Here is a 72089-nt window from a genome sequence, read left to right as displayed (position 1 = left end):
ATTATTTTAACCGAGTAGAAACTTTATTTTCTTTGATGCTGATTATTCCTTGGGTAAATTGCAACACTAGTTCCTGAAATTTGAATTTTATTTCCACATTCGTGATATTGAATTGTTTATAAAATTTTAATTTGGTATCTGTATTCTTAATAATATTTCATTTTATTTTTATCGTAGATTAAAAATAGCTAATTGGCATAAAAAATTTAGTGGTTTTGTGTTTTTGTAAAAATAAGCTACTTTTTTGAATTTTACATATTAAGTCTGGATTTTTAGTAAACTGATCAAAATATCATTTTCCTCCTTTTGTCTCTTCTCTTTCTTGTTCGCTTTTCTCATCTCTATTTGTCTCCTTCCTTGTCGTCGTTCCTTCCTCTCTTTTTCTCATTTCACTTTCTCGCCCTCGACCTCCTCCTCCTCCTCCAAACCTAAGTTAATGCTACGCCTCTCGTCTACCTCATCCGCACCTTTGCTAACTCCCATGGCGGCGACGGGGGCTCTGATATGGCACAAATCATAAAGGTGAGACTATATCACTACAACAAAAAAGGTAGATAGCGACACTTTTAAATGTTGGTACAGGTCAAAAAAAGTACTGTTAGCTAAATTACTGACATTTTTAAAAAGTGTTGCTATATGTGGGGTCGCTAGGTATATAGTGACATTTTAAGAGTGTCGGTATAACTTAAAAAAAAATGCTGCTAATTTACCAACACTTATTTAAGCATTTAGCAATCGCCAGAACCCTACCTCGTCGACTGCCGCACGGAGGAGGAGGAGAGCGAGACGCTCTTCGTCTAGGGTTTCAGTGGATTGAGTGAGGGGAGAAGTGGAAATGGTAATCGATTTTTCTTTTCTTTTTTTTTTCCTTTTTTGTTTGTAATCGGGATGAATGGGCTGGGTGGGGTGGGTTGAGTAGCAACCTTTTATTTTTGGTTAGATTGGGCTTTATATTTAGGCCTTAGTAGATTTTTTTTAATGTTTTGGAATAAATTGAACACTTACACAAAAGTGTCCAAAATATATGTCCCTATGACCTAATTTTGTTGTAGTGTACAGTCATGGACGATGACAGTAACGGCAACGGCGAAGAGGGTGCCGCAAAATCCTCATCGCAATAATTGAGGATAAAAGGGAAGGAGAGCACGACGGCGTGGAGGTGCGGTTGTGGTAGAGGGTGAACGGAGAGTGGTAGAGAAAAAGGATGCAAAGGAGGGAAGAAAAGGAAGAAAAAAAATGAACAAAATGAACAAAATAATTTTTTTTTCTTCCCGTTGTTGTACAACGGCGATCGACCATGTGCCATGGCTGCTGCAGGAAAGGCAAAAATAAAAAAAAGAAAGAAGTTGCACTGTTTAAAACTAAGTTATATTATTTAAGGCTACGTTGCATCATTTAAAACTATTTAAAACTAAGTTGTATAAAAAAAATTTTGTATTGTTTAACACAAAAGATGTGTTTGGTTCAAAATGGGAAATAGAATCAAAATGAACAAAAATCGAAAACGGAATGATAAAACCTCAAATATGATTGGCTTAGAAAAACAATCAAAATCGGTATGGTTGATTCATATTTTCAATATTTAAAAAATTTCGTTACAAAATGTTTGATTGAATTTATATTTTAATTTAATTTCTAAATTAAAATCTAGAATTAAAAATTTAATTTCTAAATTTAAATTTCTATTTCAATTAAAAATCAAGTCAAAAAATTAAATATAATTTTAAATAAAACTATAAAATATAATTGAGATATTTTTGTAAAGTGCATTCTTTCCGCCTGAATTCAACTACCAATCCAGCGGAGTGAAAAAAGAAGTGATTGAGGGATTTCCATTCATCTGGAAATCGGAATCAGAATGGAACTCTCGCATACCAAACACCCACAAATAAATTTGTCCATTCCGATTCCAATTCCTAGGTAAAAAAGGGGCAAACCAAACACGCCATAAGTTGCACTTGTTGAGATTAAATTGCATTGTTTAAAAGCTTGCACAAATAGTCTTAAACAGTGTAATTTAGTCTTAAACCTTACAATTTCTATTTTTTATGGTGTAATTTTATCTTAATTAGTTCCAAATGGTGTAAAAATATAGTCTCAGACAATGTAATTTTTATTTTTTATAGTGCAACTTAGTTTTAATTAATTTTAAATTGTGCAACTTAGCCTCAAATAGTTTTTATTTCAGGGCATAAAAGGCAATGTAGACACGTTAGGCCAATTTTTTCAGCTTTTATTAGGACTCCTGTCTTGAGTGTCTTAAAATATTAGGGGTCAAAATATCGTAAAAATATCATTTTCTAACAACAAAAGCTTTTGGAGCGAGATGACATCCAGCCTGATTGAAAACCTATCCTCCTGTTGGAACCTATCCTCCTACCCTCTGTCCCCTTCCTCCTTACCTTCTCCATTCCCCCCCTCCAGCACCTCCACATCTTTTCCTACTTTCTGTTCCTACATCTAGGCCACAAGAGATGATTCATGACCTGATTAAGGAGTTCAGTGGGTTACTCGCCACTCCAACATTGTTCGTGCTTCACCTCGGACCATAAGACATAACATCTGATGATTTCTTCAAGAATTGCTTAATGGCGAAGATTTTGGCGGAGCTTGTACCCTCCATAAAAGGGATCATAGGAGTACATTGGCGCGCATGGACTTTCATAGAGCCGTTCGAGGTTCATGAGGCTAGAAATAGGATCTTCTTATTAAGCTTTAAATCAGAAAAAGACCTCCCTGCGGTTTGGGACGTCTCGCCTTGGTGCTACAATAGAACCTTAATTGTCCTAGAACGTTTTCAACGGCACACGCCAGTGGAAAACTACAACCTCCACTATGCACCATTATAGGTTCAGTTCCATGACCTCCCACCTGACCTCTTGTCCTCGGCCATTGTCTCGAAATTGGCCGCCGAGTTGGGAGAGGTCATTTCAACTGGCACTTCCCACGCGCTTCGCTCGTCATACCTCCGTGCCAAAGTGCTTTTGGACTTATCCCTCCCTCTATAGAAAAGTATGACGATTCTCCTTGGAGGTGGGGAAGTCCTGAACACTCGCTTGGCATACAAATGTCTACCGAGATTTTGTGCCTTCTGCAGTCTCATAGGACACCATATTGACCATTGCAAGCACAGAATCTCATTGCTGGATCGCACCCCCTCAACCATCTCTTTGCCTGACAGAGCAAAACTTCAAGACCTTCTAAAATCGAAGTTTCCTGAATCTCTATCTACATCAACATTGTACTCAGGCTCAGCAGTGCTTCAAAACCCTCGCCAATCGTCAGCGCTTCAAAACCCTCGCCGATCCTCGAAGAGCCAAGCAAAGGGCAAATCAGTAATTCCTGGAATTCATAACCACTCTGTAATTTTTGTGGATGAAATTTCAAAAGGTCCGCACAAGAAATTTTCAAATCATTTTCCATATATGCATGATGATTCACCCATTGTTGATCCGGACCTTGTGAGACCCTAGGTAGTCCTATATATATGATATAACAGGGCTAAAACTCTTAATCCGGCTTAAATATTTTGGGCGGCGGCTAGGCCCAAGAGGTTAAGAGAGTTAAGCATGCTAGAACAGGAGTAGTCCTAGGATAGGTGACCCCCTGTGAAGTTGGGGCGCCACAGTTGGTATCAGAGCTAATTACCAGCCGGAAGTGTGAGATAAGTCTCGGCTGAGCCAGGATAATACAGCAGGGAGAGCGAGGCTCTCATGCTGTTGACTGTTATAAGTAAAGCGCGGCTCCCCCACATGCAAGGTCGGTTTAGGCTAGCGAGACAAGTCTCACATCGCCTGGTACTTATGAGTCTAAGCCTGACGAGAACGTCAGGGCTTAAAGATAGTGAGAATGTGAGACCCCATGTAGTCCTATGTATATGATATAATAAGGCTAAAACTCTTAACCATACTTAAGCATTTTAGGCGATAGCTAAACCCAACAGGTTAAGAGAGTTAAGAATGCTAGGATGAAAGTAGTCCTAGGATAGGTGACTCCCTGAGAAGTTGGGCACCACAGACCGTCCACATAAGATCGATGTAATGGATAGTTCTTTTGAAAATCTTCATTATGGGGAGTTAGGTATGGAAATATCCACTCACTTGATGGTCAATTGTCAAATCGAGGATGCGGGACCACCTAACCTGAACACATAACTCGTGGAAAATGAGTTTGAATCCTTGCGTGATGGCTCTGTGCAAGGTTCTAGTCGGAATGCCGGGTCTCCCCCTGACCCGACTATCTAGGTTAATCCTCTCAGCTTGAACTCTGATTCGGGCGTGATAGTTCCCTGGAAGCCCAACACTCACATGTGCAACCAACCCATGATGCAAAGGAGAGCTCGCCTCTGCTTTTCAACATCCCAATCATCATGGTCGACTCCTTAGACAAGAACATTTGGTCTCACTTCCACCCACAAACCACCCACCCGAGTATTCCTCATACTCCTCAAGTTACCCAGAGCTCCACTCAATTCAAAAAAAAGGTTGTAAAATCTAAAGTCGCAAAACAGCAACTGTATGAGGCTTTAACCGAGCAACTCACGGACCCCTACTCCTACAAGGTGACGGCGCACCAATCTGCACCATCACTTAACAAATGAGGACAATAGCATGGAACTATCACGTGTTGGGAGGCGCACCAACAGTTTGATATCTAGCCTTCTTGGTAGCGGCTATTTCACCCGAGTTCGTATTTTTATCTGAAATCAAATGTAATTTGGATCGCTACAACTCTTTACTGCTGCTCTCCAAAATTCGTCACCATTTCGCGGTTCCTGCACAAAGGCGTGCGGGCAGCCTTGCTCTCATGTGGTCTCCTTTGTGGTGGCTACTTCATCCGAGTTCATATTTTTATCTGAAACCAAATGTAATCTAGATTGCTACAACTCATTACTGCCGCTCTCCAAAACCCGTCACCATTTCGCGGTTTCCGCACAAGGGCGTGCGGGCAGCCTTGCTCTCATGTGGTCAGATGACATCAAAGCTACAATTTTTGCATTTTCGAATTTCTTTATCGCGGCAACTATTTACTCATCTTGTGCTAGCCCTTTGCTATTTGTGGGCATTTATATCCATCCAGATCTCATCAATAACAGCTACATCTAGACCACACTACTAGATCTGATTAATCGAGCATCCCTCCCGACCTTATTCATGGGTGCTTTCAACACAATAATTGACCCTGTCAAAAAATTGGAAGGGACAAGTTACCCATCATTTACTTTTATTCCACTCAGAAGCTTCTAGCAAGAAGGCTGCTTCATCGACATTCGTTCTAGTGGGGCATAGGTATACTTGGTCTAACAATCGGATTGGACGCTCTTCTGTATTCAACAGACTAGACCAAGCTTTTGCTTATTCTCAGTGGCTTCTGAAGTTTCCTTTCGCACAATTGCTTCACCTCCCTCGAGTATCTAGTGATCACTACCCTCTCCTTCTCACTCTCAACCCTAATACCCAGCACCACTGACGCCCCTTCAGAATTGAAAGTTGGTGGTTCACTTTTGACGGGTTCAAAGAAAAGGTGAGCGAAATATTGAACGCCAAAGCTACTAAAACATTTTCGAGTCTTCACTACATGGCTTTCTCCCTCAGAAATTGGGCCTCAAAACATAGGTTAAACATTCGACATAGGGTGGCAGAAACTCTGAAATAGTTAACAGAACTACAGCAACTACCTGTCAACCTTCCGGAAAGAATAAGGGAGTCTTCCTTGGTGGCATAGTACAAAGACCTCCTTTACAAGCATGAATTATTTTGAGCTCAGAGGGCGAAAAAAAGCTGGGTTTTCAATGGAGATAGGAATACCACCTTCTTTTATATTAGGAGGACAATCCAAAAAAGAAAGAACACCATCCTTGCTCTCCGAAATCCCTCCGGAATAATTCTGTCAGACAAGTTGAAGCTAAAATCCTTCGTCGACGAGCACTTCACTAATTTCTATACCACTCCCCACACTTGCCCACTAGCAGAGGGTAGTTGGGACTCTATCAAGCTGCTGATAAACAAAATTTCATCGGAGAAGGCGTCGTCACTCTATGAACCACCCCACATCACCAAGCTCCGTGATGCCCGTTTCAGCATGAAGCCGGATAAGTCTCCGGATACAGATGGCATTCTCCGCTCGCTTCTACCAGTCAAATTGGGATCTGTTAAAATCAGATATGTTTCATCTTGTGCAAAAAAATCTTTGCAACGTAGAAGGCACCACATTTTATTAACCAGACCAACACTGCACTGATCCTGAAAAAGGAGCAACCCATAGACATTAGCGACTTTCGACCTATCAGTACGTGTAATATTATCTACAAGTGTTTGGCCAAAATCTTAACAAATAGACTAAAGTCGTTGCTCGCATCTTTAATCGGCGAACAACAATCTGCTTTCGTACCTGGCCAGAACCTCTTTGATAATTACCTAATTGTTCAGGAGGTTTTGTATTCTTTCAAGATTATGAGGAGGCAACCGGGTGCTTTCGCAGCCAAGATAGATTTGGCTAAGGCATATGATCGACTCAATTGGAATTTTATACAAAAAATGCTTCAAAGTTATGGTTTTTCAGAAAAGCTATGTGCAATGATCTAGTGGTGCATCACAACCGTCCACTTCTCAGTACTTGTGAATAATAAGATCGGGGAATGCTTCTCCCCTACTAGAGATATAAAGCAAGGATGCCTTCTCTGACCTTGTATCTTTATCTTATATAATAATACTCTCTCGCTTTTGATTAAAGACTCTATTCATTCTGGTTATATCGACGGCCTCAAACTCTCGCTCTCGGGCCCTGTGCTCTTACATGTTATGCTACTTATTTTTGGGAGAGCAACCAATGCAGAAGCGGTTCAACTAAGAGAAATTCTATCTAATTTCTACATGATTTCGAGGGAGGTGGAAATTGTCATAATTCTTTGCTCATATTTAGCAAATGTACTTCCCCGAATCTCTGTTCTATTATCCAAAACACCTTCAACATATCGGCACACCAGGGAAACGATCGTTATCTACGCAATCCTCTATGTTTGGAGAGATCCCTCTCAAATACTTTCACTTTTATTATCGAGAAGCTTCATTCGCGGTTGGCAAGTTGGAAGGCACGTTGCCTATCTCACGTGGATCACCTAACCCTAATTCAATCAGTACTCTCTGCAATTTCGAGATATTCCTTAGGCTTCACCACTCTTCCGACGAAATTTGTAATATACCGAAACTTCAGTAGATTATATCGAACTTTAGTCAAATTGACCAAAATATGCGAGAGAGATGTTTGGACAAAGTCCATTTGACATTCCAACAATTTTGAAAGGATTAAAGTTGAGTTCCAAGTGAGTTAGAAAGGTTTTAGCATTGCTCGGCGCGAATTGGAGTCGAAACAATGCAAAACTCAAGTCTGGAGCATTGTTAACCGGTGACTGTTCTGGGTGTCACCGGTACACTGCAGATTTGCTCTCGGGTTAGTCTCTGTCAAGACTGTTAACCGGTGACTAAATCTGGTGTCACCGATACACTGCTGTTAACCGGTGACTAAATCCCATGTCACCGGTTAACCCATTCTGCGAAAACATATTGAGTCTGCCGTAAATATGAATAGAAGGAGGGCTTATTTGAAATTATAACAGCCTATAAATGACCCCACACCTCTCCTCTCTTGTTCACAGTAGTGAACTCTCTCCTCTCTCTCATTTTTCTCCCTCTCTCTCTCTAGAAACTCTCTCCCAAGGTGGGTTAGAGGTGGATTTGGAGAAAAACTTGAAAATTTTGGAGCTTTTGAAGGCTTTGGGGCTCTTCTACAAGGTGGACCTTGGAGTGCTTTGGGCTAAGGTGAGGTTTCTTGTAAGAACTAGGTTAGGGTTTGGTTTTAAACCCTAAATCTTTTGGTTTTGATCTTCTTACAAGAGTAGAAACCTAGTTGAAGCCATGGAATACATGAAAATTCATGTTTCTCCACGAGGTGGATTTCTAGGGTTTGATTTATATGCCCTTGGGATGGTTCAAATGACCTAAAAATAATTTTAGAGGAATTCTTAGATGGTTCTAAGCTTATTTTTGTTTAGTTCTAAGATCAAACCGAGGTAGATGACAAAATGACATTGTTAGAGCATTAAAATTGGGGCTTTTATCCTAAGTTGGTTTAAAGGTAAATTGATCTTATAGAAACCAAATTGAGGGTATTTCTAACTCATTTATGCACTCGGTTCGCCGTTCCGACGAGTCTATATAAAGTTATTTAGAAAAAAGCCTAATTTGGCTTTATTTTACCGCAGGTGAGAAAATAGGCGCCCAAAAATCACGAAAATTGAACCGTAGGTTCTTGGCATTCCTACATGGTGGGGAGTTGTAAGGACTGAGATTTTTGACAGTGCAACTAAACTTTCTGTTGATGATGTTTATGTGTGTAATTTAATTACATAAGCACTCGTCAAGTTTCGGGCGAAAATGAGCTAAAATGGAGAAGATACGCGATTTTTAGTTTTCACTTAACTGAATAGTAACTCCGGTTTTCCGGAAAAGCCACGGAGTAGAGTTGGCTTCNAATGTAAAACTACGGTGTGAATGGTGAATGTATGAATGTATAGCTATCTGTATATTCATTTAGTTGTGGTTGTATAATGTTTGTACTTTTGTACTTGTGTGACGCCGTGCAAATACAGGGGAGACTCTGTCCGTGTGAACAGTGGATTCCCTGTATTTGTGGCGGATCTGGCATACCCTGGGGTCAGGTTTTCAAAAAAAAAAAAAAATTAAACGCTTTTCCGCTGTGTTTCAAACTAAAAGGGGATCCCGGGGCGTGACAGGAGTGCTATCTAGAATCATTGAATTCCCTTCTATATCTATATTGCCTTTTTATTGAGCATATATGACTAGTGTCATTCATGCATGATAGGGTAGTTACATATGAAGCTTGGTTGAGATTCAATTGTATGCTTCTAACGTAGATGAATATAGTGATTAATATAGAACCAAATGAGACATGTATGTTGGAACCCTATACTTGTGTGAATATGAGATATGGACTATGATAATAGTAAACAAAGGTGACATTAATATTAGCAACGAGATTGGCATCGAGAGATGAATTACTAAACAAGATTAAACCAAATGTGGCATTATAACAAGTGTGGCCTAGAGAGTGGCATATATGACAAGGTAGAAACCTGTTATTGCATTGTGGTTTGTGGCAAAGTAGCAAGTGTGGCTATACATTCCCAAATTGAGGATTGGATCATACTCACATATAGTCTTGGCTTGAGGGAGGTAGCTCCCCCTCAAGCAGTGCATTCCGGAATTGACACCACGGGGAGAGCGGTCCCCAAAGACGGTCTCTCGGGCGGTTCGAGTCCCCCGATTGAAAGGGATTTTGGGTTGTGAGTTTTGGGTTTAACAAGTGTTAACCGGGTTAATTGGGTAAAAGCCAAAGTGAATGTGAAAAAGTATGCATGCATATTTATCATACATATGATTATCTATCTATTGATAAGTTTCTTGCAGGCATTTGTATTAGTAGTAGCATTAGTTGGTTTGCTATTTTTCTTTTCTTGAAATACATATGCCTGAATAGACCTAGTGGGCAAATCGGCGAGTTCGGCGGCCGAACCCACTGGGAACTTCGTTGTAATTCTCACACCACTAACCCTGTAGATCCTAGTGCGAGCGGGGCGGCAGAGGATCGAGGCAAGGGTTTAGCGCCGTAGCTAGCGGCCACCAGAGTTATAGTCATTCATTTTGTTTATATTTCAACTTTTATTTTGTTGAACAAGTGATGCAAGAGATGTTAGATCCATGTATTTTGGTTGGATGACTATGTGATGTAAATGAATCATGAATGCAAAGAGAATGAATGTAATAACTTTAGTTCATTTGTATTTGGTTTAAAAGTAATCAAATATGATATGTATGATGGTATGATGTATGTAGTAGCTTAGAGCATTCACCACTTGTGGTTGTTGCTTGCTCTCGTGCAAGTCTTGTATAATTGCAATCTCATTGTTTGATTTGCATAATTATACTTGTTGTTGGAGCCTTGGGCGAACAGGGGAGGTGCTGTCCGTTCGGCGTCTGTTGACGTGCTCGAATCTGACCAAATAGGCGAAGCTCGGGGCGTGACAAAATTTCTACACCGAATTGATAGCACTATAAAAGACTTTTGGTGGAGATTCAAATCCGGAACACGACACTTTTATCCAAAAGCTTGGTCGAAACTAACTTGCAGCAAGAACATCGGGGGGTTAAGCCTTCCCTACATGAGCACTCATAACAAAGTCATAGTGTGTAAACTTGCATGGTCTTTCCTTACAAGACCGAACTATCCTTAGGCGCGAGTCCTAAACAGCAAATATATTAGGGATGATTTTTGGAGAACTCCAAATAGTACAGCGGCCTCAATTATCTGGCGTTCAATGTTACAATCTCGCAGCGTTATGGGTATTGCTATCAATCGACACTTTGATTCGATTCGATTCGATGGACTCTTTTATCATCCAAGAGGTTTACCTTGCGATCAGTTATCAATTTCATCAACGAAGGCCATCTCCCAAGTCAAATATGCCGTCGCTCGACACTCTGAAAAAAGGTTGGAAAATTAAACATATTATGCCTCGTGCTAGAATCTTTGCATGGCGTCTATTTGCAAATATTTTATCTATCAAAGCGATTATTGCCGCAAAATTACCGAACTACTTTGCCGGCATGTGCCCTTTATACAATGTTGAATTGGAGACAACTGAACATCTTTTCTTTCGATGGGAACCTGTTAAGAGGGTTTGGTTTGCATCGAACATGGGTCTCCTCACTGCTGACCGAAGTAAAAACCTATCGTATTGGTTGACTTCCATTCTAACAAGCAGGAGTATGGAGGACTATAAAACTTGTTGCTTTCACTTACTCTGGAGCATCTGGAAGGGTTGCAACGAAGTGGAATTCAAAGGCTCCCAATTCTCTATTCTCATTATTATCGCGAGAGCTTGCGTTTGGACCTCATTGTATGCAAACGAGTTTCGATCCAAAATCGTCACCCTGGATGCAATTTCAGTGCCGGTTGACTCAAAAACTGTAACATATCGAACTTCTACAATTATGAAGTTTTGATGGGGAATAACTTAAAAAGATAATTTAGAGATGATTTGCGGTGAAATTGGAATAGAAATAAAAGATTTAAAATTTTCTGTAAGAAGCGGGACTGATCTTTTAGCAGAAAATTCACAGTGTCAGAAAGTTATGAAAATTTGAGAATATATCGGAATTATTTTTCTGAGGCTAGATTTAAAGTTTCATATCATTCCGACACCCGAAAGGTGGAAAATAAAATCTGACTGCTATCTGCTAGAGATTTTAATCGGTAGAGCTTTTGGTGACCAAAAATGATCCAAACTGAAAAGTTAAGATATCGTTCTTCTTATTAATTTAAACCAAGCTTGACTGTCAAATTTGAGAGCAAATGGACATTCAGAAGAGCTCCGGCAAAAAGTATCAGATTCTGAACTGCTAAACTAAAAATTGTAATAGTGTTGGGGGACCTATATATAAACCCACACAACTCTCTCTCTCCTTGGTTTTTATCCAGCGAGAGAAGCTTGGAGAGAGCTTCTCTTTCTTTCTCTCTCTAGTTCTCACATCTTTCTCCCTCTCTTGTAATCTCTCCACCAAAGAGGAATTGGAGGAAAAATTGGAGGTTAAACTTGGAATTAGGAGAAGATTAAGATTGCTTGGTAGTGAAGCAAGCCTTGGGAGAAGAAGCTTCATGAAAGCAAAGGATTCAATGTGAGATTTCCTTAAAGTTGAGTTAGGATTTTGGTTAAATCCTTTAAAAACTGATGTATTTAGGATCTATATATGATTTTAAGCTAGTTTAATGAAGAAATTATCATGATTCATGAGATTTTCTTGATGAAATGAAAACCTAGGGTTGAAATTGAAAATTTTGTCCCTATGAGGTTTTAAATTAAATTGACCCTCTAAATCTCTAATTAAAGGTTAGGAGAGCACGCCCAACAACTTTAATTGGGATGCGTAGCGGCCTCGACGATCGATCAAAGGAAACGAATCAATTCATGAAAATTTGAGTTCGTTACCCTTAAAGCGCGGCGAATCGTCATTGGGAGCCCAATTGCAAGTGTCTACAAGCGATTGGGAGCGCTTCGAGGTGGGTTGTACTCTACCGAAGTGTTTAACTCACTTCCATGTCGAAGTGAAGAGTTATTCACCATTGATGCATGTAATGATAGTTGATTGTCAAGTAAATGAATGTATGAGGTAGATGCTATGTGAATGCATGAGATGTTAAGTATTGACTACCATTGGATGATAAAGTATATGAATGTTGATGTATTGTAGCATGTGTTAGACACATATGAATGTAAATGCATGATAGAGATGCTAAATGTAAATGCATGATAGAGATGCTAATTGTGAAATGCATGAGGCATAAGGTAGATGCGAAAGAATGCATGAGTTATATGCTAAAATGTATGATGACTATCATTTTGATAAGAATATAGGCATGTGCATGAGATGCTAGAGAATATATGCATGATGACATATTGTGAGAATATGCTTGAATGACATGAATGTTGAAATTGAGTCGATGAACTCTAAGTATAATAAAGAATTCGACAAGTGTGGCATGTAAAGAATCCTAAGTGTGATAACAAGTATTATGAGTGGCATTGAACCTAGTATCATTGAACATAGGTTGAGAATGGAACCTAGAGTTAAATAAACCTAGGTGAGTGGCATTGAACCTAGTGTCAATGAACATAGATTGAGAATTGAGCCTAGAGTCAAGTAAACCTAGGTCATGTGATGAGTGGCATTGAACCTAGAGTCAGATGAACCTAGATGAGAAAGAACAATAGACCTAGCGTTGTAGAACCTAGGCTATGAACATAGTGGCATTAAACCTAATGTTATTAAACTTAGGTAAAGGAATGACTTGAACCTAGAAAGGTTGTCAACATAGGGTAAGACCAACCCTTGAACTATGGAAATTGGATTCCGGAATTCCAGGACTTAAAGCTCGATAGTTCTCGGCCGCGGGTGTATGTGGCATGTTCCACTCCCACCGGGAGAACTTCGAGGATTGTGATCGTGCAAGATTCTTGGCCGCGGGTGCATGTGGCATGTTTCTCTCCCACCGGAAGAATCTTTAAGCGCTAGGGTTTATGTGGCATGCTCCTCTCCCTATCGGGGATCTCGGCTGCGGGTGTATGCGGCATGTTCCTCTCCCACCGGGAGATCCCTAACCACGGGTATACGCAGTTCTTCGCGACCCGTTGGGCGATGTGGTTTGTGAATTGAAGGCCGAGGTGTATGTGAGAGTTCCTTCACCTCGAGTCTGACAGAGTCCGGATTATCCGCGGATGATTGACTCAAGACCGAGTCGAATGACATAGTTGGCTAAGGTAAAAGTAACCTTAGGAAAGAATGGTAAATGAGTATAGTGTGGCTAATAATAAAGAATAAAGAACGGCTGATAATAAAGAATAGTAAATAGTAAAGAATGGCAAAGAGTAAAGAACGGCTAAGAATAAAGAATGGCAAGTGATAGAGAGTAGAATCAAGTGATCTACTTGCATGAGTTGCATGGTTCGCATATTGCATATTGTGAGGCATGCGCATGTATTTAATACTTGCATTTATTATCTGTGGATATCTGTGGACTAACATGTTGTAGTGCCTCCTTTGGATCTGGTGGGTCGAGCTCTTCCCTTGGGTGGCCATACCCACTGGGAACTATGAGTATAGTTCTCACCCCACGTTGTTTTGAGGGATTTCAGGTTCACACGCGAGCGGCGCTGTGGCGCGAGGAAAGGGCGTAGCTCCGTAGATAACGCCCTACCACGTAGACCAGAGATAGCAGTACCCTGAGTTGGCTTAACTTAGGGACAAAAGAAAAGAATGTAATAAAGTGTAAAATGTGGATTGCATTTGGAAGTCAAAAATGTAAAATGGATGTAAATTGAGACGAATGCGAGTAATAGTATAGTTGTGTATTATGTTTTGATATCTTCCTTATGCAATCATGTATGAAATCTGTTCCTGGTTGGAACCTCGTGATTTGTACTTTTGCGACGCCTTGGATGTACAGTGTCCGCGGTACAGGGGAAACCCTGTCCGTTTGGCGGTCTGTTGGCGTGCCCGAATCCGACCAAAGAGGCGGGTCTCGGGGCGTGACAAATACCTTGCTGCAAGCCTGGGTAGATGGTAGCTGCAAATGTGGCGATTCGGGTGGAATTGGTGTCCTCGTTACTAACCAGCAAGTTGTTTGCATGTGCGTTTTGGATTTTATTGAAAATGTTCATGATGCGCGCTGTCTATTGAAAATAAAGCAATGTTGAAACAGCCAAATTTCTCTTGGATACCTTCCCAGGAGAACGAATTCAAATATTCTCGAACTCCGCATTGATTATTAAAGCGATCCACTTCAGATTTGACTAATCCAAGTCATTCGGTTAGGACCCTAGAATGAAGCTCAAAACGCTTCAGTTCTTTGTCAACGCATCTGACACCTTCTCTTTTGGATGGAATTCTTGCTTCTTCGGGAATGCTATGCAAGCTGATCAACTAACCAATTGGGGTCTGTCTAGTAAAAAATATACTGTGTGGTCCTTTTTTGAGAACTTTTTTATTTCTGTATCGCCTTATTTTATTTAAATAAATTTTTGCTCTCAGGCGATTTCCCTCAAAAAAAAAAAAAAAAAATAAAAGCTTTTGAAGACAAATAATTATTTTACAGTAAATAAGGAGGTATAGTTCAACAGTTTATACTAATTTCTTTAATTTTTATTTGTTCGTGCATTTTTCACTTAATCTTAGTTTCACGCATTTTTTAAACTCTTCATATATATTTTTCTTAAAATGACCTTAAGATTCTCTATATTTTCACTGAGATATCAATATTTCTATTTTTCCCTCAATTTCTTTTTTTTTTTTCCTATTAATGTAATAGCACATTGCTGGGGATATATCTATAAATTTTATCTCGCATCGTAGGAGGGATCATTTTTACTACTGCTCTAATTAACATACATCCATGGATTTTACTCACCACTTCTAATTAAACACTTGATCATTGATGCTCCTTTAATTAATTCCTCATGCAAATATTACCCAAAAAAAATTCCAATATAAAATGTTTTATATATATATATATATATATATAGAATTAGGCTGGAATGCTATCAATAGCACCAAGGATCTGGTGCTATTAGTTTTTTAGCCTTTGGATTAAAAAATGTATGGATAGGATGATGTGGTCCCCCAAGGGTTGAGTGAGTAGTTGGTTGAATAATATAATCTAGGGATAATTGCCTATATACCCCTCATACATTTGAAAATATCCGATTTATTCCTACTTTTTTTTCTTTCTAAAATACCCCTCATATGTTCCACCGTTATTCCAAAATACCGCCGCAGTTATCCCCTGTTAAATTAACTCGGATTAAACATGGGTTAAATGTATACCAGAGTTAAAACCTAATTAAAATACCTATTTTGCCCATACCTAATTAAACTATTCCCTTAAGTTATCCTCTCTTTCTCTCCCCGAGGCTTCGGCGACTCCTCCCCCGCCATTGACGATGCCCAATCCTGCTCCTTCGCCGCCAAGCCCCACGACGACGACGTCGAGGTCGGTATCCTCTCCGAGAGGAGGAGGGTTTGCTACTGCAGGGCATGCGGCGACGAGGAGGCGTGCATGCTCCTCCTTCCCTGCAGGCACCTCTGACTCTGCCGCGCCTGCGAATCCAAATCTGACGCGTGTCCCCTCTGCCTTGTCCCCAAGAACGCCTCCCTCCAAATCTTCACAGCCTGAACCCCCACCACCGCCCCGGTTCGTCCCTCTTCCCCTTTCTTTTTCTTCTTTCTCTCTTTGCTCGTCAAACCGAATCAGGTTTTTTTAGTCCCCTCTTCTGATGCCGCTCGTGGTACGCTCTCTCTGTTCATAGGCCCTTTTTTGGGCAACATTTTGTTCCTTCCATTATTGTATATACGAAAAAAGAAACCCACCCCAAAGACAAAGGTGCGCGCGAATGGGAGAAATAGCGGGGTGTTGCGCGCGGAGGGGAGCAGCGGTGTGCGCGGTCCACGACGCTAGTTGGCCTCGTGGACCGGATGAGAGCGAGGTCCACCGTGGACCTCCCTCTCATTTTATATATATGTCCCTTAATGTTGAGTGGGTATGATCCAACTAGTGAAAATGGTTAAAGAGATAGATCTAAGGGCCGAAAATGTATGAGTACAAAGTAGTCTGTACTCATAAGAGTATAGTAGCCGGACTATATATATATATAGAGAGAGAGAGAGATAGAGAGAGAGAGAGAGAGAGAGAGAGAGAGAGAGAGAGCTAGTCTCCTATACTATCTATAATACCGGGACTCAGGTACTATAGTTCTCGTTTTCGATCTTAGGGTGTTCAAATCAACGATCCACACCATTAAAACTGATCTAGGGTATTTAAAATTTTTAGAAATAAAATTTTATATTTTTTCGACATAGTTTACTTTTTTATCAAGCCATTTCAAAATAGTCAATTTTCAATGGCTACTATAGCGAGTTTGGAGTTTAACGGTGTAGAAGAATCTAAATTTCTTCAAATTTTGCTAGAAAATACTTTAAACTATCTAGATTAAGGTTAACATTCTTGATCTTGAATTTAAAAGTCCTATGCTCAAATTTTAAAGATCATTCAATTTTCACCGTCCATTTTGACATAATTTATTTACTAAGTAAACGATGTCGAAAAAAACTAAAATTTTATTCCTAAGAACTTCATATACCCTAGATTATATTTAACGGTGTGAATCGTTAATTTGAACACCCTAAGATCGAAAACAAGACTATAGTACTGAAGCTCTAGTACTATAGATAGTATAGTAGCCTAATTCTCTCTCTCTCCTCCTCAAACTCTCCTCATCTTCCTCTCTCACTTCTCCGTTCCTCGCTCTCCAAGCTCATCGTCTCTCTCTATATATATATATATATATATTATAATATATTATATATAATTATATATATAGAGGCCAGAGGTAACTAATATACTATATGAGTATTAGAAGCCCAGTCTGTACTCATAATTGTTTTAATGATGGAGCTCCGAATCGACGATCCCACTCCGTTAATATATATCTAGGGTAATTTGAAACTTCTAGAAAAATAAAATTTCAGTAAATTTTCGAAATCATAATAAGCCATCAATGGCATAAAAATGAGCCAGTCAAAAATCGACACGAGCGTCTAAAAAAAGATGATCGGATCCTTCAATTAAGATTGGAGTATTGACTTATATCTGATGTAATTGAATAAAATTTTCTATCAAAATTCAACAAATTCGATTCTGTACATCGTTAATACTAGCATATCCTGCACCGCCGTTAAAATTGTCAAATTTGTGACCCTCTTTATCGAGGTAAATGATAGCGAAAATTATAAAATTGATCTTCTAAAGTTTTTAAATGCTGTATAATAATGTTTAACAGTGTGGATCGTCGATTTCCGGCAAGCTTCCTATCATACCGAAACATTTATGAGTACGAGGGCGATCGTACTCATCAATAGTATAGTACCAAACCCTATACTATATATATATATATATATATATATATATATATATAAATATTAAACTAGGCGCTAATATGCTAAATAGCACCAAAGTTTTTTAAGCCATTGATTAAGACTGTGCGGTTAAGGACTGAATGTGGGCCTCTATTGGATTGAGTGGCGTGTTGGTTTGAATAGTATGATCTACGGTGAAATGACCAAAAGGTATATCTAACGGCGAAAAACTTGGTAGGGCACCGAAGTGCTGTCGTGCTATAATGAGCATATGCTACCGGACTCTATTATATATATATATATAATATATTATACTAATATATACTATATATATATATATATATAAAACTATGGCTGGACATACTATTAATAGCACCAATGACTTGGTGGTGTATTAAGTTTTTGTCCTTGGGATTAAAAGATTGCGGTTAGGATAATGGGCCCTCCTAGGGTTTGAGTCGGTGGTTGGTTGAAATAGTATAATCAAACGAATGAAAAATATAAAAAGTAAATCTACCGGACACAGAAAACTGATAGCCACCAAATATTTCGTCTATCGATATATCCCAACTGCCGGACCTCTATATATATATATATATTATATATATACTTATAGACGAGGAGACGAGAGAGAGAAGAGGACAGAGAGATGAGAGAGAGAGAGACGAGAAGAGAATTGAGCTAGAAACCTCCAAAAGCACCAACCCCTTAGTGCTTTTGAGTTTCTAGCCCCTGGATATATTCCTTGATTAACCATTGGATCAAACACTATTCCACCTGCCACCACCTACCACCATCATCTCAACTTTACATCTCTCCATCTAATGGCTAAAAACTCAAAAGCACTAACCCCTTGGTGCTTTTGAGAGTATTCTAGCTCAATTATATATATATATATATATATATATATATATACCCTACCTTGGTGCTTTTAGTTTTCTAGCCGTTGGATCTACTCCTTGATTACTAATAACCCTTGGATCAAACACTATTCCACCTACCACTATCATCCCAACCTTACATTTCTCCATCCAAGAGTTAAAAACTCAAAAGCACCAACATTTTGGTGCTTTTGAGAGTATTCTAGCTCAACTATATACATATATATATATATATATATATATATATATATATTACTCGTATGTATGCGATGAAAATAGCTAAATCATCCAAATTAATTGATTAAAGGTGTAATACATAACAGATTAAAATAATTAAAACTATTTATTTATACATTAAACCAATTGGCCCCTAACCCTTAGAAAAAACCTCAAAAAGATACTGATNCCACTTAGAATGATAGTGGTCCCCTAGGGTTGAGTGGGTAGTTGGTTGAATAGTATGATCTAACGGGTGAAAATAATCAATGGAATAAATCTAAGGGCCGAAAACTTATGAGTATAAGGGAACCAATACTCATTCAACCAAGGGCCCTTAGATTTATTCCATTAATCATTTTCACCCGTTAGATCATATTATTCAACCAACTACCCACTCATCCCTAGGGGACCACTATCATTCTAAGTGGGGACCACCATCATCCTAACCACACATCCCATCAATCAACGGTTAAAAATTTATCAGTAGAAGGGGGTCTATACTCATAAGAGTATAGTAGCCCCAGCCTATATCTATACTATATATAAAAGCACGTATATTCAAATTTGGGTCTGTCGACAGACTCATTTTTTTGCAGGAAAAAAATATTGATTCCTCTTTCTTACGTAAAATAAATAACGTAATGAAACAAACTTTTAATTTCTGTTTATCTCTAAAATAGAAAAAAAAAATACACTTATCCAAATTTTTGCCAACCGAAAGATATTTACTATGAATCTATATTTTAATTAAAATTTTATATAATTTTTTTTACTTCTAAAATAGAAAAAAATTCATGCTTATCCAAATTTTTGCCAGAATATCTACTGTAAATCTATATTTCAATTCAAAATNCAAAAAGGTATTTATATAAAAAGAAAATTGTATAATTTAGCTATATTTTTTTAAATTTTTAAACGATGGAGTTTATTTATTTACATAAATAGAGTGTATAAGTAGCATTTTTATTGTATGTACAGAGTCTTCTAGTCTATTCTATCATAAATCAATAACTTCCTAAATTTTTTTCCAAGTCAAAAATAAATACCAGAAGAATGTTTACTGCCACCCATTTTAATGCATCCAATACAAAACTTTCCTCTAGAAACTACAAGTTCAAAATGCGTTCAATTATTCATCTAGACGATTTGAATTGAAAGCCCACATGAATCTTATCAACTACACTTGACTTGGACTAAAGACCTAAATGAAAGATATCTTAGGTGCATAATTCGAGAAACAAACTGTCCAATCATCGGCTCTAATTAATCATTAATTTCAAAATTTTGAGCTCTTAAAAAAATACAACCAGTTCATTTCATTTAAAGTGTACAGATACAGCGTTCGTAGGTCTTGACTGTGATTCGGCCTAACTAGTCTCCCGACATCCCACCGCCATTTCAAACATGACCAGATCCAACGTGACCTCCCGCTATATGACAGAATACTGGTCCCTTTGAGCTAACAAAAACTGTGTTGGGTTCATATTTCAAATTTAAATTTTAAATTTGAATAACTGCTTAGAGCAATAAGTTGGTATTTATTTTGTGGGGATATGAGATTTAGCTTGGAATATACTCGTGCAAGAATAGACAAATGTGCAGTGACCTATGAGATGAAATTGTTGGGGTGATCTAAACAAAAGGAATTACTTCGATTTATTTAACATTAATTTGCTATGTCATTGCCAAGGTTTCAATCATAACTACGTCAACAAAGAGAGAAAATAAAAAGTGATAAAGTGTACGTTTTGTCATCAAACTATGAGACATGCCATACTTTTTTTTAGGCCTTTAAATTTTAATTTAGTATAATTTTTAATTAGAACTTTTAAAATATTATAATTAAATAAATCTCATAATTTAATTTAATTGACTAAATATTAACAAATCGCTTATATAAAAGTAAGGTGATATCTTAATTATTGACGCACTATCAATTATAATATTATTACAATATACTTCTACATTAGTAATATATTAATATTTTATCAACTAATTATAATAATTTTGAAAATTAATTCGTCTTATAATTTGAGAATCAAACCTGCAATTTAGTCAAATATATATATATATATATATATATATATATATATATATATATATATATATATATATATATATATATATATAAAACTAACAACTAAAAATCACACTTCTCTTATAATTAATTAATTAAGCTTTCACTCCATCTAAGCAAACACATGTACATGTCCCTTAATCCACCTACCATATACCAAAACATCACCATTATTAGTATAATAATAATAATAATAATAATATATTAAAACTTTTAAATAAATTTACGTCGGTCACTCCTTTTTTTATTTAAATGGTTTGTTGGCCTCGGGATCCGTGACAATATTGTGTTAATTCATAGATATAATCCCGACATTATTTTAATAATAATACGTTCGAAGGGGAGCTTTGGAATCGAATCACGCCAACAAAATGAATTAATATATATTTAGCAATAATTACATAAAATATCACGTTGTGTCATATATAAATAAATGCACTTTAATGAGACTTTTCTTCGATTAAAACATAGATTAATGAAATGTATATATTATGCATATATACATAGAATATGCATGGTTTCCCCGTGCAAGCAACACTGACCGCGTCTTTTATTAATTTCAAAAAAAAAAAAAAAAAAAAAAAAAAATAAAANAATATATGCTATTTTACTAAATTATGAACATCATGTCTTTTGTTCTCTTTAAACAACCTTTTAATTTTATTTGAATGTATAAATAAGTTATTCAAAATAAACTTATATTGTATGAGAATTTTTATAATATGATTGCAAATAAGGAGTTTGATTTTTGCTTCTTCATATATCATGATGTTCATAATTTAGTAAAATAGCATATATTTTATCTACGTGCTAATTTATTTTATTACAAAAAAGTAATTTGAAGACCGAATATGATATTCCATTTCAGACATTTGATCAGACACCTTATCAATCAACTATAGAAATTTCTTAAGGCCTTGTTTCGATATATAAGTATCACATTCGATAAGGAGTGTGTTTCAAATCATTCTTTCAAAATAAGATAAATCATCTTTTAAGTAAAATATACTATCATCCAAGTCCGGCTACCATACTATTGATAGTATCAACCTCTTGATACTATCAAATTTTTTGCCGTTAAATCTACCCTTTAATCATTTTTATCCGTTAGATTATACTATTCAACTAATATATCAATCGCTCAACCCTATAGCATCACTATCATCCGAACAGCACATCTTTTTATCCAACAGCGGAAACTCGATAGCTCAATCGCTTTGTACTTTTGTACTTTCGATAGTATAATAGCATAATTCCTATCATCCCAAATCATGGATAGCAACACCTTTGAAGAAGCAAATATCAAACTTGTTACTTACAAGCATATTAGAAAATCCTTAAGCAGAATAAGAATAACTTTTCGGACATACCGAATAAGATATTCATATATCAAAAAAAAAAAAAAAGACCTAAGAAAAATATTGTTGCATCAGTATTAAACATTAATTATTTATAATATCAGTATAAAACCCTTTTTTTAGAGAGAGCGAGAGAGAGACAATGACAGCATGTTACTCACTTCATTTAATTTTTATAAGAAATGAAGTTAGCTGAAAATATAAAGTAATTAAATTTCGAATTTAGAAACTCGGACATCAATCATCCAGTCCTTCGCTACCCTGTGAATATGAAACTTGTTAAATGTTGTTACATTTTTATTAATTAACTATTAAATATCATACTAACCTATGCAAATGAAGTTACCACTTCAAATGAGTTTACGTTAATACATTTAGTGTTGTAAATTCCTAAACACTTAACCTATGCTTTTTTAGGATTGCAACGTATGTATATGCTCTATTAAATGAAATCTAACCTATGACTTTATATCTTTCGTAACCTATACTTTTTAGAGCCTATATATAGAGAGCTCTTTTTCTCTATTCAAACACAACTCAAAAAATTATAAAGCTATTTCTATTATACTTGAGAGAGAGAAGGTCAAAGAAAGGTGTTTCTTTTGGTGGAGCTTTGGGCTCATCTACTTGTGTAGAGTTGGTGAAGCCACACGACGAGGGTCGAGCCGTTGTATCCTGGAGGGGACAAGTCAGTGCTCTGCTGCATCGGTTCAGAGGCTTTGCCAACCGCAGAGGGCTTGAATCTCCTTAAAGAAAGCGAGATATCCGTGCCTCGGCTTGATCGACTCGTTGATATTTTTTAAATTATTTTATAGCTAACATAAAATACTTGAATAAATACAACATGACATTCAAACAACCACTAAATATCGAAGACAAAGCAACATCACCGCACCACGCCACAAATACTAAAGGAACAAAAAAAAAAAAAAAGGATGATGTGGTAACTGAATTAGTAAACTTTCACTTTATCATTTTGTTTAAAAATCTATGATATTTAGCGAAGTGACTAAATTAAAATAGGAAGCAAAGTTCAATATTTGATTTCAGATTGAAGTTTGATGATTTAGGTAGTACATTTACTTAAAACACAGTAACCAATTAATGATGCAATTTACCTTCCATTTAATTACAGTTTTCTCTATAATCATTAAACATTTCTAGTTGTATTACGGCTCCGCTTGGAATTGCATGGATATTGTATTATATACTGTAAAAAAGTACGATCAAATATATTTTATTTGCTTCCGTACGTAATATCACGTTATTGATCACATCCTTATGAGTTTACTGCGATATATTTTCTATGTCTCACCATAAGACAGAAGAGCACATGGCTATAGACTTTCGTCCCGACTCTATTTGCCTAATTACATTAAATGAACCTCAATACCAAACGGCCAACTTTATCAGCTAGTAATGAGGCGTAAGCAAATAGCAGGCCGGGCCGGATCCGGGTTTGGTTCATATCAAATTGATTAGTCTGGTTTGGGCTCGACGCGGGTCAAATATTTAATAGTTTTATCAGGCACGCGCTCGGTCCAAATTGACGGGACCAGACTTGGTCGGGTCGAGTCATATGAGAAAATCTCGAACCGAACCAATTATGAACTAAAATATCCGAAAGCCGGCATTTACCGGGATTCTATCGGGCCTCTAATTTCTGGATCCGGCCCGGTCCAATAAATCGGATCGGCCTTATCTTGACAATTTAAAATTCGGGCTTTGCGGGCCGGGTTGTGCGGATTATTTGCACTTTGTTTGGGAACTACAAAATAAAACTTAGAGGTTCCTGCTGTTTTTTCAATAGCATAGAGCTTGCTTAAAACAACAATAGAGAACAAATTTAAAAAAGTTTAAAACCAAATTTTTCGATTTGAAAAAAAGTTAAAACCAAGTCAAACTGATTTATGCGTAGAACTGATCCAAACAAAACCCAGTTAATTCGGTTTGATTCGGTTTTGCAATTAATTTTTAGATGTTTTATTTTTTTAATGAATTAATTTATAATTTAAGATTAAAAATTGAATCATTATGAAATCATGCACAAATAATTTAATTATAAACATAGAGTTTTGAAAAATGTGTTGATATATAATCAAGATATATTCATATATATATATATATATATGAAATAAATAGTTTAAATAAAATGTATAAAAGGATATTACTATTTAATTTTTGGTTCCGTTCAATTAAAAAATGTGTTCAAATCGAACCAAAATTGAAAGTCAAATTTTACTAAATTTCAAAACCAAACTAAATCAAAAATTATATAAACCGAACCAAATAGTCTTATTTGGTTTGGTTCAGTTTGGTTTTCGATTTGGAGCCAAACCTAATAGCATGTTTGTCCCCAGTTCTTTCGAAAATTACATAAGTGTAAGCTCTTTTTCATTTACTCTTTTAGAATTATATAGCTTGAGATTGTTTTGTTGTATTTTGCATTTTCAATTCAAAGAGCTGATTTTCTAGAACAAGTGAAGTGCTAATCCCAACACTTTGTTTCTGAACAAATACCCCACTTAATTTAGGAGGTTTCCAAATACAACCTAAAAAATGTAAAATTTTCTCTATATAAATTTTCGGATAAATTACACGTTTGGTCGTCAAATTATGAGGCGGGTAATATTTTAATCCTTAAACTTTAATTCCTTATAATTTCTGATTCGAACTTTCATACTTTGTTGAAGTCATGTCCTTTTACCTAATTTAGTTGATTAATTATTAATATGTCGTTAATGTGAAAGTGATGTAGCAGTATAGTAATTAATGATATGTCAATAATTAAAATATTATATTACTTTTATATTAACAATGCTTCAACATTTAGTCTACTTAATTGGGTTATGAACTTGATTACAACAATTCTGAAAATTCAAGCTAAAAATTATAAAAAATTAAAATTTGAGGACCAAAATATCGACTTATAGTTTGAGAACCACACGTGCAATTTATCCTAAATTTCTATGAATATGCATGTAGAAGAAAATGTTCAACAATTCACGAATTGTCAGAAAAAGTGTCTCCCGTTGACACTCTTCGTTCGTTCGAAGTTGCCAAAAAAAGGACAGAAAAAAAATATATATGCTTCTTCATTTTTTTTGGATGAACTGTAGAAATTACGTCAATCGAACCGGTGCAATCTGCGTGGCATGTTATTAATCATAGAAAAAAAAAAAAAAAAAAAAAAAAAGGGCACCAGGAAAGGTGCAGCTCGAATTTACACATCTATCCATGTCAAACATAGACTATAGTAAAATAGTAACTCTCTCAGCAGGGTCATAACTCAAACATTATACCAATACAAAACGTTCTAACAAAAATGTGATGCATTGGTATATTTTATTACTGTACAATAAGCTTCGTGTGCTGCTCCACAAACACGGAGCAAGCAGTAAAAGAATACGACTAGAAAATAAATCTTTTTTCAATCAAACCAACCNGTATAAAAGGATATTACTATTTAATTTTCGGTTCCGTTCAATTAAAAAATGTGTTCAAATCGAACCTAAATTGAAAGTCAAATTTTACTAAATTTCAAAACCGAACTAAATCAAAAACTATATAAACCGAACCAATTAGTAAAATTCTTAATTAAGTTACTTGAATGGAATAATGCAAATAAAATAGTTAAAAGTTAAGCGTGTGTAAATAAAAAAAAATAAAGTTAATAAGTTTTTACATTAATTATCCAATCAATATTTTTTCGTTAAAAATTTGAGTAGCTAAAATTTTATTTATTCAATAAAATTTTTTTTAGTATATATTTTTGCGCCCTCATGATTAAATCATGGCTTTTTTCCTGGCCAAGAGTGAGCACTACTCGGTAAAAACTAAATTATCGAACCAAATCACCCTAATTCGGTCAATAAAGTCCAATTTGACCGGTTTTTCAATTTAAACAGTTTGAATTGATCTAAAATTCCAAGTTTGGTGTTCGGTTTGGGTGTCAAATTTGTAACTCAAACCAATTGAATTAACTGATTAAATAAGCCAAATGTTTTATTAGATTGAAAATTGAACTGTATGTTTGATATCTTTTAAAATATTTATAGGAAGTAAATAAAATTTTTGTTTTTGTTATTATTTTATCTTAATTATTTTAATATAAATTAAATTTAACAATAAATCGTTTGAATTTTTTAAACTAGCAAATCTAAATTTTTGCTATATTACAATAAATGCTACGAAAAATATCCCGAGACTTATTTTAAATGCTCTCTCGTGATTGGACAGGCTTAACAGCTGGCACGACCTGATTGGATGCTTGAGAAAGATCGTGAGATTTTGCACCTCGTAGCCTTTTGGGACGCAACTGTATAATAACGACCAAAACGGCCCGAGGTTGCTAAAAGCGTAAAATGTATAAAAGGCCACCCTGTACTATCCCATTTTTGCACCTAGGCCCTATGATTTAGATTTAAATATGTAGTTCTTGATTATTATTTTTTTTAATATCACTCTAAGCCCTAGCTATTAAAATTAGAGCATTGAAATCATTATTTTGTTACAAAAGTTAACTCTTATTTTTTCAAATTGTTCAGAAAGTAAATTGTTCGTGTAGAAAGTAGAGAAATAAGTTGAGAAATTGCCAAAAAAAAAAAAAAGATAAAGGGGTTATTTCAAAACAGGTTATAGGTGAGAGGTTTCTCATGTGACAAGTAAAATAAATTTCAATTTTAGATAAGTGAGATTTATGATATTCACCCCTTTTATCTCATTTAATTTGTAGACAGCCCCTATACTATTCCACCACTGCACCTTTTAGTTTCTATAATTTAGACGTAAGAAATAATAATATAGAATTCTTGATTAATATTTTTTAAAAATATTACTTTAGTTCCTAACTATTAAAAATAGAACGTTAAAATGGTTATTTTTGCAACAAAAGTTAGCTTTTCTTTTTCTTCAAAATTTTTCAGAAAATAAAGTATCCGTGTAAAAGACAGAAAAAGTAAGTCGAGGAATTACCAAAAAAAGAAAATAAAAAGCTGATGGGGTTATTTCAAAAAGCCCTATAGGCGAGGGGGTCTACATGCATTTTACACAACTATTATTTAAGGACAACTCTTGCACCATTTCCCTCCATTACAAGCTTCGTTACTCTTTCACCCTCTCTCCAATTTAATAAGAAACAAACAAAACCCTTCTCTACGTTCATCTCCTTCCCCACAATCCCCACTCCAAGAACTCGTAGAGACCAAAGAGAGAGAGAGACCCACGAAGAAGAAGCCATGGACGAGGCCTCATCCTCCACAGGCGTCGGCGCCCAAGGCCACGGCGGCGGAAGCGGCGACGGCGACGGAGCCCGAAAGCAAGAACAACAACCACTCGAAGAAACGCTCCAACAGCAAGGCCCCAAGAAGGACAAGAAGGGCAAATGGGCGGAGCTGATCAGGGGCAAAGCCGCAAAGTTGCTCGGCCGCAGCGGCGGCAGCGGCAAAGCGAAGGAGGAAGAGGAGGATGCGGTCGGAAGGGGCGGGGGGGAGCGGAGGAGGAGGACGACGACGACGACGTTGGTGCGGGAGGAGCTGGAGCGGGCGATGCGGGCGGTGGCGGGGAGGATCGAGAGGGGGGACGTCGGGGCGCGGGGGGAGGCGTACGACGAAATGGAGGCGGTGCTCGAGGGGCTCTTGGAGGTGTGCTTCAAGAAGGCGGCGGAGAACGCGGCGCCGCCGCAGTGCTTCCGGAGCGGCAATTGGACGTCAACGCAGCCCATGCAGGACCCCGTCATCGTCGCTTCTGGATACGTGAGTATTTAGAATTTACTCTGATACCATATTATAAACACAGTAACACATTCGCGCACAAGCTGTATTGAATCCACAGCTCTCCTCTCTTATTTTTTGGTTCTTTTTTGGTTTTATTAGAATATGTTTTGTTTGTGGGGATTTTGCTGGTTTGGTTTTGGATTCGTGGGTGTTGGGAGATAATATGAGTAATGGTTTTTTTTTTATTTATTACTATGTAACAACAAGGTTTTCTTTTTTTTTCCTCCTTTATTTTTTATTCTCCAAAAAGCTTTAATTAGTGTTATTTACGAATATGCCACTCTCTCTCTCTCTCTCCCGTTCTCTGTTTTCCTTTTTTCTTCTTAATTTTTGATGGGAGGTAAAAAGTAGTGGGATTTCTTTAATTATTATGTAGTAATTAATGAGGTTTCCTTATTTTTGCGAAAAAAAAAAAAAAAAAAAAAATANTTCTTTTTAATATTTCTTCCAATACTCTACTTTAGTATTGTACATTCTAGTTCTCTTTTTATTCTTTTTTTTCCTTAATTTAATTTTCAAGTTTGATGGATCTAATATGATGAAGATGAAATGTTGCAAATTTCCCCTCTTTGTTTTTTCTTGCTTAATTTATTGTGAGAACATGTTTTGGCTGTGGAGAGATTTGGAGAGTTTTAATTTGATTCTGGATTTGAGGATAATAATAGAATATGGTGATAATTATGATCTTAAGCACTTCAGATTCAAAAGCGCTTCTATTTTTCGTTTCATAAAAAATTATCTACAATTTTTCGTTGCCGTAAACTTTTTAAGTTCTTCTCTAAAACATTAATCTAACTTTTTATTTTATTTTTTCTTCTCTATATTACTTGTGCTTCTTTTATATAAGTGTATGACGCACTAAATAGATTCTGAGTATTTATATATAAGAGCTAAAAGGGTAAGTGAGATAATATCTGCTGCATCATAACCCATGTTTTATTCTAGAGCATTTGGCCTTAACTTTGAATCCTACTTTCTCCTGCAACATCCTTTAAAAATAATAAAATAAGATAAGATAAGATAAGATAAGAAAGGATGAAGCAACTAACTAACTAACTAACTAACTAACTAACTAACTGACCGACCTGGTGAAATGCATGCATGATCATGCATGGCTGTGCAGACGGTGGAGCGGGGCAGCGCGGGGCTGGAGCGGGGGCTGTGTCCGGTGACGAAGGAGCCGCTGCCGCACCCCTACGCCCACCCCAACCACCTCTTCTCCCACATGATCGCCGCCTGGCTCGCCGACCACCACCACCCATGCCGACGCCGGCAACAGCCGCCCAATCATTCCGAGGGCGGCGGTGGCGGCGGCGGAGGAGGAGATCATTCTCGCGGGCCTGCGCCGGCGGGAGTTCATGACGTGGAGCCATCGCCGGCAGCAGTAGAAGCACCCAAAGATTATAAAAAATAAATAAATAATAAAAAATAAAAAGAAGACGAATTTCTCTTTCTCTTTTTCTTTTTCTTTTTTTCAGAGTGGAAGATGGAATGAACAAAAAAAAAAAAAGAACCGAGTTGAGTCGAGTGTGATTGGTTGGTTACTTGGTTGGTTGGTTGGTTGGTTGGTCGATCGGTGAGAGTGTGTTTTGGGTTTCTTACTGTTGGTGTAGAACTGCGTATGCTCTGTCTTATTACTACTGATTCAAATCAAACATTTCATACATATATAGAGGAAACCTTCTTCGGATACCTTGTCTAGTGTACTTTATTAGCTGCACAAAACTATCGTACTGTTACTTTATAATTTAATTATTATCCCTATTATTATTATTATTATTAGCTGCGAAAACATTTTCCCTGTATTGTCATCTCAGGACATCAAAATGTCAGATTCGAGGCAGAATTTCAAAATCCAATTCCCAACCCGACAATCAAAACTATATATATATATTACCTACGGATTTTACAAATTCGTTACCGTAATTCAAAATATATTATATTTAAATTTATATCTTCACAATACAAAATTTTCAAATATTACATTCAAATGCATTATGTAATATAAAATTTTATTTAAATTCGGATCAAGTATAGAGAAAATTTATGCACCAACCCAAAAATCCATCTGAGCAGTTTCATTTTTTTTTTTCTTTTTTAATCCATATTCGAAACTATATCCATTTAGCATTGGATAAAACCCACCCTGTTCAAGTTCTGATTCCAATAAAACTTCGAATATCCATCCTTACTCTTATTTCATGCAGTAGGGAACTCCTTTAAAAATGCTAATCACAAAAGAGCAATGCTAGCTTTACAACTCAAAAAAGGAATTGTTATCCTACAATTCCATGGTCCACCACCGATCAGTTTTTCTTTTTTCACTAGTCTTAACCCTGCTTTTCATTTAATGAACACTAAACGCCAAAAACAAAGTTGAACAAACGTAAACAGAACCATCGGACAAAAGGTTGCAGGACAACAACCGTTTTTGGACTGTAAAACTTACATTGCTCATCACAAAGTAGTTGACTGCAAAAAATTGAAACCACAGAGCATTACGAATGAGAGAGAAAAAACATAAAAACTTCAAAACCCTGGAATTAAAGACTTAGGCCGAATGAACAGGAGTGCAAAGGGAACAATAAATCCACCAACAGTGCACCATGAAGAAAATACGCAACTTATTAATTAATTGCATGTATCTACAATAATTTGGTACATTTGAAGAAAGCTATTATGTAACACAATATCCAAATGGATGGCTCCGACAACTCAGCAACTTCATACTTTCCCACTAAACAGAATGAAAGAAAAAAAGAAATTACAAGTGTTCACGACACTTTGGGATCTATGAAAAAGATTAGCAATGTAATACAACAGTAAATACGTGTGAAACTTGACAACTTTATATTTTTCTCATAAAGGGGAAAAAAAAAAAAATGCAAGAACCTTTCTGCATGAGTATGCATCGTCCCTGTAGCAAACAAAAAGATCTGTGAATAATCTGTGTGTTAGTGAAAAAGCATCAAAAATCAATTATCTTTGCAATTTCTCATGTAAGACGACGAGATCCTGGACGGCATAGACTGAAAAAAGTCGAACGCCGACGGCCCGATGGATCTTCTCGTTGCTGTCGGCGAATCGGAGAGCAAGGGCTCGTACACAGAGCTCCTGCTCTTGGGTTGATTTATTGATAGCGAAGCGACATCCTTCTCCACCGACTTGAGCTGAGACTCGAGCATTCCCAAGGAATAGATGGGCCCACGAGAACGCTCTGCCTGCTGGAGTATATTAATTGCGCTAGGTCTGTATGTGTATCTGAAGTATCTTAGAGCGAGAACAGGGCCCATCCCTAGTGCAACAATGAGCTGGAGAAAAATAACCGCCATCAAAAGCTAGCAAATTGCGTTTCTACGAATTAATGATAAAGAAAATCATGAAAATGGTACTTACAACCATAGTTATCCAGTAAGAAGGTTGCGTACAAAGGCGAAACATGATGGTGTACATCCCAGCTGATGGTATACTGCTGACTATGAAGTTGATGACATAGAAAGCCACGAAGTTTCCCCATATAGCGAGAATTTGCAGAATAGTGAAAGAACTGCATATAAAAAACAAAATTAGATAATAATTTCAATTATTTTAGATTAAGATACAAGACAGACAAATCAATCAGAAATGCCTACTTCATCTCCAGTGTGACAACAAAGGCCTGCAACCAAATACATCCTGAGAGAGCGACCATTGAAAGCTCTTCCATCTCGCTTTTCTCATCAGCATATGCATGGATGGTTATCAAGAAAACGACAATCGCCTAAGATTATAGTATCATTAGAGCCCAGAAAAGCTGAAATTGTTCAAGTTAGTATTTTGAAAAGCATGATTACTATCTCCTTCTGGATTATTGCGATCGCTGAGGAAAAGATAACGCAAGCAGTAAGGATTTGATGTATATTATTTCTGGTTAAAAGAGTAATCTAAATCAGGATTCACCACAAGGCAAATACATGAAGAGCAAGTGACAGCATAAAAGATGAGGCACTTAATGTACGCAATAAGCAAAACATCATCGAGTAAAATACAAAAGCCTGTACTTACATGGTATACTGACCGTCCAAACCATCCAGCAAAAGTACTTGGATTTAGAAGCCTGGGAAGTCAGACATAAGCAACCCAGTTACTTCTATATATACCACGCTATCTTTTTGTACATTCAATATAACTAGAAGTCCAAATAAAAAAGTGCGCTAAAACTATAAAGGCATTTTCACTACCTTCCAGCTTGACAATAAATTAGGATCTGGGGATGTTGCATCACCGTCCTTTCAGATAAATCCTTGTCGAGAACAACAGTCAAAACAGGTATACTCGTGTAGAAGACGTTATAAGCCATCAGGCTCACAGAGTTGAATAAGCTAGTTCCAGAGATACCTGATAAAAATGAAAAACTACAGAGCATCCGATATCAGTACTAGTAGTCATGAAGCTAACCAAATGTAGAAAAATTTCAACCCCAAGATTATAAAGAAAGAAAAGAAATTATAGAATGGAGCGAATCAATATGGAACTTACATAATCTGTATAAAGCAAATCAATAGAGACTTGTAGAAAGAATACTGCGAAAGAAATGCCGTGCGGTTGTATGAATATCGGCCATGAACAAGTATCAACCTTTTCAGGAACCTAAACTCTGCAGAAGTGGCGCCATATGGTTACAGAATTTAAGACAATGTTGCATTGCTCACTATAAAGCTGATCACTAGCATCATCACAGAAAGATTAATAAAAACAAGCGTATAGGAGTTAAATAAAAAAGTACCTAGTATATTCATTTTTCATAAATATCAAAATATTCATTAAGCTCAATAAATGAAGAGTTAAAAATATCCAAATATGTCCATTTTCTTAACTATCAAGATATTCTCTCAAGTCAATGCACAAATATTTACTGGAGAAATCACTGGTTTTGAACACACTTTATAGGTGCAAGCAAAGAACTAACAGCAAAGGGAAGAAGGAAAAAATAGAACTGGTTGTCATGAAGATTCTACTATGTCTGATGCAAACTCATTCGGTCATTCCATTTGTCAGATATACTAAAATTTGAATTTCTGTACTGCTTCAGTAAGCATAACTATCTGCAACACAATCAAAGAAGATTAATCTAGTAGGAGCCTTTGAACTCGTTCAAGGTAGCAAACATAAGTCTGGAGTAGCTCATATCTAACAGGCCTGATGTACCAACAATGCTAACTGGAAACTTCGACCTTATAATAATCTCAATTGTGAATACTATTCCTAGTTAGTGGATAGACAAGTAGACAAGTAATAGTACTATATGTGTCAGCAAAATAGAAGCCTTCAGAAACACTGAAAGAACTTGAAAGAAGGCCTACCAATCAAACTAGTCAGAAAAATCTATACAGGTAGGTTTCATAGTGACCAAGAATCTAAAATAACCAATCATGATTTTAGACTCACTCCCGATGCTATAATCAGCGGCCCTTGCAGCTTGGAGTCCTTCCCTTCCACTGATTCCCACACCGATGTCAGCCTGTTGTATCATCCTTACATCATTTCCACCATCACCAATTGCCAAAGTTCGGTAATCACAGGACTTCAGAAGCTCAACTAGCTGTGAATAATGTTTTGGAGATTTAGTAAGGACCATTAAGTACCCAATAAGATGCATGCAGCCAGACATATAGATATGTTTGTTCATGGATGTTTATATGCACATATAAAAGAGCAGTTGCAAATGAAAACAAGGTGGAGGCAAGAAAATTGATATCTTCAGCACCTGAGAACATTCAAAGGCACAATTTTTCTGTTAGCCACATCACACAATGACAATGCTTTCCTAGTCAAAATACTCAAGATCAGAAACAATGACAATGAAGGACAATAAAAGATCCCAATTTCAATCAAAACAGCCAAAACAAGCAGACTAATGGAAAGCCTTGGGAATCAAATAGATGTGTCAGGTGTAATTTAGAAAGGTGCTATTAAGAAAGAAAGATATTTGTTGGTAGCTCCTGACTTTCTTCATGGCAAAGTAGACCAAATCCTTGATCTGCAGCGCATTTCGGGTTTCCTGAAGTCTATTGGTTAAACCAGAGGATAGAAGAGAGAGAAACGAGCATTAAAGGTAGAGAAGAAAACGCCGTTAACTACAGAGCAGAGAAAGATTAGGGACAAGTGATGGAGAGGAAAGGAGAGGAAAGGACATGAAAAGCAAACTGGATGGAAAAGTGGGAGAGAGAGAGAGAGATGTAGGCAAAAAACTTCATTCAAAAATGCAAACCAAATCTCCAATTAATCCTCCTTTCAATACTTATTGTACTCACTAATTAGGGATAAATTTCCTCGCAGGTGGCAGGCTTGCAGGTAGCCCATTTGGAAAGAAAAATCTCTGTTCAACTTCTCTTCTGTTTTCCTTCTCATCATTATGGCATTAAATATAAAATTCTCTGGTACAATAAAACAACAATTCCAATTCTACAGATTAAGATTTCATAATATCCCCTCCAACCAAGTTGGTATAATACACAACACAGACAGAATACATACCAATGATTAGCATAAGTTATAAGATAAACAACGCCTGACCAGTGATGAATAATATAGGTGGTACAAACTGTTGTGTAAAGTAACAAATAAACAACAGATAAAGAAAGTACCTGAGCTTTCTGTGAAGGTGTCACACGGCAGCAGATTGCTGTTCTTGATAGAATTGCCAATTCAGTGAAAGCTTCCTTATATTGCTTTAGAATAATTTCAAGGGCCCAACCATCCACAACGAATGCCAACTCCTGTGTAGCAAGAATGACATCAGTAAAGAGTCCACAAATAAGAAAAAAGAATTACTAAAAAAATAGGCAGCACATGTGCCCCAGCATCCAGCCTGAATCTTGCTGAACATGTTGGGAAGTCAAGTACGCTGCAGACGATCAAATATTCTCAGCATACATTTGATTTTTTGACTATTGTACTCAACTTCAATTCAACATAACCATACAGATGTCTGTTGCATGTTTTGCAACTAACTTCAGATTTTGGATAAGGAATATTTTGCTGACATATACCAAACTAATATGACAAAATAGTCTTGCTGGCGTGAGTCAGAATACAAGTAACAGATACAATGTGAATGATGTTCCATTTCCGTTCACATATGTTTCTAATATTTCAACAGTACAATGCAAGACGGCAGCAAATAAGAACAGCATAGTATGTGGTACCTTAGGTTCAGAAGTAGTTATCCTCATTGTAAGCAGCACTCTCTCTAAGCTTCTTGCCACTTCATCTTCAGTTTTCCCATTGATAAACAACAGTTGTCCCTTGGGTTCTGAGGCCAACGCAAAATGTAATTTACCAAAATGATGGCGCACGCACACTAGCATAAGATACATATATCCAATTCCTTTATCAAAATAATGGCACACACACTAGCATAAGATACATTTATCGTAATTCTTTTAAGATAGGATAGTCAACTAAACTTTCTTCATCAGTATGCTTGCCTAGCAGAAGTAAAGCAGAAGTGGTTGATGGTAAGATATGGATGTAAACTACAGGTAGAGTACCTGATGAAATAAAATTGCAAAGAAGAGCAATTTGAATAGCCGTGCTTTGCTTATCACCAGTCAACATCCAGAAGTTGATTCCAGCCTTCCTCAGTATTTCAATAGTTTCTGGTACCCCATCCTGCCAAGAACACATAGTAGAGCATTATAATGAAAAATCGAATTAAGTATAGAGGCACATAGGTAAGTCAATAATAAATTAAATTTCTAAAGGGCATTGATGAAAATCAAGATAGACAAATATATATATATATATATATATATATATATATATATATAGAGAGAGAGAGAGAGAGAGAGAGAGAGAGAGAGAGAGAGTTGAGCTAGATTGCTATCGGTAGCAGACGAGCTCATTGCTACCGATTCTAGTCTCTCTCCCAACCTCCCTCTCTCTCCCTCCTTCCATCCCTCCCTCCCCCTCTCTCTCTATATATAATATTTCACAGAAGAAATATCTGCAGCCTCGCTCCCCCCTCTCCCTCTCTCTCTCTCTATATATATATATAATATTTCATAGAAGAAATACCTGCAGGCGATCCTCTATTGCGGTAACCCCAAGGATCTCAAGGTCATGCTCTAATCTTTGGCAAACCTCAGCAAGCCTCCACTGTTCAGTTAAGTCTATGCAGAATTAGCACCCTTTTTTTAACTACAAAAAGGCAAGATTAAATAATAAAGATTACCTCCCGATCAACTAATGTGCTACTGGCTTCTTTAAACATATGGGACCATTCTATATATTCATCTTCTTTCAACTCACGCCACCCCAAACAAAGCGTACGCAATCCTAGCTGAGCGTACTGTTCTACAGCATCCATGAAAGTTCTTATCTGCTGCCCTGGAAAATAAGAGCATTTCAAGAGACACTTCAATATATTGGATTGTACGGGAAAATTTAACAAACTTCGAATAGGTGGTATCCCATAGCTAAGATTCCACGAACCAATCTAGCTTAATATTGCAAAAAGATTTACTATTTAGGGCTGTGAAACCAACTCGACCCAACAGTTGGCCATGTGATGACCCTCTTATGAACCTCTAACAACCTACTATTTTTCTCTTTCTTTCCCACTGCTTTTACTTTCCTCTATGTTTTCACTTCAGTATTTTATTTTATTTTTTTTCTTGTAATTTTTAGGATCAACAACCCAATCCCCTTCTTAAAGTATGACATAGTTATTGAGTATCATAGTCGCATGTGTTTAACTAATTGATTTAGATAACATTCCTGGTAAATTTTCTTTTAGCTTATTCTCAAAGAAAAACCTTTCTTATCACTCTTTGAAAGTTCACCTAGATATTTATAAACTTAGACTGCCCAAGTCTCTAGGCAGTCTACCTAATTTTCTTGATAGTTCAAAGGCATTTTAGGAATTCCAGCAATTAAGCCCAATTGACACCTTGACTATGTTACTTACGAGTAGTGGCAGAAATACAATTACCTACTAAAACCACAAAAGCATTCACATCTTCACTGTGCAAAGTATCTTTGCAAAATCAGTAGGTTACGACTTCGAACAAAGGACAAAAATAGCTTTACGTAATTGATAAGGGCTCCATAAAAGCTATTGTATTGGTTTCAGACCATCCAAGGAAATCCACTGGATATAATAAATTTTTCATGAGGCTTTTCACTATGGATAAGGCGTATCAGTTATAGGATAACATAATCTGTAAGAGAAAAAGAATGCTGCCCAACACAAAGAATCAACTTTAGGCTTAAGTATTCCCACTGTTGTAATAGTAGAAAGTATCTTATTAAATGGCATAATTTTAGTATATATGTAAGCCATCCCATGGAACAAAAATTACCTGAATTAGAACAAGGAAAAATTGCCTCGTCTGCGCCTTTCGACAAGAGAAAAATCTTCCCAGTCTGACAATCTTTCACCACCATTGACATTCTTTTTCGATCAGAGGTGAACTCTAGTATATCCAGTACCTCATATTGAAGAATAGAGCCATTAAAGTTGATTTCTGCAAAAACCTCAACTTAGCAAAAACCATACACAGCTATAGTCAAAGACACCACAAAACAACCATTCTTATGACAGGATACAAACAAAAATTCGAAGACGTTAAGTGGAAAAAACCTACCAATAATATTGCCATTTTTGCCAATAAGCACCATATGCAGCTGAGCAGCGGCTTTAACAAGAGCATCCTCATCCTGGGATTGTGCTTTATATGAGATTGCTCCACTTTTGCTGCACATGATGACAGAGGAATGCTATCAAATACTAGAGAAAGATATTTTACATATATACAACCTCGCAGTATATCTTTGACACTGTGTAGAATTTGAATTTTCATGTTCTCCCAAAAGAACTTGTAATCTTCCAAATAGAAACTAGAAACCACCAAAGGAGATCATAGACAGAAAGCATAAAACTAGTCAGTCACTCACCTTTTGATAGGAATAACAGTATTGCAAAGTGTCATGACTGTGAGAAATCTGATGACATGTGGTATGTTATTGGCAACAGCATTCAGCAGTTCAACGTCTAACTAGAGAAAAATTGCTAGTCAGACGATTTATCATGAAAAAGATAATATGGATAACTAAAGGCAATGGATAAACCAAAACAAAGATAACCGATGGCATCATAAAATCAAGTACAAAAACAGAGAGATTACAAAACAAAATCAAGATAACACCGAGTCACATTTCTTGCAGAAGGCCTGTAAGCATCCAGATAATACAGAATGAAAATCAAATTAAAAAAGTAAAATACGGTTGATGCAACTAAATGCATGCAAACGTTTATTAAAGAGTAACCAGCCACAGCAATGAAATATTAATCAACACTGATACCAGTATAGGAAACTTGGAAAAGCTAAAATATAATAAGAGACTCAAGACCAAAAGTGTATTGTCATCTTTCAATTTATGTTTCCATGCGAGAAAAAAAAAGGAAAAAAAAAAAGAAACTCATGCTGTACTAACTTGGTCAGCCAATAAAAGTTTAAAAGAATTATAGTAGCAAAACAACAGAAATAACCATATCAATACTACTAGAATACACACAGCAAAAATTTCACATTAACATGCACCATTTTGAGTTTGGATTGTGCTCAGATCTCAAAAAGGAGATTAAAGCATCAAATCTGGAAATTATATCTTTGGTGGACTGATATACTCCATGCAAGGCCTATAAAATGCCCTCAATCTTTTCCCAGAAGAAGTTTATAATATTAGCTTGACGCATTTGATGTCAACTAGAGATCACCAAGCTAAATTTATCCCTTTGAAGCGCATAGTAAAGATAGATCATTAAAAATTTCAATACTTCCGAAGATGTACCTGATGAATAAGTATAATGCACTAAACTTTCCTACTAGAAAGTAAAGAAGTTGCACCAGAAATATGAAAGAACTCAATGAAACAAGTGAGAATACAACCTTCGAGAGCATCCCCACTTTCATTCCCAAAAAATATGCCATTAATACAGCATCTTTTAAAGATCATTCTATTCTCTGTCAGGGTCCCAGTTTTATCTGTCAAAATATATTCAACCTGTCCCAAATCCTCACTGATAGCTGTGCTGAAAAAGAGAATAGTCAAGTCAAAAAGAGAAATCTGTCGTATTGTATATTGTATATTCACTAATTTAGAGAATACAGGCTTACTTTGCAGCATGAGCAGGTGTTTTAGTTTCTGCATCAAACATGTCCTCATCCCAGTCAATGAACTTGGCATATAGACTTTTCATCAGATCTAAAGAGACCTATACACAGCGCTTTATCAGAATACCTTGCTTGATATGGAATAGGTTTACACAAATGAGTATGTCAAGAAAATAAATCGTGTAGAATGCAGGCCACAATTAATCAAGACGCAATAGTAGCTTTTTCTTAATTTGTTAAATAAGTCAAAGTGGTGAAAACGGGGCTGCCTGCTCGTCTATATATTAAGAAAGATTTCTACTTCAAGTTGGATGCTCACATGATTTTTCTCTTAAATAGATCTCATCTTTAAGGACTGACAAGATTAGTTTCCCCTTCATCTAATTTTATCTCGTGGGCTGATAAACTTCCCTGCTAAACTACTTGTAGTTACCCTTTGCTATTCACAAATTTGGCCTTTGTCTAGAAGATTTTGGTTCAATTTCTGCTAGACATTTATGAACCTACCGTGTTTTCAATTTGGGTTAAAGACATGACGGTTTTAGTCTGCTTTTCAGTTTTTTGGAACCTTTTTGGTTAAATTTCTACTACACAATTATCAGTGTTGTTCGTATTTGGATTTGATATGTGATGCTGTAGTTTACAGTTTTGGATTAGAAACATATATTATGAATTTGGGCTGATTCAGCTTTGGGGGATTCTAATAGAAGCTAATTGATTGATCAATTGACTAAATAGTAAATACACACACATATATAATGATACATCACATATGTAAGTTAGCATGCTATGCAAACTGTGGCTAAGCTTAAAAAATTATAAACAAATTAAGAAGGCATACCTTTATAGAAATGGGAATCATGATTGAACATAGTAGCTCAAAACGGAGAGGGATGACCAAGAGCTCATACCATGGTCCTTCCTCAGGATACTTCACATACCATTGCTACATCAGATACAAAGAATTGCTAGACTATCAGAATAAAGAAAGAGGAAAAACAGAAGAAAGACACAACCGAAGTCTGATCTATAGAGATTTAGGAAAAAATTTGAATAATAATAATAATAATCATTATCATAAATTCATCGCAATATTAGAAAAATACTATTACTCATATATATGAGGAAGATAACAACAAGTATAACAACTATGGCAGCTATATTCTCCTAGACTATCGCTACAAGTCCCCTTGAACCTTGATCTTATGGGCTTTATGTGTTGGTATGTGTTGCCATATGTGATGTGGAGGGCTTTGATTGGTTCATGCACGCAGTCAAAGGCACCATAGGGTTGATGAACACATGAACAGCCTACGGGGGTCGTTTAGGGGGCACACATAACATCTCCATTTGTGTTAAGATAATAGTGTACACAGGAACCATAGTGATTCTACATTGTCTCCAAGTTGCGTACAACTTATGGAAGCAAATATCTCTTAGGAATAAGAAAAATAAAAATGCATGTGAGCTGATTAAATACGTTCCACAATACGAAATAAAAGAATGACCTTCCCAAGAAACATGATACACACAAAGAAGATCTTGCCCTTACAGACATCTTTTGACATCAGAAAAATCTAGTCATAAACTAGCAGTAACTTGTCATTTCATTCCTTTAAGCAAAATGCAAGAGAGAAAAGAGAATTCAGAAGTAAGCAGACTGGAAGGGGAAAAGAAAAGTTTGATATGTTACTACAATCAAAGAACTTTTAAACTTAGACATACAGCAATAATTTCAAAAGATCACTTAACAACATCCTCATGTAACTTATAGAGAACCAGTAAAACTGTACAAGGAAATGACTGCAGATGTTTCGAAGAATAAAGACATGTTGAAAAGAGAGTGTAGAATATACATTTTCACATAATTAATTCTCACACATAGCAATTTTGCGCTCAGAGAAACTAAATCATCTAAACATTAAAAAGATATAATCTGGTTTTAAATCCAATCAAAGTGGAAACTCAACTACTTCTCTATCAGGCGAGGAAAATGCGAAAATTACTTGATCAGAAAAGAGGAAAATACGACAAAAATTCTACCTTGCGAGCTTCAGTATCCTTCCAAACATTGCCAGCAAACCCTAGGACAACAACTACGACAATTTGAAATAAAAATATTGCTCCAGTAAGCTTATCAATCATTGCATCCATAGCAGTAAGTTTGGGCTCTGGTATACCCCTACTCATTCCCAACTTGGTTTCATTGCCTGAATATAGATGAGACAATAGTTACTGATTTGCTCAGAGAAAAGGATTTCAATACTATTTCAAAGCTGAATACCACAGGAAATTGGTTTAAAGATACATGATTGATACATATACTCTACTCAGAACTTCCATATATCCTGGATTACTAGAATTACTAGTTGCATTTCAAGAAAGAAATCTAGCAGAAACAAGATATGAAATTTTTCTAAGATATATATAGACAAATGTTCCTACACCATCCTCCACCCCGACCATTAAAAAGAGCTCATACACGCAGGAATAGTAAAGTTTTCAATCCTATAATAAGGTACAAATTACCCTGACAAAATCATGTTTAGTTTCTTCAAATTTATATAACTTGCCTGTATAAACAGCAACTCCACAAGCCCATTCTGTATTTCTTAGATAGCATGACTGCAGAAGAGTGTTATTGATGGTCAAGGGGCATATATCGTTATCAATAAAGGGAGGAAACAGCCGCATATTTGCAACAAATCTTCTAATATCCTTATCTGGGTTTGGACATTCAATAACACCCTGTTCAAAAAAAAAGTTACAAAACATGGAAAACAATAAGGAGATATGTAGAAAGGTCCTAATAGCATATTAAGGAAATAAAAGTAACCTTGATTCTGTGCAACTGTTCTGAGTCCAGCCCAACACATGTAGGCGGAATTACCCTTGTCTTTAAATCAGTTTCTCCATCTAGAGCAGCAGTCTGAAAATACAATTGCAGATCAAGAACTTGAGTTTTACCAGCATAAACTAAATTATAAGCCAAGTTTCCAAGTTACATAAAATTGAAAACTAAAAGTCATCCCATTAGCATGATTACAAGATACACCAAACTGATAATTAAAAAGTAATTTCGTTAGCATGATCATCACATGATACACCTACCATTTTAGTTTCAATGCACTCAAGTATTAGAAACATATTAATGTAACTTGTCATGTCCAGAAGCCCATGGTTCACTTTTATAATGAAGTTCGCAAAAGCTCTTTGATTTCATAACAGGACAGGACTCGCCCACATCGATTTAGTCATAATGCAATGTTTGCAATGGGCTTTCATCATAAGAAATTATACTACATAAAGGACTTATTTATGTGAAAAACAAGCTTTCATCAGTCAATCATACAACATTTTCATTCTAAAAAAGGATAGGATAGCAATAAAAGAAAATAACTGATATTAGAAACAGTTTGTATCTTATAGATACCTCAACATAGCAAGTCCCTTGTGGTTCAGAAGTTCCAATCAAAACAAGATCACATGGTACTTCGTCATTCTCCCGTAGCCATACTACATTACCAACACAAATGTCTTGTGCTTGAATCTGAAAGAGAAACAATGAATTCTTCATTCTTGTTTCAATAGAGCATTTTGTACTGAATCAACTACATCACCTCACATTAATTAAACAAAGTCAAAATATATTTCCACTAATATGTGTAAGACATTCCACCTAACAGAGCATCACGTGAACAGGTGCAATTCAAAAGACCCAGAACATCTAACTTGCTTAATTACAATATCCTATATTTGTAAATAACTTAACAAAGATAATGTTACTGTAACTACAAGACCCTAATGTCCCATTAATTGTAGTTGGCTTCCACTGCAAGAACACTTGTTCAACTCTCAGCATCCTCTGATAACAAAAGCGTTGCAATAACTTTTTGCATTATTTCTAATCAAATATGTTTCAGTTTTCATTAGTACATAACTATGTAGCAACAGGATGAGTGATTGCCTGTTGCTTTGCATGTAAAAAACAATATTATGAATTATGAAAGCCTGAAAAGAGAACAGAAGTAACCTAATGGGAAAAAACAATTTACATGGAAAACATCATACTTAGCGAAAAACCATATACTGAATAAATCCACAAAGCCACTAAGGGTACAGTATCTGCATCTCATAAATTACTGTTTCTGCACTAGAAGAATGTCTTGATGAAGTCAATTATACAAACATACAAACTTAATACAACAGTGCTTCCAACAATACCTAAGGAAATACTTGGCTTATGTGAAGTATTATTCTAAAGATCTAGTGCCTTGCACAAGCCCAATAAAGAACTGAAAATGCTAACCATTATATTTGATCCTATAACAAAAGAAACTAGAAGTTGGTAAGTAGAGGCATACATGTTTCCGAACACCATTCTTTACAACCCATACTTCTTTCTCGTTTGCTTGCTTGTCCGAAAGATACCTATTGTAGTCATCCCATGCCTCTTTTGTTGCAGAAACTGCAAAGATAATAATAAGCGGACCCCAAGTGCTAGCAGGATTTACAGGTGTAATGAGAGACCATAGTTGGAGGCATGCGATCAGCAAAAAGTACTGATTCATGAAACGCCTGAAACAACCAAGAAAGAAAAACAGTTGGTTCATTCCATACAACATGTGCCAGGTACTTTAAATTTACAGACAACGATACCTTTAGGGCAGTTTGGAATGAAGTCCGTAACTAATAGAACTATTTAACTATTATTAGGAAAAGAAAACACTATATTTGGTTCCATTATTTTTTGTTTATTGGTGCATTTTTGCACAATCATGGTTCATCATAATTGTCAATAACTACAAATAACCAAAACACAAAGGCAATGCAAGTACAGATCAGCAGAATATAAAAAGTTATCAATGGGAGTGCCTCAATCATATTCTAGCATGAAACTTGAAGAAATCAAACAACAAAACTGATTTATCTGGAAAACCATCGAGTATGGTCAAGATATTCATTATTAGTTAGGGAGGAAATCACAAGCATATATCCGGGTTTGTGAGCAGTGAGTTAAAGAGTTAACAACCAAAAATAAAAGGAATATCGCCAGATGCAATAGCAGATAAGAAAGAGAGAACAAATTACATAGGAATCTAATGGTCAGAATGAAAGAGCACTGAAACATGATCAGTTCGAAGCCATTTACTGATCTAACTCTTAAACAGGAAAATCTAGAATATGCAACTGAAATTTTAACCAAACCGTTTTACAGGGCAGCATGGTACTTCTGATACAAAATTGCAAAGGAAGTCAGATTTAAATCTTAATGTAAATAACCATTAACATCTATTAAATCAAATGGCAAGTCACATGTATGTAGAAGAAAGAGTAGGTATGTTTCCCATTAAGCACAAAAAGTGTTAACAGAGATATAAATAGCAGTTTACATACAGAATATGCAGGAAAAGTTTACAAATTAAATAGTTAATGCCAGAACGCAAAGGAAAAAAATCAAAACCTGAATTGCTCCCATAAGTTCTTTGGAAGAAAATTCAATAATGTATATTTCCGGTTAGATACTCGGTTGTCACAATATAAATCCTGGCATGACTCATCATTGATATACACGATACGTTTCATTGTTGACAGAGAATCATAGGTACATGCTACTTCACACTCTGATCATCAGATAATTACAGGCCGAAAGTTTCTGCATAGAACAAACAAAGACTGATCATAAACACCCATGAGTCTAGAAATCCTAACAAGAAAAGTAAGAATAAAGAGTATAAGTACCAATCAGAGAAATAAAAAGAAACTAGTTAAGGGACCCCGCGCGATGCGGCGGGAAGACAATGTAATAGTAAATTATTATAACTATTAACATCACTTTTTTTCCTATTATGCATTAATATTTTTCAATATTATTTGTCTCAGTATTGAATAATTAAAAATTAAAGAATGAAATTATATTTTTTTCTAAAAATATTTAAACCTAATAAGTTAAATAAATAAATTAGTTTAAAATAAAATAAAAGCTCATTACAGTATTAAAAAAGATGAATAATATTTTTCTATTATCATCAAGGTAGAATTTACAAATAAAAAAAATATCGCGATTAGCCGGTTACGATATATTTTTTGCGGTCGCACCAGAGGACGCAAAAACATATTCCTATATGCTTTTACCCCAACCCCATTTTATCTAATAGCGTTAGATAGGCCTCAATACCAAACTAAGCCTTACATTAGATAGTTTTATCTTATTAAAGTTAAAATTTATGCGATAAATAAAATTTTATCTAATAGCGTTAGATAGGCCTCAATACCAAACTAAGCCTTATATTAGATAGTTTTATCTTGTTAAAGTTAAAATTTATGCGATAAAATTTTACACTTGGTGTAGATAAAAAAGAAAAAAATGTTGAGAGAAAAAAATAAAAAAAGAAAAGGTGTAGGGTGTGTGAAAGAGTGAGAGAGAGGGGAAAAAAAAAAGAACAAAAAAAAGCAAGCTGGCGCCCGCTGACGGTTCCCTGCTGTTACCGCAGAAGCCAAAAAAAAAAAAAAAAAAAAAAAAAAAAAAAAAGCGGGACCCACCGAAGTCCCCCGCCAAACGCGGGGAGGCTTCGGTTGGGTTGCCCTTTCATTATATATATATATATATATATATAGATAATTACAGTTCAGGTATAGCTAACACATGTCATGCAATCTAAGAAAAGCTGCTGTTCAACAAAAGAAATATATGAATTTCAAGTTTGAATGGTTAATATAGGCAAATTCCAAGGATTCTGCTTGCCTCACAGAACATGATTGCAATATGATTCATCTCTTTATTCTCTATGTGTGCTATCAAAGAGATAGAGAATAAATAGATTCCGCCACACCTCGAACAATTAAACCCGTGTATCAAAGTCAAGACGCATTTCTACAATCTTTCACTTCTGAAATTTTGAAGGTTTAATTTATAGAGCGATTGTCGCTTCATTCTCCTTGATTAAACTGCAGGAACCTTAAATTCTCAGGTAATGGCAGATCATTCTCCTTCCAAAGTCTAAATAGATTATTAGTTTTGCATCCATTAGAAACTACTATCACAGCGTGCACAAAGAATTAAAAGACCACAGGCTAAATAGATGATTAGTTGTGTATCAATTAGAACCTACTTTCATAGCGTGCATGAAGAATTAAAAGATGATATGTAGATACGGTGTAGTGATCATACTGCGACTTCCCAAGCTATTCTTCTATGAATAATTTTAAGGTAAAAACGTATAGAACTTACTTGAATTATGGATCATTTTAAGTCGACTATCCAATATTTCAAAATTTTGATTTTACTACCCAACCTTTCAATTTGTTTGATTGAATCAGTCAAAGGCACTTTGACATCAAAATTTGAATGTGTAGTTTATCTTTACAAGTTTAGATAGTATACTTCATGTAATTCTCGCAACTATAAATTCATTAAAGTCAGCAATTAGCTTAAATTTTGAAGTCAAAGTGTCATTGACTGACTCAAATCAACCGAATTGAAAGGGTTTGATGGTAAAATCAAAATTTTGAAAGGTTGGGTACTCGACACAAAACGGTCCATTGTTTAGGTATGTTTTGAACGTTTTTTACCTATTGTTTGCATCATTGAGCTTTGATTTCTACACCTACCTATTCGCCTAGAAGAATGCATCTACATGAGATTAAAAGTGACAACTGCAGAAATGAACACAACAACATATGTCACATATCTAAAAGGGCATTACTTTTTTTCTTCTTGAGCACTTACCACATCAAATGTAACAGTTTTCGCCTCCTAAAACCTCATACTACTCTCTCCTCCTGTTTTCCTTTTCCCCTGGCAACACATTACTTCATTGTTTTCCAAAGCATGTAAAAGAACTCCTGCATCAGGGGAAAATATAATTGTAGTTAAATTGATACTATTTACTTCTATGCATGAGGAGCTAAAGTACATCAAACTATAACCTTCTTTTAACAATACCTAGTAAAATTTATTCAGCAATTAAGAAACACAAACAGGAAAAATCAATTAAAATTGTACGACGACCAAAAACATCAAAATTAAACTGTTAGTCTATAACAGCACATAAAAGTTTTGAAAGCTCATTGATAATCAAATAAAAGAGCACAAAAAACCAACCCATAAAGTAAGATAAATGCATCAGACCCCTAATTCCCTCAACAAGAGACTATTTTGAATTAGACCCCTCAACTATTCTTCTTTCAATTGACACTCCTCGACTCTTTACATTCAAGTTGTTTAATTTGGGCTTTCGTTCGATTGAACGGTCATTATGTTGAACGTAAATATTTCGAACGGTTTTTTCAGCTGGTTCGCTGCAGATTTCGTTAAGCGTTAACAATTGATAGCAATAAAGCTTTAAATTTCAACCAATCCCCAATTTAATTTAGGAAAATAATTCAAACTAAAACACTTATTAAAAGTTAAGGGGGTGTTCGAGCCTTGGAGGGCCTAATCCAAAATCGCCTATTGTTGAGGGCGCCTCCATACAATTTTACACAAGTTTACTCTGTTAACCTCATACATGATACATCAGGTACAGAAATATAACTAAAAATAAAATTAAAAAAAATTCTCAGAGAACTTGGATTCCCAGAGAAATCGATCAAACACTCCCATTCCGAGATCATCCCATAAAATAAGCCCAAAAAAAGAAATTAAAATTAAAATATGCTCAGATCCTCGAATGTCATATGAGAGATCAAAAGGGCCATTAACCTAGCACAAACTGAAATCAACAAATGAATTGAGGATCCCAAAAATGGAAAACCAAGCGGGAACTTACGATCAACGATACCCGAGAACAGAGAAAGAGGGCGATCGATGGGGATCGAGAACGACGTGATGAGACTCCCCGGCGACGAGATCACGAGAGAGAGGGATCCGAAGGTGTAGATCGATGGATTGATCGATCGATCGATGTGCTGCGGAGGAGGAGACGTCGAGGAGAGAGAGAGACAGAGAGAGAGAGAGAGAGAGGGGAAACGTAAGCGGTGTGGCACTACACGCGAGAAGGAGAGAGGCGACCAATGCAGCAACATTATGCGAGTTGACTCGGGCTCGAGTAGTCGAGTCACGCGTGCCGGAGCCGAGTTCGACTCGCCCACTTATTACACGAGATTGCCTCGAAGAAGGGTATCCATCTGACCATCCAGGTTGAAGTCAATGGCATCTTTCGGAATATTCCCTTTTTTAAAAATCGAGTCCAATATCTAGCTAAAAATATTATTTGATCAAAAGTCACTAATTCAATCATAGTTAATTTGGATTCGGCAAAAATTCCATACGGATATATTTCAAATAAAATTTTAATTTTACTCTTTAAATTATTAAAAAATATGATTTAAAAAATAGATTCACAAATTATTCAAATACGTGATTTATACAAAAATTATACATTCACTAGGTTTTGCTTTTTTTTCTAGATTTAGAGCATGTTTGGCTTAACTTCTGGAAAAGTGATTTCTGCGAAAGTGATTTTAGTTTGAAAAATTAATTTTGGTGAAAAGCTGTAGAGCATTTGGCTGAGTTTAGATAAAAGTGATTTTTCTGAAATAATTTTCTGAAGCTGTTTGGTAAAAAAATTTTGATGCTTGCATATATTGATATTTTTACTAAATTTTATTTTAAAATAAGGCTAAATTACAAAAAATTTTCTTGTCAAATCCCGATTTTTCACTCCCCCTTGTCATTTAGAAACCTACACTTTGCCCCCTTATAAAATAAAAAATTTTCACTTCACCCCTTGTCGTTAGTGATCCATTAGATTTCCGTTTATAAAATATTATTATATATTTTTTTTATACCAAAAATGTCCTCAGCCTTTTCTTCTGTTGTCAAAAATGGTGAGGGGTAAAATAGTTATTTTGTCATCACAGTTTACACTGTACCCTCCTATGACCATTTTTTATTTTACAATGGGGCAAAGTGTAGGTTTTTAAATGACAGAGAGGGAAAGTGAAAAATCGGCTTTTGATAGGAAGGTTTTATGTAATTTAGCCAAAAAAATAATGATATAATACTAAAATTTAGATTAGAGAAATCAATTTTGTTTTAAATAGTATATAGAATTTTTTATTAAAATTTTATCTGATTTGAATATGTTTATACAGTTAAACTTGCAAACATTTAACGTTGACAATTAAAATTATTGATTTTGAGCCCTTTTGATTATTAGATAAATAATATTCAAAAATCACAAAATTATTTTCTAAATATTTCAAATGACTGTAGATCAAATATAACAGAACTATTATTCAAAAGTTCTATCGTCAAAGACAATTTGGGAGCATTGAGACCTTCATGCTTCTGGAAGGACCCAAGCTAGACTCCAAATTTAAAAACTATTTATAAGTTTTATTTCTTTATCATCACAACTTTCAAATTTAATACTTGCTAGCAATATTAAGAGTAAAATTTGGCAACCGACGGTATCTAGCTTAGATGGTTAAGAGCTCGACGGTTGATATATGAGATCTCAAATTTGAAGTCTAATTATTTTATATTTCTGCCTGAGTTTATTTTCTGAAAAAAAAAAAATGGATGGCATTCTATCTTTCTCCCAAAATAAAAAGTGTAAAATAAGGTATCCACAACAATAAAATAGTAGTAATACCAAGGATAAAGTTACTCTTTAACAATTAAAAAATTACTTTGAAAAGTATTTATACTTTGTTACACCATTTAATAATAGATCCTTAGGAGGGGGAAAAAAAAACTATATGATAATTATGTGAAACTTTTGAACCATAGGATTGCAAAGTCGATAGAGGGGCAAATTGAAATTTAGCAAACACTAATTACTAGTATTCATTTTTTGAGCAAAAGACTAGCTTGGGTTTTCCAGGATGTTTGAATTTCGAGCCGAATACGAGCTGGTTTGAACTATTTTTGAGCCGATCTCGAGCTAGCCACATCTCACTCGTATTCGGCTCATTTACAACACTAACAACAATTAATTATTATATTTTGAGCTAGTCTCATATACTATCTATAGTACCGGGTCTCCGGTACTATAGTCTCGTTTTCGATCTTAGGGTGTTCAAAATCAACGATCCACATCATTAAAACTGATCTAGGGTATTTAAAGTTTTTAGAAATAAAATTTTATATTTTTCGACATAGTTTATTTTACAATCAAACAATTTCAAAATTGTCAATTTTCAATAACTATTATGGCGAGTTTGGAGTTTAACGGTGCAAAAGAATCTAAATTTCTTCAAATTTTGATAGAAAATACTTTAAACTATCTAGATTAAGATTAACATTCTTGATCTTGAATTTAAAAGTCCTATGCTCAAATTTTAAAGATTATTCAATTTTTACCGTCTATTTTGACATAATTTATTTACTAAGTAAACGATATCGAAAAAAATTAAAATTTTATTCCTAAGAACTTCATATACCCTAGATCATATTTAACGATTCATATTTAACGTGTGGATCGTTAATTTGAAACACCCTAAGATTGAAAACAAGACTATAGTACCGAAGCTCCGATACTATAGATTGTATAGTAGCTATATTCTATATATAGTATATATAGAGTTGGCTTGGTATGCTTACGGAAGCACGAGGCCTGTGCTTCCAAATCGTTTTCGATGTTCGGACTTTCAAATCGACGATCGGCTCCGTTAGAGTTGATCTAGAGTATTTGAAGTGCCTAGAAAATAAATTTGCGATAATTTTCGATATCATTTGCTAGTGATCGAAGGGCTCAAAATCAATAATTTTAACGGCGTGTGAGCCGGTTGCAGTTTAACGGTGTCGAAAATATCCAAATCACATGAATTTTTGATAGAAAATCTTTTATCATATAAAACAAAATCAATAACTTTGATCTAAATTTTATATTATCATCATCATATTTTGTACAGATTTTTTTTCAGCCGTTGATTTTGAGCCACTTCGATCACTTAGGCAAATGATATCAAAAAAATCACAAATTTATATTCTTAGATACTTTAAATACTCTATATTCATGTCTAATGGAGCCGATCGTTGATTCGAAGTCCAACATCAAAAACAAAGTGAAAGTACGGAGCCCTTGGCGTCCATAAGCATCCTAGCCGCACTCTATATATATATATATATATACTATATAGTTGAGCTAGAATACCTATCAGTAGTAAAGGAGCCATTTTACTAGCTATTTGTTTTCGATGATGACGCTTCCAAATTGAGATCGGCTCGTTAAATATGATCTAACCGTTTAAACTATATAGAAATCAAATTTCACGTACTTTCGAAATTATCTTTTTTATCCATCAATGTGAACAGAAAAATGAATGGCTGAAAATGAATATTCTTTAAAAATTTATAATCAAGATCAAGAGTATAGATCTTGTTTTAAATAGTTTAAAGAATTTTCTAACAAAAATTTAATTGATTTGGATATCTTTACGCCGTTAAACGAGAAAACGCCTCCTATCGACCATTAAAACTACAAATTTTGAAACCCTTTGATCATTAGGCAAATGATGTCGAAAAGATTTGAAATTTGATTTCTAAACACTTCAAGTGGTATAGATCATGTTCAACGGAGCCGATCGTCAATTTGGAAGCTCTATCATCGAAAACAAATAGGTAGTAAAACGGCTCATTTACTACTGATAGTATTCTAGCAAAACTCTCTCTCTCTCTCTCTCTCTCTCTCTCTATATATATATATATATATATATATCCCCAACCAAACTTTATTTACAACTACTGTTGGATTGAATAGGCCACCCTCCTGCTTGCGACGGAAGTCTGGTTGGGCCAAGTCATGGTTGAAACTCGCGGGTGCTGTGTGTTTATATATTTCTTCGACTTGAGTTTTTGAGCGGCACGGGCACGTTCTCAACTGTTTTTAACTATCTAACCGATCCAACGGTCCAGATCAACCGTGATCACAACTCCAAAACTCGTATTAGAAACGCGCCAAAACCAACCAACTTTTAAAAAGGCCCCCTCGGCGCCCAAAGATCTTCCTCCTCTTCCTCATCGAACCGAAAATGGCGAAGGCGAGGGACGACAAGGGGAAGAAGCCCATGGCCATGGAGATAATCCCCGAGGAAGAGACCAACGAAGAAGAGGAGTTCTCCTTCCCCGTCCTCCACCAAGAAGAGGAGTTCTCCTTCCCCATCGCGGACAGCGAGGTGAAGCCGCCCTCGTGGCGGGGGAGCAAGAAGCTCGCGGCGGGCATCACCGAGCGGGGCCGGCGGATGCGGGCCGAGGACGCGACGGCGCAGCTTCTGTTTTACGCAAATGAGGCCTTCTCGGCTTCGCAGTCTGCCACCCACCGGCTCCAGATGCTGGAGTGGGCGTTCGCGGCGACGGGCGTGCTGAAAACCACCGTCAGGTCGGGCGAGGAGGAGGACGCGCCGCCGCCGCTGCCGCTGCGGTGCGCGCTCGGGTCGGAGCCCGCGCCCGAGTTCTTCGTGTGTCCCGTCGCCAAGAAGATCATGGACGAGCCTGTCGTTATTGCGTCTGGAAAGGTTCGCGGTTCCCCTTTGGATTGATTTTTCGTACATTTTTTTTTTTTTTATACTCATTGTATTTTCTCATGTTTCTTGAAACTTTAATTTATGGCTCCATCTTGGTATGATTCATGATTCATTCAACAAGTTTTAGATTCTAAGAACTTAAAATTGGGACGAAACTCTCACTAGATTTCATTAATCCGCTTACGCTATCACCTTTTCACGCCGAAACCTTTCGTTTCTCGCATTTTGTTTTAGACCTTCGAGCGATCGGCGATCGAGGAATGGCTTGAGAAGGGCAACCGCACGTGCCCGCTCACCGGCGAAGTCCTTTCGAACACCATCTTAATACCCGACAAGAAATTGACCGAATTCATACAAGCGTGGCGGTCGTTGTACGGATACAAAGAAAAGGACAGGCGAGGCGAAGCAGACACCACGACCCCCGCAGACACTCCGCACTACTTCTACACTCACCTCTGGGGGGTATCGGTAGCCTCCGGACCCAAAAGAACAGAAGCCATGAAGAAACTCCGAGAGCTCGCCGCGACGGATCGCTCAATCCTGCATCCTATCCGCCGCGACCCCTCGGTTATAGCATTCCTAGTCCAACTCTTGTTCGAGAACCATTGTAAGGACGAAAAGGACTCCGAGCTGCAGCGTGAGTTACTCGAAATCCTTCGCATCGGCGCCGAATGCGAGCCTCATAACGAGGCCTTACGCAGAGACCGGCACATTATCGCCGTATTGTGCATCTTATTACGAGAGGATGCTTCGATCCGGATTAAAACTACGTGCGCCGTTATCCTCTCGCGTCTCTCCGACAGTTACACAGACAAGGTGAAAATTGGCGAGTACGGCGTCATGGGGCCGCTCGTGGAGCTCCTAAACATGAGCTCCGCAGAAACGAGAGTGGCGGCGGCGTTGCTGATCGCGAGCATATGCGAGGTGCGGGAGAATTGGGGGAGGGCATTCAAGGAGAAGGCGGGGATCGCGGCCTTACACGCCATGATGGAGGGCGACGATCCCGTGAAGGAGGCGGTCCCGATCCTCCACGCGGTGAGATCGTGCAGTCCGATATTCGACGAGGCGTTGTGCGAGCTGGTTCGTCTCCACGGATCAGTGGACGCGCCGAAATGGGCTAGCCTCGGGATGGAGATCATCGAGGCCACGACCGACGAGACGAAACCTACGATTGTGGCGGATCACGCCAACGTGGAGATCGCGGAGGTCCTCTGGTGGCTGCAGAATCGGTGCCACTTCCCGCGAACCGTGGGATATAAAAGAGACCCCGCGGATTACTGCGAATGAAGAGCCTGAATCACTGCATCTGATTTTTCAGAGAATGGTTTTACTGAACATTCAGTAATAAATGTACAGCTAAGATTGATACATAGAAAAATCTTAGGGGCCTGCAAATATACATATTTTTACGCCGAATTTTGAAAGTTTCGTACTGAAACGAATTTTTTCTGCTGATGATACCGAAGAAGATTCACTTATTGTGAACTGTTTGAATCGAATCGAGTTTTTTCCGTGTGCAGTTATTAGTTGTTCAGGTTCAGTGAGTGTTCTATTAATCAGTTGTTATTTCTAGTTTCTACTGATGAGGCCAAAATGGCAAATGGAAATGATCAATCGGTTTGCACCGTAAAAAACTATAACTTTGAATTGATTAAGAAATTGTCCTTAAAATCATTTCAAATTCAGAGAAAATGTGCATTTTTATCTATTTAAATCAAGTGATTGATTAATTGGAAGATACTGATTTCATAGTCATGCTTGATCATTGTTGCATTTCACAATAAAGTTAATTACTAACTCACTAATTAGCATGCTAATGTAACTAGATTAAACAAATTAGAATTTTTATGAGGCCATTTTGAAAACCTTGTAGTAATCTTAAAATTTTGATCATATATTCAAGATATGATGTAGAAATTTGTATATAAAAAAAAAAAAAACCAAAATCCCCAAATCCTTTACACTCTGCAGTTGTGTCCAAATAATTAATAAGTAAGAAAATAATCAAAATATGCTACATTGTTCTTCACATGTTTTTTTTTTTTTGGGTAATATGTTTTTTTGGTAAAATCTGCACAGAGTCCTTGTATTATCTCGAGAGTACAATTTGGTCCATACTCTGTGTTATTGGAAAAATCAATATAGTACTAAAAAATAATAAAATAGCATACGGAAATATTTTCCAGAAAAGATAGGCTCTTATTATCATATTACCTTAAAAATCGATGTAATAGGAAACGATTCAGAATAAGTCTTAATGTACTATTCGCTTGGAAACTTCTCAATTATCAAAGAAAATGTGCTTTTCCTTATAAAAATAATAACCTATTTTTGTTATATTTTACAACAAAGGTGTTAACAAATATTAGGTAAAAATTTGTAAAATTATCTCAACTATCACCCTTTTGGATCTGACTATCTAAATTTTAAAAGTTTTGATTTTACTATCTGACCTTTTAATTTATTTGATTTGAATCAATTAGTAATATTTTAACTTCCAAATTTGAATGCGTTGTTTATCTTTACCAGCTTAATTACTATATTTTATACAATTTTTGAAACTATAAATTTATTAAAATAAGTAATTAGTTTAAATTTTGTATCTGAAGAGCTATCAAATCACTTAAATCAAATAAATTGAAAGGTTAATATTAAAACAAAAATTTTGAAATGTTCGGCGGTCAGATCAAAATGGTTTTTTACATATTTACCTTAGTAATTAAATTTTGTTTGGAGAGGGGGAGTACAGGGACCAAATTGCAATATCGGGATAGTATGGGGGGCTTTCCATACATTGTAACAACCGTTTTAACTGTCTAAACTGTGAATAAGAGCTCTTCAAAACTCTTATATGCCCCAACCACAACAACTCAATCACCCTCAATTCATATAAAAAAAAAACCAAAATGGTGATAAAAAGAGAGAAAGAAGAGGAAGAGGAAGAGGATGAGAATGAGGAGAATTATATCCCCCCGAAGCTCGCGATTGGCTTCGTCGGGATGCGAAACTCGGGCCGCTCCAGAAGAATCTCGCGGAGCTGGAGCGGACGCTGCGGGTCACGGAGGCGACGGCCCAGCTCCTCTGCTTCGCCGCGCGGTCCTTCGCGGGGCTCGGCGGCCTCTTGCCCCGCCCCGAGATCTTTGAGTGGGTCTTCGCGGCCCTCGATGCTCTCAAGTTTCTGCGGACAAGCGACGACTGCGGCTGCTATGAGCGGCGGAGGGCGAGTGCGTGCGGGTCGGGGCCCGTGCCCGAGTTCTTCCTCTGCCCCATCTCCAAGAGGGTGATGAGGGAGCCTGTCGTCATCGCCTCCGGAAAGGTAACCTAGTTCTCCATTTCTTGTTTCGATTTGATTCGAAACTCTATCGATTTGATTCCAACAAAGTAAGCTTTATCTTTCATTTTCTTGAATATAAATTTGATCGGTTCCTAAGAATTGTGAATCAGAATGAGAAAACTACGGTGCCGTAATCTTTTTCGGCACCCTGGATTTCGATTCATAGTTTTCTGAATCAATCTTTTCCTATTTGATTTGAACTTACATTTTCCGACTGTTCAATACTCTCGAATTTTGTTTTGCATTTGGTCTCATAAATCTACAATTTATTCCTGTTTTTTATTTGCTTATTCTACTTTCTTTTTTTTTTTCGCTTCGTCCCCTTGTGTGTCGATTTAGACCTTCGAGCGATCAGCGATAGAGAAATGGCTCGACGAAGGCAACCGCACGTGCCCGTTAACCGATCAGGTCCTTCCAAACACGATACTCATACGCGATCTCCAAATTGCCAAACTTATATCATCGTGGCGCTCTTTGTACAAATGCAAAAGAGGGCAAGTAAGAGATGACGAGGTGCCGATCGAACTCCACGAAAGAATTCGCAGCAACTTCTATGGTCTCGTTTACGCTGTAACATCGGATGATGGATCGAAAAGAGAAGAGGCCATTAAAGCTCTCCGAGATCTCATCGCCGTGCACAAGCGCTCGGTTAACTATCTCCTCAGCAAAAACGCCGCGTTCATCGTATTGTTAGTACATCTCTTGTTTGAGAGCCACTGTAAGGCTGATGCAGAGCTGCAGAACGCGATATTAGGAATCATTTGCGTCGCGGCCGAACATTTGCCTAACAAGAGGATCATCACCGCAGTTCGGGAAGCGATACCAATACTAATCGTCGCACTGAGGGAAGGATTGTCAATGGAGATCAAAACGAAGTGCGCGATCATCTTTTCGCTTCTGTCAGGTGACATTCCCGCGAACAAGGTCAAAATAGGGGAGCTCGGTGGCATGGGATTGCTCGTGGGGCTCCTGAAGGGAGGTGATAGTGAAGCGAAAAGGGCGGCAGCATTGGCGATCTCGAAATTGTGCGAGGCCCGCAAAAACTGGGGAAGAGCTTTCGTGGAAAGGGCCGCGATCGCTGCGCTACGTGCCGCGTTCTGCAACGAGTCCGTAGAGGAGGCCATGTCGATTCTGCCGGGGCTGAAGGGCTGCCATCTGATTCTTAGTGAGGTGATGACTGAAATTGTCAGTCTCCACGAGTCGACAGGCGCGGAGGGAAGCGGAAACCTGGGGAGGGAGATCATTTGTCTCGTGGAGAGTGAGCTGGTCGGAGCAGGTGACGTAAGTGAGGTTTCGTGTAGCCCGGAGATCGCGGAGGTTCTGAGATGGTTGAAGAGGAGGTCCGACTTTCCGTGAACTTTGGGGTATAGAACTAATTGCATCTGAGATTAGAAACATGACATTTCTTGGCTCATACAGTAGTTACAGCAGACCTTTTTTTTTTTTTTTTTTGTTGTCTCTTTTCAGTTTCTGCTAACACTGAGGAATAGAAAGTTTCAATAGTAAAAAATACAAACAGGAAGTTAATAGTTTCACATGTGCAGTTGCTCAAGCAAAAAGATGGCATTTCTTTTGATTTCTTAGAATAAAAGCTTTAGTTTTCTAAATAGTGTAAAAAATTGTTTCTAAATAGTGTAATTTGCAAAATTCACTCTGATTTTGTGATGTTTTCAAACTAATTGATTCAGTTTCGAAATTTTTCAGTTCTCTGCGCAGTTTTTAGGTTCTAATTAAAGTAGTTTTTTTTTTTTTTTTATGTAGCTAGTCCCTGCATTGAAGTGTATCAGTTCTTCTTTTTTTTCGAGGAAAAGGTAGTATACTACCTGCTTCATTCAATAAGAAATGAATTTAGCTACAAAATATGGAGGCAGCTAAGGCCTCAATAAGAACGAGAAAAACACACACACACACACACAAAAAACACGACTAGACACCTCCCTACAGTTAAGATCAGCCTTCACCCCTCTTCTCCCAGTCCGTCAAAAGGTTTACGATCTCCTCAAGAACACGATAAATATTCTTCCTCTTTCCCTAAAGGATAATACAATTCCTTTCTAGCCATATTATCCACAATGACGCCGTTAGTTTACAAAGTTCTTGCTTTCTTCTTTGATTGTTCGACACATTCATGAGTGTCTCCCATAAATCCCTTGCCGAAGTTGACATTGGCATGCATTCTGAATTAGAGATCATCCGAGATAGAATATTTTTAGTATAAACACAGGTTGAAAACAGGTGTTCGTTAGTTTCCACTTCAGTTTCACATAAAACGCATCGTTGGTCCCCATTCCACCCCTTTTTCAATAAATTGTCAACTGTAAGAACTCTCTTTCTTAGGAGCAACCAAATAAAAATTTTTATTTTAACAGGAATTTTTAGTTTCCAGATCTATGGAACAATACAGTCCCTAATACCCCTGTCGATCAAAAATTTGTACATCGAGCGAACAGAAAAAGTTTGGGATTTAGACAACCGCCACTTTATCGTGTCATGCCCGGCACCCCCGAAATGATCCGAGACAAGTGCTTTAAGCTGCTGAAGACGAAGGCTCTCTTGCTCGGTAACCTAGTAGTATCATGTCCCACCTCCAACCTCTTGGCGTATAGCAGTCCCACACCTTTAGTTGCTTCCGTGTAACTTGAGCATATATATCTGGAAACTTCGACATCAAAGAAATATCACCACACCATCTATCTGACCAAAAATCAACCCTCTTCCCATCCCCAATGTCGTATGAAATACCGCATTTAGGTCCCGTTTGGATACCTCTAAAAATGTAGCATAGTTAAACTATGCTATGCCGATAGGAAAATAATCCTATGAAGCGTTTGGAAGAAAAAAAATGACGTAATTTTTGAAGTATAGTTATACTATACTCCAAAAAATGGAGTAAATTTACAATCGCTTTAACCAAAGGAAAAAAAATTCCACCATTTTGGGCTCCTAAAAATGTATCAATTTCTAAATTTTAAATTTCAACATAAAATTTTAAATTTCAAATTTTAAAATTTTAAAATTCAATTTTAATTTTGATTTTAAATTTCAAATTTCAAATTTTAAATTTCAAAAAGTTCAAATTTCAAATTTCAAATTTCAACATTCAAATTTCAACTTTCAAATTTCAAATTTTAAAGTTCAAATTTCAAAAAGTTCAAATTTCAAATTTCAAATTTCAAATTTTAATTTAATTTTTAATTTTTAATTTTCAATTTTCAAAATTTAAATTTAAACTTAAATTTTAAATTTTAAATTTATAAATATGTAAATTTATAAATTATTAAATTTAAAATTTAAAATTTTAATTATACATTTTTTAAATTTCAAAATTTAAAGTTTAAATGGTATACTTTAAATTTCAAATTTAAAGTTTCAAATTTCAAATTTTAAATTTCAAATTCTAAATTCCAAATTTCAAATTTAAAACATAAAATCTAATTTAATTTTTTAATTTTAAATTTTAAAATTTTATTTTATTTTTTGAATTTTGAATTTTAATTTTTAAAATTTTATTTTTAAATTTTGAATTTTGAATTTTAAATTTTAAAATTTTAGAAATTTAATTATTATAAATACTGTGGAATTGTATGATATGTATCCAAACATCTTAAAAATGAAGCTGTGGAATTTTTTTATAGTTACAGGACTCCGTATTTTATTTAGACCAAAACCATAGAATAAAAATTTCATAGAATTTTTTAACTATCCATCCAAACAGGGCCTTAAAGATCTCTTTCAACCGTATAATATTTTTCCACCATTGAGAGTATGGTTTGAAATGTGAACCTTCTTTTAAGGGCTTTCTTCTCTGATAGTATAGAGCTCTAATCAAGTTGTTCCATTGGAGATGTATTTCAGTAAAGAACCGCCACGACCATTTCACCAGCAGAGCATCATTCATAGTCTCCAAATCTCTTATTCCAAGGCCACCTTCGTTTCTTTCCCCACATACACTTCTCCATTGAACAAGTCTATACCCTCCATTTATATTAGAGTTACCCTTCCAAAAGAAGTCTCTTCTAAGTGCTTCAATCCATCGAACCACCCATTTTGGGGCCTTAAAAATTGAAATATAGTGTACGGGTAGATTAGAAAGTACCGCATTAACCAAAACCAGTCTCCCGCCTCGTGATAGGAGTTTTGATTGCCACCCTTCAATTCCTTTCTCTATTTTATAATAATTGTCCACCATTCCTCTCTTTTTAGTTTCTTATCAGATAAAGGTAAGCCTAAATATCGCATCAGGAGTGTTCCAATCTTACATCCCAGAATATTCATCAGTCGTTCCTCTTTATAGACATTATTGCCCATTTAGAACAATTCAGATTTGTCTTTATTGATCTTTAACCCTTTTTTGAATACATTGAAACCAACCCTTTTTTGCTGAACCGAAAAGGGATTCAGATTAATTCAGTAGTTTGATTATAATGTAGAAGGTTTCAGTAAATAATGAAAATCTACATACAAATATGTTAAAAAAATGACTCTCCCTTTGTAGGTTTCAGAAAAAGTTAAAAATTCATTAATATCCAAATTTATTTGTCAAAAAAAGTGAAAAATTCAAATTTAAAACTTGGGTTTAACTCCAACAGATTCGAGTAGTTCAAATAAGACTATCTAGCAAGCAAACTACATGGTTTTGTTAAGTTTAAGTTTACAAGTTTGAGGAGTTTTCACTTCCAATACTTATATCCATACTTTACGGCGGGTACAATTTGTATGTTCTTAATTATATTTGTAATATAGTACGAGTCCGTCTAGGATACTATTAATAGTATAAAACACTTAGTGCTATCTAATTTTTCACTATTAGATCTACCCCTTCATCAATCCCATCCTTTTGATCATACTATTTTACCATCTACCCACTAAACCCTAGAGGGCGGGCCACTATCAATCCAGCCATATAATTTTTTATTTAATTTTTCATCTAATTATTAAAAACTGGATAATATCCACAAAAGGACAATATAGGGCCTCGCGGCTCGCGATCAGCGCGCGATCGCTCGCGCTCGCGAGCTGCGACGCGGCGTCTTTTTGGCGAATTATTCGGCGCGCGAATTATTCACGAATACGTTTTTTTACCCAAAAAAATACGTTTTTTCCCGAATTTTTGAAACAAATACGTATACAGCCGATTAATTCATTTTTTCAAAAATTCGCGAATAATTCGCGAATAATTCGCGAATTAACTAACTAAGGTTTGGACTCTCCCTAATTTCTAAACCTGTCCCTCTAGTGTATCAAACTCAAGCTCCACTATACTCAACTTTCTCTAAAAACGTTATTAAATATTAAAACATAAATTAATCCATAAAGGGAAGAAATTTTTTTTTTTTTGAGAGATAGGTAGCATGCTACTCGCTTCGTTTATTTCATTTAGGGAAGAAGTTACTTAGACTCTCTCTCTAGTGTATCCAACTCAAGTCCCATCATACTCAACTTCTTTAAAAAAATTTATTAAATATTAAAATTTAAACTCTGCTTTTTTTAGAATGACTTAGAGTTACTTTTTTTTTTACAATGGATTAAGATTATTTCGAAACACTAATGAGGGATTTATTTTTTTAATATGTTGGATTTTATCGGAAAAAGTTCACCACTATATTTAGAAGGTAATGAAATTCACTTATTTATATCGAAACAAATAATATAACTTAAAAAACTAATTTTAACAGCATCAAGTTATACCAAAACAAGCAGAAGAAGTAATTGAATTTAACTTTCAAACCCTACGAATTATCTCAAAACAAACGACAAAAAATAATCACACTTCGAAAAAATGCAAACAACACCGCACTTGAGCTATGATTGGATCTATAAATTCGTCAATACAAATACCCTTTATTGATGAATGAAATACCAAACAAATGTATAAAGTTTTATCTAAAAACCACTAATAAAGCACCTAACACATGCATCACATATGTTTCTAAGAACCACAAAGACGCTACCCTTATTCAAACTAACACTCACTTGCTAATAATAATAATAATAATAATAATAATAACAACAACAATAAACGACATGGCTCTGAAATTAAGTACGATCTCTCATGATCAAGGATCAAAATGATTTCCCGACAGCTTCAGCGTAACATTTAAAGCGAACTTGGGCACCTTTCCTGAGAGATCGTTATTCGTCACATCAAGAAGTTGTAGAAACGACAGCGTCGTCAGGCTGTCCGGAATCGGCCCTTGTAGCCTGTTGCCGGCCAGGAGTATCTCCGTCAGCCCGGTGAGGTCGGCAAAGTGCGGCGAGATCGTCCCCGAGAAGTTGCGTCCCGTGAAGTCGACCACGGAGACGACCGTCGCGGTCGCGTCGCACAGCACGCCCTCCCAGCTGCCGGCCCGGCCCCCGCGGCACGGGTTGTCGCCCTTCCACGACTTGATGAGCTCCGGCGGGTTGTTCAGCGCCGCCGCCACGTCGAACAGCGGCTTGACATTTACGTTGGTATCAGCGACGACGAAGGCGACGGAGGCGGAGATTACTAGTAGGGAAAAGGAGAGGCTTGTAGCAACACTCTTCACCATCTTTGAAAATTTAATTGAAAATACTTGTTATTCCAAATTGTGTATCTAACATAGGGTTTATATAGAAAAGGTACATGATCACCCATGAGCACAAAATAAATTACCAAAAATGTGATTTAAAACTTCCCCATTATTAGGTGCATTAGAGAATATACACTGATGCATGTAACTGATGCATGTATCATTTTTTCTTTTTTCTGATGTGTGAATTAATTGGTGCATGTTTTATCTTTAAATATTTTTCCAAAATTGGTCTAATTGCCTACTAATATTTTTATTGTAGGCATTTAATTACAACATAGGAGGTTTGTAACTGTGAATCTATTTAAGTTTCAGAGTAAAACCAAATTAATTATTAATTAATCTCCTCAATTTCTAAACCTGTCCAAGTAACTTCCCCCTTTATGGTGGATTTTATTACTTGTACATAAAAAAAAATTAGTAACATTTCATTCTTTTTTTATTGAATCTTCTAAATCTGTCATTGGATACAATATTAAGACTTAGAGAAAAAAATTCTAGATTGAAAAAAAATAAAATAAAATAAAATTCGGATGCTACTTTGCCTGGTAAATTCTCATAACCTATCGACCTATCTCAACAAGATATCACTAAAGAGCTCCTCGATCGTTTTTACAATATTTTTACAATTAAATTTTAATGAAATTGATTAATGGAGGTGGAAATGTTGATTGTTTTTCTTTTTTTCTTTTTTTTTTTAATGAGAAAGAGTATTCTATTGAATCTTGAGAACCTTCCCAAAAAGCTAAGGTAAAATTGTAGGGAGATCTCTCAACTATACACGATTTAGCAACTTTTTTTTTAGATTAAGAATTCTTTAACTTTTTAGTTTTTTGAAAGTGAGTGAGTTAGCCAATTAAATTTGGAATTATTAATAGATAAGTGCTAACAGGGACATTAAATTTAATAAAAGTTTTAAATAGAGTAACTGCAAAAATTATATTTTAGAGAATTAGAAGTACGTAATTTAGAGGGTCTTTAAGTAAAAAAAAAATCCTTCGAATAATCTATCCTATTTTATATTCTTTATTTGGCATAAAAGCTAAAAATTGTGTAATAATTTTTTTCCTTTTTTATATTGGAGAAAAAAGTTGTCATTCCAATTAGGGCATATTGTGAGCTAATTGTTTCTCTGCGTGTTTTGGGATCAAGTGGTATTCAAATTCATGTAATAATATAACCCAATTATTAAATTTTTTTTTGGGGCTAAATTACAAACAACCCTCCTATCAATATCCCTTTTTTCACTATATTTTTCTATTATTTAGAAACCTACACTTTGCCCTCTTATAAAATAAAAAATGTCCACTTCACTTCCTACCGTTAATGCTCCGTTAGGGTTCCGTTTATAAAATATTATTATATATTTTTTTATATCAAAAATATCCTCAGTCTCTTCCTCAACATTGCAGCCTGTTGAGGGGCAAATTGGTCATTTTGTCATTATAGTTAACACCGTATCCCTTGAAAATATTTTTTATTTTACAAGGGAGCAAAGTGTAAGTTTTTAAATGACAGAAAAAAAAGTGAAAAAGTAGGTATTGATAGGGAGTTTTATGTAATTTAGCCCCTTTTTTTTCCTTTTTTGGGGAACCACAGAGGTTTCATTCTTCGTAAGGTATACTTTCTAGAGTATTTAATGTCTTGGGGATTCAAATTTCCCAATCTTTTCTTTTATTATTATTTACTTAGGCTCCGTTTGGGATTGCAAGAAGATTACCTTACGTACGGTAAGAAAGTATGTTGAAAAAATATTCTTGTTTCTTTCCCTACGTAATATTGTATTCCATATATCGCAATAAGTCAGTTACACTTAGGAATGCAAATGGATCCGGGTTGGTGGAGCTCCCGCCCCGATCCCTATGTAATATTAGGATACTATTAATAGAATAAAACACTTAGTGCTATCTAATTTTTCACCATTAGATCTTCCCCTTCATCAATCCCATCCTTTTGATCATACTATTTTACCATCCACCCACTAAACCTTAGAGGGCGGGCCACTATCAATCCAGCCATATAATTATTTATTTAATTTTTCATTTAATGATTAAAAACTAGATAATATCCACAGAAGGACAATATAGGGCCACTATCATTCCAACACTATATTGTCCTTTTGTTTTCCTATAAATATTACTTTTTTATCCAAATTGTTTGGATTCTTTCCTTTAATGTAAGGCAATGTTGCTATAAATAGCTCCCTATGTAAGGCAATGCTACTATAGACGGCTTCCTAATATTCCCTTCTCTGCTGTCAATGCAATGTTGCTATAGACAGCTCTATGATATTTCCTTCTCTGCAGTCTATACGTAAAGTCATGGCAGGACAAATGACCTTCGGGCAATCCTTGCAGTCTTTCGATACTGCTCTAGAATTTACTTCAGCATGACGTCCACCATAGTTCTTTCTCTTTCTTTTTCACGGGGTGTCGAGTATGAGCCTTATAGGACTTTTTTATGCTCACTAATATTTTAAATAAAGGTGTCCGTGGATCTGGTCGAGTTGGATACTTGATATACTGTACCTGCGCCCTAAAAAAAAAGGTAAAAAAAAAATATGTATACTCTAACCATTTAACTTCAGATCGGGTCCGATTCTAGGCACTTAAGATAATAATATACCCATCGAATCTATTTGAACGGGTCTAGGTAGTGACTATCCATATACTACCGGCTTAAGATCGGGAATGGATCGAATATGGGTCGGGTCTAGATCGGGTACGGATACCCGTATGCATATATATTTTATAAACTTTATTATTAAACAGTTTTTATGGATAAATCATAAATCTTTCACTATACAAAACTCACATTCTAATTAATTGCACCGACAAATAAAAGTCGTTCAAAAGAAAGATTCAAGCAGTAAACAGTTAGGGTTAAAAAAAATAAAGAGTAAATAAAAATAAAAACAAAAGTAAACAGAGTGCTAGGCTTTTCACTAGGAAGTAAATAGACAGAGACCCTTCATCTATAAGTCTTATTGAAATTGATCCCTTAACTTTAAATTTTTTTATTTACTATCGAGTATTTCACCGGGTTTGGGTCCGGGTCTCGATCCGAATTTGAAAACTCTTTTGGACCCTACCCATTAAAAGGTCAGGTTCGGATTGGGTCCAAGCCAGGTATGGGTATAAAGTATCCGGACCCATACCCGAAAATTTAATAGGTAATTTTTTTTACCCGTATACTATTAATTTTTTATTAGGTATGGTTCGGATCCGGATAGGATCCGGGTAGGGTCTAGGTCGGATATGGGTGAAAAAGGAAGAATCCAAACAGTTTGGAGGCTCAAGTTTGGACTCTCCCTAATTTCCAAACCTGTCCCTCTAGTGTATCAAACTCAAGCTCCACTATACTCAACTTTCTCTAAAAAAATTATTAAATATTAAAACATAAATTAATCCATAAAGGAGAGAAGTTACATTTTTTTTTTTTTGAGAAAGATAGGTAGCATACTACCCGCTTCGTTTATTTCATTTAGGGAAGAAGTTACTTAGACTCTCCCTCTAGTGTATCCAACTCAAGTCCCATCATACTCAACTTTTTTAAAAAAATTTATTAAATATTAAAATCGAAACTCTGCTTTTTTTAGAATGAGTTAGAGTTACTTTTTTTTACAATGGATTAAGATTATTTTGAAACACTAATGAGGGATTTATTTTTTTAATATGTTGGATTTTATCGGAAAAAGTTTACCACTATATTTAGAACTTAATGAAATTCACTTATTTATATCGAAACAACTAATAGAACTCAAAAAACTAATTTTATCAGCATCAAGTTATACCAAAACAAGCTGAAGAACTAATTGAATTTAACTTTCAAACCCTACGAATTATCTCAAAACAAACAACAAAAAATAATCACACTTCGAAAAAATTCAAACAGCATCGCACTTGAGCTATGATTGGATCTATAAATTTGTCAATACAAATACCCTTTATTGATGAATGAAATACCAAACAAATATATAAAGTTTTATCTAAAAACCACTAATAAAGCACCTAACACGTGCATCACATATGTTTCTAAGAACCACAAAGAACCTACCCTTATTCAAACTAACACTCACTTGCTAATAATAATAATAATAATAAAAACAACAATAAACGACATGGCTCTAAAATTAAGTACGATCTCTCATGATCAAGGATCAAAATGATTTCCCGACAGCTTCAGCGTAACATTTAAAGCGAACTNCATGCGATGCATGGGAGGGTTGTTACCAACTTTTAGTTATAATTTTTGAGTAATTTATTACCTATTGAAATTTTTCATAAAACTGCTTTATATATCTAATTTTGGAAGTATGGTTTTCAGAGTAAACTATCTAATTTTGGAAACATGGTTTCCAGAGTAAAGCACAAGTCGCCATGTGGTGCATTTTCATGAAAAGTTTTAATATAACTTGATAATAGTATAGCTTATTGTGTTCCAATATTATATATATAAAGCAGTTTTATGAAAAATTTCAATAGGTAATAAATTACTCAAAAATTATAACTAAAAGTTGGTAACAACCCTCCCATGCATCGCATGGGTTAATTGCTAGTAATAATAATAACAACAATAATAAACGACATGACTCTGAAATTAAGTACGATCTCTCATGATCAAGGATCAAAATGATTTCCCGACAGCTTCAACGTAACATTTAAAGCGAACCTGGGCACCTTTCCTGAGAGATCGTTATTCGTCACATCAAGAAGTTGTAGAGACGACAGCGTCGTCAGGCTGTCCGGAATCGGCCCTTGCAGCCTGTTGCCGGCCAGGAGTATCTCCGTCAGCCCGGTGAGGTCGGCAAAGTGCGGCGAGATCGTCCCCGAGAAGTTGCGTCCCGTGAAGTCGACCACGGAGACGACCGTCGCGGTCGCGTCGCACAGCACGCCCTCCCAGCTGCCGGCCCGGCCCCCGCGGCACGGGTTGTCGCCCTTCCACGACTTGATGAGCTCCGGCGGGTTGTTCAGCGCCGCCGCCACGTCGAACAGCGGCTTGACATTTACGTTGGTATCAGCGACGACGAAGGCGCAGATTAGTAGCAGGGAAAAGGAGAGACTCGTAGCAACACTGTTCACCATCTTTGAAAATTTAATTGAAAATACTTGTTATTCCAAATTGTGTATCTAACTTATATAGGGTTTATATAGAAAAGGTACATGATCACCCATGAGCACAAAATAAATTACCAAAAATGTGATTTCAAACTTTCCCATTATTATTAGGTGCATTATTAGAGAATCACTGATGCATGTATCTTCTTTTCTTTTTTTTTTCTTTTTTTTGATGTGTGAATTGGTGCATGTTTTATCTTTAAATATTTTTCCAAAATTGGTCTAATTGCCTACTAATATTTTTATTGTAGGCATTTAATTACAACATAGGAGGTTTGTAACTGTGAATCTATTTAAGTTTCAGAGTAAAACCAAATTAATTATTAATTAATCTCCTCAATTTCTAAACCTGTCCAAGTAACTTCCCCCTTTATGGTGGATTTTATTACTTGTACATAAAAAAAAATTAGTAACATTTCATTCTTTTTTTATTGAATCTTCTAAATCTGTCATTGGATACAATATTAAGACTTAGAGAAAAAAATTCTAGATTGAAAAAAAATAAAATAAAATAAAATTCGGATGCTACTTTGCCTGGTAAATTCTCATAACCTATCGACCTATCTCAACAAGATATCGCTAAAGAGCCCCTCGATCGTTTTTACAATATTTTTACAATTAAATTTTAATGAAATTGATTAATAGAGGTGGAAATGTTGATTGTTTNATTAACGGCAGGGAATGAAGTGAAAAATTTTCATTTTACAAGGGGGCAAAGTGTAGGTTTTTAAATAACAGGGAAAAAAGTGAAAAAAAACGGATATTGATAGGGGGTTTTATGTAATTTAGCCTAAAAAAATTTTAATAATTGGGTTATATTATTACATGAATTTGAATACCACTTGATCCCAAAAAATCCTTCGAATAATCTATCCTATTTTATATTCTTTATTTGGCATAAAAGCTAAAAATTGTGTAATAATTTTTTTCCTCTTTTATATTGGAGAAAAAAATTTTCATTCCAATTAGGGCATATTGTGAGCTAATTATTTCTCTGTGTGTTTTGGGATCAAGTGGTATTCAAATTCATGTAATAATATAACCCAATTATTAAAATTTTTTTAGGCTAAATTACATAAAACCCCCTATCAATATCCGTTTTTTTTCACTTTTTTCCCTGTTATTTAAAAACCTACACTTTGCCCCCTTGTAAAATGAAAATTTTTCACTTCATTCCCTGCCGTTAATGCTCCGTTAGGATTCCATTTATAAAATATTATTATATATTTTTTTATACCAAAAATATCCTCATTGCCGCGTGTTGAAGGGCAAATTGGTTATTTTGTCATTATAAGTTAACACCAAATCCCCTGAGAGCATTTTTCATTTTACAATGAGGCAAAGTATAGAATTTTAAATGACATGGGAGAAAGTGAAAAAGCGGGTATTGATAGGAGATTTTATGTAATTTACCCTTTTTGTTTTTCCTTTTTTTGGGAACCACAGATTTCATTCTTCGGAAGTATACTTTCTAGAGTATTTAATGTCTTGGGGATTCAAATTTTCCAATCTTTTTTTTTTTATTATTATTTACTTAGGCTCCGTTTGGGATTACAAGAAGATTACCTTACCTATGGTAAGAAAGTATGACGGAAAAATATTCTTGTTTCTTTTCCTATGTAATATTGTATTCCGTAGATCGCAATAAGTCAGTTACGATTAGGAATGCAAACAGATCCGGATTGGTGGAGCTCCCGCCCCGATCCGCCCCGACGAGGCAGTAAATGAGAGAAAATAAACAGATTCGAGTGGAAAACGGGGTAAATTTTACGATCCAAGACGGATTCGGGGCAGGAAACGGAAAAAATTTTAACCCGCCCGAATCCGCCCCACCATGATCCGCCCCGACTCCGCCCCGAAAATCATTTATATTTTAAAAAAATATTCCTAAAAAATAATATATTTACAAAAAAGTTCACAATACAAATAAGTTAGTACTCTCATTTCTAATATATTTGAAACTTTTGAATTTTGTTTTGAATTGTGGTTAATATATTTTTTTATAATTAATATTGTTAAATTATATATATAATATTATTAAAAATTATTAATTTATATTTTACAAAATATTAATAATATTATAATTTTATAAAAAATATTAGTTGGCGGGACGAATTCGGGGCGCCGGCGGGAGGCGGATTACGAGGCGAGGCGGATTATATGATGTATTTTTTAACCCGTCACGGATTTGGGGCAGGAGGCGGGGCGGGATTTTGCTAGTCGGGGCGGGAAGCCGGGCGAGTCTCCCGCCCCCAGATCCACCCCGTTTGCATCCCTAGTTACGATATATTTTCTACAGTCCCACCGGAGAATACAGAAATATATTCCTCTACGCTTTTACCCCAATTTCATTTTATCTAACAACATTAGATGTGCTTCAATACCAAACTAAGCCTTAATGATCTATAGCCCGCAAAATTAATAATTTTAATAGTCATTATGAGACTTTAGCAAATTTAGAATTGCGAAAATATTCAAGTTATTATAAAATTTTAATAGAATTTTTTTTTGTACTATCTGAGACTAAGGTAGGATTATTATGTCTGATCTAAAATTTTGTTGTTTATAATATTGAAAAAATTAGTAAAACAACCAAATACATTTCCATTTTGTCACCTTTTTTTTCCTCCTAAGAAAGTTTAGTTTGTGTTTTTTTTTTTTTAATCTAAGAGGTTAAGTACTAATTGTGTAAATTTTTAGAAGAATTAAGTGCATATATATATATTTTTTTATCCGAAGAGTTAAGCGCAACTGCGCAACATGCTATATGTTGAAAGGCGTAAGATGGCAATAAGTGGAACAAAAAATATAGAAAAACATAATTTATTTTGAATCCATTCCGATTCGCTAAATAAATAGAGTGGGAGAAAGAAGATCCATTTCGACCTTTCATCCTCCCGATCCGCCAAAATCTTCTCCTATTTTTATCCTCCCCCGAATAGAATGGTAAGTGGAGGTCAAAAATAGAATTAAAATTAACTCGCTCCGAATCCGTCCCGATCCGATAAGCAACGGAACATAAGGTAGGGACCGCTCCAGCCCCAGGATTGGTCGGGTTTTGCTTCTCTACGAAAAATGCATTTACATCCTTATGTAGAATTTGTTCAATCTTTGATAATTAGGCCAATGTATAATAATAAGGCATGTAAAATAACCTTTTAAAATTTTAATTTTGATATCTCACCTTTAATGAATTATGTAAAATATATTAACATGCAATGTCTATAAAAGTAAATGATGCATTTAAATTTTGAAGTGTAAGAGCTATTAAATGGCTCAATTCAATAAAACTTAAAAATTGGATTGTAAAATTAAATTTTAAAAAATGTTGCCTAGCTGGATCTAAATGAGTTATAGTTTAGATTAGTTACATATGTTTTTACCAAGAAGTAAGGTATTGGACTAGCCTATTGGCCTTGGACCTTTTGGGTTTGGGCCCAAAAATAGAATGATTCAAATTACATGAGTATATATAAATATTAGTTAGTAGTGGCAAAAATTCGGTTACCAAACGCTCTATTAAAGAATAAATTATTTTTTATTCTAAAATCATTTTTTAGAATCTAGACTAAACAGCCGCCAAAATAGGGTCGGAAAATTATTAGGCATAATAGATTTATATTGTGTTCGGATCCTACCTGGATACGAATTTCGGATAATACATTGTGTCGAGATCCAAATCCTGTTTAATATGGTCATTGTAGACTATAGTGTTCTTCCATCTTTTTGAGAACTATTCACCAAACACCAGAATCTATATCTATACCTATACATTATTCCTCATAAACTTTGCCATATAGCAAAGTCTCCTTCATCCTTGCCTTCTTCTCCCATCCTTGCCTTCTATTGCCTTCTTCCTAATTCCTAATGATCGAATTTATTATCTTTTATCTTCGCGTGATGTTTCGTCTTCTCACGTGTCCATTTCTTAATTAATATGTTCACATTCATTGTCATCTAAATAAATCAATATTATAAAAAAAAAAAGATATGTATTGTCGTGATTAAACAGAAACTCGACGCTGATAATGACGGTGAATGAGAAGTGGAGATCAAGATTCACCTTTTCGATATCAGCAACACAATTAAGGTGCGTATGGAGTAGTGTTCTATTGCTTTTTTTTTTTTTATTATTGCGTATAATTTATTTGTTGAAATTATAAATGTTGTTATATCTATTTCATATCTTTTATTTGTATTTATTGATTTCTTAATACAAGTGAAAAAATTTTAAAATATTTTAGTTTGTCAATCTCCTGTCTCTTATAGTATCAGTCCGCCGCAATGCGCGGGTAACTTCACTAGTTAAACATTAGAATTATTAACAAATCATATTATCATGAAAATTATTAATTAAATCTTGGAGCTAAAAAGGCATAGTAGATTACTTAGACAACTATGGGCCCGTTCGGCCTAGCTTTTGAAGAAGTGATTTTTGAAAAAATAATTTTGGTTTGGAGAAATAATTTTGGTTAAAAGCTGTAGAGCGTTTGGCCGAGTTTAGATAAAAGTGATTTTGCTGAAGTGATTTTGAAAAGCTGTTTGGCAAAAGTTTTTTAATATTTACATAAATTAATATTTTTATCAAATTTTATTTTAAAAT

The 72089-nt window shown here is 35.8% G+C and overlaps 3 protein-coding genes across 4 annotated transcripts; 2 read left to right on the top strand and 1 right to left on the bottom strand.

The window, feature by feature from the left end:
- LOC109723143 (phospholipid-transporting ATPase 2) lies at positions 30460–48008 on the bottom strand. 2 transcript variants are annotated; one of them, XM_020251375.1, is made up of 26 exons: positions 47783–48008; positions 46741–46856; positions 44476–44667; positions 43376–43589; positions 42445–42561; positions 41848–41940; positions 41585–41759; positions 41055–41221; positions 39853–39957; positions 39015–39112; positions 38787–38929; positions 37792–37888; positions 37482–37591; positions 37197–37376; positions 36068–36222; positions 35911–35991; positions 35385–35505; positions 35040–35146; positions 34479–34610; positions 33280–33433; positions 32371–32488; positions 32073–32246; positions 31897–31948; positions 31485–31612; positions 31249–31399; positions 30460–31163 (listed from the first exon to the last, which is right to left on the bottom strand). In XM_020251375.1, the coding sequence occupies exons 3-26, from the start codon at positions 44595–44597 to the stop codon at positions 30828–30830; spliced, it is 3330 nt and encodes a 1109-aa protein (XP_020106964.1). In that variant the 5' UTR covers positions 44598–44667; positions 46741–46856; positions 47783–48008; the 3' UTR covers positions 30460–30827. The 2 variants fall into 2 exon arrangements, with proteins under 2 accessions (XP_020106964.1, XP_020106966.1); XM_020251377.1 differs by having other exon boundaries at positions 37197–37361; positions 47783–48007.
- LOC109723398 (U-box domain-containing protein 9-like) lies at positions 51993–53771 on the top strand. Its single transcript, XM_020251743.1, has 2 exons — positions 51993–52475; positions 52719–53771. The coding sequence occupies exons 1-2, from the start codon at positions 51993–51995 to the stop codon at positions 53769–53771; spliced, it is 1536 nt and encodes a 511-aa protein (XP_020107332.1).
- LOC109723397 (U-box domain-containing protein 9-like) lies at positions 54078–57174 on the top strand. Its single transcript, XM_020251742.1, has 3 exons — positions 54078–54101; positions 55507–55800; positions 56158–57174. The coding sequence occupies exons 1-3, from the start codon at positions 54078–54080 to the stop codon at positions 57172–57174; spliced, it is 1335 nt and encodes a 444-aa protein (XP_020107331.1).

Source organism: Ananas comosus, linkage group 17 (genome assembly GCF_001540865.1).
Source record: "Ananas comosus cultivar F153 linkage group 17, ASM154086v1, whole genome shotgun sequence".
NCBI classification, from domain to species: domain Eukaryota; kingdom Viridiplantae; phylum Streptophyta; class Magnoliopsida; order Poales; family Bromeliaceae; genus Ananas; species Ananas comosus.
This window is presented reverse-complemented; position numbering and strand designations above follow the sequence as displayed.

What these genes read in the sequence shown, in the direction of transcription:
- LOC109723143 (XM_020251375.1), bottom strand. Translation starts at nt 44,597, where the DNA reads ATGAAACGTATCGTGTATATCAATGATGAGTCATGCCAGGATTTATAT. An exon ending in AACTTATGGGAGCAATTCAG is followed by an intron (nt 43,590 to 44,475) that starts GTTTTGATTTTT and finishes TGGTTGTTTCAG; the next exon opens with GCGTTTCATGAATCAGTACT. An exon ending in CACCTTCACAGAAAGCTCAG is followed by an intron (nt 33,434 to 34,478) that starts GTACTTTCTTTA and finishes CATTATTCACAG; the next exon opens with CTAGTTGAGCTTCTGAAGTC.
- LOC109723398 (XM_020251743.1), top strand. Translation starts at nt 51,993, where the DNA reads ATGGCGAAGGCGAGGGACGACAAGGGGAAGAAGCCCATGGCCATGGAG. An exon ending in TCGTTATTGCGTCTGGAAAG is followed by an intron (nt 52,476 to 52,718) that starts GTTCGCGGTTCC and finishes ATTTTGTTTTAG; the next exon opens with ACCTTCGAGCGATCGGCGAT.
- LOC109723397 (XM_020251742.1), top strand. Translation starts at nt 54,078, where the DNA reads ATGGCAAATGGAAATGATCAATCG. An exon ending in CAAATGGAAATGATCAATCG is followed by an intron (nt 54,102 to 55,506) that starts GTTTGCACCGTA and finishes GGGCCGCTCCAG; the next exon opens with AAGAATCTCGCGGAGCTGGA. An exon ending in TCGTCATCGCCTCCGGAAAG is followed by an intron (nt 55,801 to 56,157) that starts GTAACCTAGTTC and finishes GTGTCGATTTAG; the next exon opens with ACCTTCGAGCGATCAGCGAT.